General features: G+C 41.6%; 2 protein-coding genes across 2 annotated transcripts; one reads left to right on the top strand and one right to left on the bottom strand.

Moving 5' to 3' along the window:
- The first annotated feature begins 25,601 nt into the window (after positions 1-25,601).
- Positions 25,602-48,170, top strand: TMPRSS2 (transmembrane serine protease 2). The gene is made up of 15 exons (XM_068421088.1): positions 25,602-26,014; positions 32,020-32,213; positions 33,501-33,571; positions 34,432-34,627; positions 34,946-35,029; positions 36,436-36,555; positions 38,725-38,854; positions 39,941-40,051; positions 40,913-40,956; positions 41,683-41,857; positions 43,718-43,893; positions 44,908-45,003; positions 45,893-46,035; positions 46,610-46,762; positions 46,949-48,170. Exons 3-15 carry the CDS (start codon positions 33,557-33,559, stop codon positions 46,958-46,960), a joined length of 1,455 nt encoding a protein of 484 aa, XP_068277189.1. The 5' UTR covers positions 25,602-26,014; positions 32,020-32,213; positions 33,501-33,556; the 3' UTR covers positions 46,961-48,170.
- Positions 48,171-49,695: 1,525 nt separating this feature from the next.
- LOC137677686 (interferon-induced GTP-binding protein Mx-like) lies at positions 49,696-66,519 on the bottom strand. Its single transcript, XM_068425153.1, has 13 exons — positions 66,289-66,519; positions 64,890-65,085; positions 63,833-63,970; positions 62,440-62,594; positions 61,537-61,675; positions 60,836-61,034; positions 59,997-60,075; positions 58,877-58,999; positions 57,926-58,067; positions 55,489-55,647; positions 54,489-54,565; positions 52,739-52,981; positions 49,696-50,158 (listed from the first exon to the last, which is right to left on the bottom strand). Exons 1-13 carry the CDS (start codon positions 66,517-66,519, stop codon positions 49,925-49,927), a joined length of 2,115 nt encoding a protein of 704 aa, XP_068281254.1. The 3' UTR covers positions 49,696-49,924.
- Between the last annotated feature and the right edge of the window lie 4,924 nt (positions 66,520-71,443).

The following is a 71,443-nucleotide window of genomic DNA, read 5'->3' as shown; positions in this document are numbered from 1 at the left end:
TCAAGCCCCTCAGTCTCCAAATCGCATCCTCTCCTACTCTCTTCTGCAGTACCTGTGGAACTGAAATACATGAGGCATGAGTTATGTAATTCTGAGATGAAGGGTACTCCACAGTTCAAGACATCAGATAACTAGGTTTTAGTCAGATGAGGGCAGTGTTACAAAACATGTTAGTTCCCAGTGCCGCACTTTGCAGCAAAGCGCGGCTTGTCCTCCCAGTACAACTACTTACGTCTCAGGTTTGCATTCTGAAATTACCTAGGCTGAAAAGAAATAAGCTACAAAAAAAAAAAAAAAAAAAAAAAAAGACGAAGAAAACCAAAGAAAATGAGAGATTTATGCCAAATCATTTCAGAGATCCAGTTTACTTCAGGGCCACACTGACATTTCTGCAGAGGAGGCAGCAAATGCTGTGGCCAGGGAGTGAGCAGCCAAGGACAGGAAGAATTTCTCAAGCGGAACTTCTCTGCCAAAGGCAACATGTTGCTGCAGCCCAAGATTTCTGCACTTCTTTTTAATCCTGAAATTTTAAATTGGATTAATTTGGCCCCTACTGCACATCAGAGTTTCTTTGTGCATACATCACTCTCTTATTTCGCTCTCTAGCCCCTTTCCCTTACTTCTCCCAAACTGATTGCCACAAATCCTTGGACCCAAAATAGAGTGGAAGTTTCTTTCTTTGAATAGGCAAGTGACAAAGATGACAATTCTTGCCTCAGTACAGAGGTATATGTCAATCTCTAACAAATATTTAATGAGCTTAGTTGGGGAGGACAGGGAGTAGGTCAATGGAAAGTCCCCTCATCAAATCTAACTGAAAGCAGTCTTTGCTGAGGTAGAAGTAAAGTCATGTGCATATTCAGGAGCGTTTCTTTTTGGAAAAAGCCCATTTATTACTTAGAGTTCATTTTCAGTGCAATACGCTGAGAAGCAGCCGTGGAATTACCATTGGTGGTAATATAAATGTTGTGGCTAATTGCATGGGAAACATTCTTCTTTCCCAGGTTAATTCAGGCTGAGGATCTTTAATTCTGCCAGTCTCGTTTTCAAGTGGCTTATTCTACAGATAAGGAACTAAAAAATACTAATAACTCCCCCCCAAAACAATGGGTAACTGGAATACAAAATAAGGAGAATGCTCAAATTCATCTAGCATTTCATGCAACAGACTACAAGTTGGATTAGCAGGGGCCATAGCTGAAGAAGGATGGCATGGATGAAGTGAAGTGTATAGGCTGAGGCCTATACAGGTCAGGCTTTACCAGAAGTGGGAGAGGGATCCCTCATCACAGTCTCCACATACATGAGTACAGGGGGCCTGATACTCATTTCAGTAATTGAGTGAAATCACTGCCAAACATCTTGATCAGTCACAGGTTTTCAGGGAAGTGGATGATTTAGACAATTCTATATGGAGATGGGTGTTGAAACTTAGGGACTACATTGGAGGTGTTTTGCCCTTCTACTGCCAGACGTGCCCACAGAGCACTTCACAATCCCCTACAGTGTAATTAACCATAGGTCAGGAAAATCTTACTAACTTTGTTTTACAAAATGGTAAAGGGACATGCCCAGGCTCACAGAATAACTTAGTGGCAGAGCAGGGAGCAGCGTTGCAGAAGATGAGGTGATCTGCTCTCTGTTGCAGTCAGCCACACGAGGAGGGCAGAACACGGCTTTCTGTCATCTGTTGGGAGCTAGGAGTATCAGTGTGGCTTAGTCCATGGTGTTCCTTGCACCAATAGTTATTAATTGGGCTGGTATGTCATGATTAAGTGATTTAATAAATAGCTGGGCCTCTTAGATAAAGTCCTTACTATTCCCCTTTCTCCCTTTTGCCTCTGTGCCTAGCCCTGTGCTTCAAAATTCAGTCCCAAGCCAGGGAAGCAATCGGTGCTCAAGTTTTTAGCAGTCATTTGATCAGTTTATCTTAATGTCAAACTTAATCTCAGCTTTTTCTTACATAATAGCAGCTACCAAATGCTATCCCCCTGGAATTCAAAAACTTCAACATACAAAATGTATATGATTAATACTAACACAAATATGAAATGAAATAACAATGCAGTTATTAATCAGAGGAATTTTTACTTAATGGTTTACCCACAGGCAGAAAGTGATATCTGTAAATTACAAATAGGCAATCGATTAGCAATATCTCCTCCGTGAATATCGTATTGATATAATTTCTCAACCATTTGTCAGGTAGTGGCCTGTTTGCACTGGCAGTGGCTCCAAAGGCTGTCCAGTGCCTCTGCAGTTGCTAGGGAACAACTCCATAGCTCAGAGGAGTGCAGCCCTCGCCATTGTTCTGCTGTCACTTGTACGGTGACATCATTTGGGGTTTATAAACATTTATGCAGTTTGTGTGCTTTCAGAAGAACAACTATTGATTGAATACTGTTTGGTCTGCAGATTGTCTCCAGGGTATGTACCTCAAAGTAATAAAAATAAACCTGATTTGGATGTAAAATCCTGAAGTGATGCTGAAACTACTACACCTTCTAGCTTCTATGCACATGAAGAATTTACACTCCTGCTCGACTTCATCTGCTTTAAGCTAAACAATACTACGGTATTTCCTTGGAAGTCCTGGGAGGGAGGTTTTGTTACTGATCTTTCCTACCACTCTCCTCTGGGCTTTCTTTAAATGTGCTTGATCAGTTCCTGAGATGTTGAATGCAAAACTTCAGCCTCATCAATGATAAAGCAGGGAGGAAGGATTCCTTGCCCCATTTGCAGGCAATGCTCTCATTTATACTTCCAGACCATGTGTATTTTTTTCACAAAAGCATGTCATTGCTGACTGATGCTCAGCTTTTGACCTCCTGTAGACACAGAAGTCTTTTCTACAGATTTTGCCACCATTTTGACAGTGAACCACTGAAAACTGCTCTTGAGCCATGGCTGTCCAAGCCAGTTTTCACTGCCACTCTGCTGCAGTGGATTTATCAAGATTAAAATATTTTACTTACTTACCTACAGAAATGTAATCAAAGAAATGGTTAACAATAATGCAAATATGAAATGAAATTGTCACAATAAACCAATACTGTCTCTCTCTCTGTTACCCTAAAGCAGGATATTACCCTTAAAAAAGAAGAAAATAAGAAAACTGTAGCATTCAAAACTGATTTCAAAAGCCTTACTCAGGTTAGGACAGAATGCCAAAAGGGGGAAGTCAGCCCCAAATGCAGGTGTCTTAGGCTCATGTTATTGACTAATACTCCACTATACAATGAGCAGTATTGGGAAAGCAATTCAACTTATCCTAATGCAGAAGCTTAGCTCACATGAAGTCATCTGCAACCCAGGAACCTAAATTTAGGCATCTGCATCTGAAATCATGTCCTATCCCTGTCATTCTGTCTATTTCTGTCTACCTTCTCTCCACAAAGCCTGTTCCCCAGTCACAGAAGGAAAAGAGACTGGTGTGTCATGCAGAAGACCTCAAACTTGCTGAGTTGAAAGGCGGGATTCTCTTTCCTGAAATCCAATCCCATTCCCTGAGAATACCAGGCAAACTAAGCCAGCACCAAGCCAGAAAAAGCACAAAACCAGCAATAGAAATGCCATGAGGTGATGTGTATTTATTTATACACATATCACCCCCATTCTTTTCGCTGAAGACCCTTCCTTTTGTTCAAATCTGGAGTGATCTCCAATGCAGATGCAAAGGGGTGCAGTGTGAAGACAGAGGAGAAGGTGGAGAAATGTAAATCCCCAGTTTACTCTCTTCTCTGATTAGTGTTACTGGGAAGGTGGAGAAGGGGGAGGGAAGAGGCTGTGTAGGTTGAAGCAGGAAGAAGGATTTCTCACCTCAGCTAGAATTTAATTCCATTAACCATTAGCCTAGGGGAGAATCCAGGCACCTCCTTTGGCTGTAGGAGCTCTCCAGAGTCACATAAAGAAGGAAAACATGGGCCCCAACATGGTTATGTCTCCAAAGTGCCTGGATATCGCTCCACACACAGCTGGGCAGAACTGAGAAAAAGAAAGGCATTTTGAAAATTTTATAGCTGTTTTTTTCCCTAATATTTCTCTTATTATATATTTATAGTTAATATTTGAAGCTATTTTTATAGCTAACCTGCAGTTTAAGATAACATGTTTTATTCATTCTTATGCTTCAGAGATTATTAACCGCACTACTTGTTCTCCCAGTTGTGACCGCAAAATTGAGCAACACAGAAGGAAAGGGAGAAAAATGGAGCAGATTCTGAAAGGCTGATGCCAACAGTACAAATGCATATGATAAATTATAACAAGATATCTCTAAGCTTTTTTACCCATTCTCCCACGCATCAATTTAGATTAAAATACAGGGGAAAGCAATGCTTGATGGATATCCCATCTTCTTGAGAGCACTGCCTGTACAGCATTTCTGGATGAGAGGTGCTGACATACGTCCTGTTGATCAATAACTGCTTGTTGGAAGATTGGCCATGTTGATGCCATGCAAACACCACAGCACAGCTTTGTGTAACATGCACGTTGTCAGGCCAAGTGAAGCCACATTTCTTCACTCTCTATCTTTCCCTTTTTTTGCTAGAAGACCTAGCTGTTCCTTATTTGTATAAAAGATAATCTACCTTCCCCATCTTGGTGTCTGGATGCTGTATTTGTTGCATATATCCTCACAAAAGCATGTAGGCAACTACTGTCTGCTCCCATTTAATAGCTGAGAGAAGGAAGCCAAGAAAAAATGAGGTCAAGTCTTGTAGAGCCAAAGTACTCAAATCCAAATTTTTAATACCACTGAAGCCCCTTCAGGCCCCCATCAGCTGCCATCTATCCCTCTGTACCTCTTAGCTGTGTGACCTGGAGCCCTCGGTCATGCCGAACTGCAGAGGCACCCAGGGACTATCTCCTGCCGGTCTCACGCACGCCGGCACATGCTCCCTGGGCCAAACCGCACTCTTGCAGATAATCAGATCCAGAAAGTGGGTACCCCTGGTCAGTGAGATGGGCTACAGGTTAGAAAACGCTAGCTGTGGATGCCCTCTCCCTGGAAGTATTCAAGGCCAGGTTGGATGAGGCTTTGGGCAACCTGGTCTAATGGAAGGTGTTCCTGCCCTTGGCAGGGGGGTTGGAACTAGATGATCTTTAAGGTCCCTTCCAACCCAAACCATTCTATGATTCTGTGACAGGGAAGAAGACTTCAGTCCACCTCCCATGTGCTTGGTGGCCATAACCTGAATGCGGCTCTTCCCTATGCGAGGACGGTGATTACTCCACAGGTATGAAGAGTGCCCATCCTCATATTAATGACCTTTCTTAGGGACATCTTTACCCTCATGCCTAGTGTTTCTTTCCTTTAGACTCCTTCAGAGTCCAGAAGACTACAGTTGTCCCTACCTTCCTTTCTGTTTTCCTACGAAAATGAAGACAAGTGGTAAGGAGAAGAGAAAGCTCAGGCCCTACCTTACACCCCCATGAAGGAATACCTCAGCACGCACACCCGCTCCTAAGTTTGTCTCCAAATATGCAATCTCATGTTTTCCACTTATATTTGTGCAGTCCATCTGAGTTCATTATCTTCTCCTAGTAACTATTTCCACGAGCACTTTGTTTGAAATGCTTGTTGTATGTTAAATTTGTTCTGTGTAACTTGAATTCCTGAGAGTCCCAAAACCCAGCATGTGACAGGCACAGTCAACTGGCTACATGCCAGAGAGGAACAGAGTTGTGCAACTACTAATTATAAGATTATAAAATAATGGCACTCTAGTAGCAAGACAGCCCAATGGAAAAGTTACTATTCAAAGTTTTGACTTATTCATATTATGAGGTACCAAAGGGCACCTTCACCTCAGCTTTATGTTTAACTGTTAATAACCTTTATCATGTTATGGTGATTTCTCAGGCAACCAGGCAGATGTGAAAAACATATTCCCTTCCTTATGACTGATTATAAAATTACATGCTCTAACATCAAACTTCAAACAAAATGACTGTATTGCATGTTTGAGATAATATGCAAAATAATTCTACTATAATTAGGTTTTTATTTAACTTTATGCCAAAACCAGGCTGCTAGGTGCATTGCCTTCTTCATTAAATTAATTTGGACAGAAAATAGAACAGAAAGAAAAGCTCTAGAGAGACTATATGCTAAAACAAGGTCTGCTTGGATCCTAAAAAAATAATAAATAAAGGAACAATGGAGAAATAGACCTGATATTCTTCCTGAAACTCAGGTTATGTTTTCCTCCTCTTATTACATCCACAGATATGTCCTTGCACCAAGATATGCAAATAACTCCTGTCCAGACCTTTGGTACTCTTCTTTCTTGTCTTAGAATTGTTACAAATTTGTGCTCACTTGGCTGTGTTGATGACTACAACTGAGACAATATTTGGACATCACAGAATATATGAAGAATCATTAGGATCACAGCATAATTGAGGTTGGAAGGGAGGTCATTAAGTATTACCTGCTGCTTATAGGAGGGCCAGTTAGCTCAGGCTGCTCAGGGCTTGTGCAACTGAGTTTTCAGCATCTCCAAGGATGGGGATCCCACAACCTCTCTGGGCCCCAGTTTCAAGGTCTGACCAGCTTCACGGTGATATTTTTTTTCCTAATAACTAACCAGAGTTTCCCATGTTTCAACCTGTGCACATTGCCTCTTGTCCTGTCACCCCGCACTTCTGAGAAGAGCCTAGTTCCACCCTCTCTGCAACCTCCCATTACGCAGGTCAAGACAGTGATAAATTCTCCTTGAACTGTCTCTTCTCCAGGCTGAACAGTCCCAGCTCCCTCCGCCTCTTCTTGTATGTCCTGTGCTCCTGCCCCCAACCATTTTGGTGGACCTGTGCTGGACTTGCCCCTGTAAGTCTATATCTTTCTTGTACTGGGAGCCCCAAACTGAAGACAGTAGTCAAGATGTGGCCTCACCAGTGCTGAGCAGAGGGGAAGGATCACCTCCCTGGATGTGCTAGCTACACCCTTGCCAAGGTCTATCTGAATAGCAGCCCTGCCCTCCAGTACATCGACTGCTCCCGCAGTAGAAACTTGCAGTGCCCTCTGTCCCATTGCCCAGGTCACCAAGAAAGGCATAAAACACTGCTGGTCCTAGTATTGAACCCTGAGGCACACTGCTGGTAGCTGATCACCAGTTGGACCTTGTACCACTGACAGATTACAAACAACCCTCTGAGCCTGGCAGTCAAGTCAGTTTTCCAACCATCTTATCAATCACCCACTTGTCCAGTCCAAATCTCACTAGTTTAGCAATAAAGATATTGAAGAAAACAGTGTCAAAGGCCTTGCTGGAGTCTAGGAATACGATGTCCACTGCTTTCCCTTCATCCACAGAGCCAGTCCTATCATCATAGAAAGCATTCAGGCTGGAAGAGCACTATTTGTCCTTGGTAAATCATGTTGGCTGTTCCAAATCAACTTCCTGTCCTTCCTGTGTTTGGAAAAGCCTTGAAAGAGGTTTTACTGTATGACCTCCCCAGGGACTGAGCTGGGGCTGACCAGGCTCTAGCTCCCCAGATGCTCCTTCTTGCCCTTCTTGAGGATGGGTGTGACATTTGCCTTTCTCCAGTCATTGGGAACCAACCTTGCAGTGACATGGGGCAGCTTCCCTAGCTCCCTAGATGTCTCCCATCTCGTTCCATGGACTTGTCTATGGCTAATTAACCCAAGCACTCACTGTCTCTACCTCTACTGTGAGTATGGTTTCACTCCCACAGGCTCTGCTAGGAGGCTCAGAGACCTCAGAGGCCAAAGGGCAAACCTGACCAATGATAAACAAGGCAAAAAAGGCCCTGAGCACCTCAGCCTTTTATATACTTAGGCATGAGGTCCCCACACCCACTGGACAGCAAGCCCACATTTTTCTTAGCCTTCATTTTGCTCCAAATGTACTTAAAGAAACCTCTCTCCTTGTCCTTCACTACCTTTGCAAATTCATTTAGTCAATAGAGCCTTTTCATCCTAAGTTCCTTTAGAAGTAAAGTTTTCTGTTTTTTTCCCATTCCATTTCTGATTACCTCTCATCTTAATTTAATTCTATTATTTTTCGTTCATGTCTTCATTTTCTCTAAGCCTCCTAATACCACCTGTCCCCTGATTTGTGCTGACACCACCTCCAAATTTAAAATTCATTGAAAATTTTTTTACAGTAACATCCATGTATTCCCTTGAATCTATGTAGAACCAGTGTAATTGTGGGGGACTCAAAAAATGCATGTATGTTATGCTCCAACTAAATCCTTGTACAATTGCATTGCCTTTAATTAGTTACACCTGGGGTTCATTTCACCTAGTTTCCAACAATATGAACTTACTACACTTAACTGGATACATCAGTATTAATAAATATTTTTAAAAGCTTGTGATGCCATCCAACTGGATAAGTCTTTATCAGCTGTGTCTTACTGTATAGTAAAGACTCTTGGGACAAGGCACAGAGGTCTGTTTTTTCAGGTATATAAGGCACCAAGCTAAGAAATGAGATTTTTCTCATTCTGCCTTTTAAATGAAAAAGAATAGCATGTGGCTATACCATTTATTCTCCCTTACTTGGAGTTAATGAGGTGGTTAACAGATTTGTCTAAGTTTCTCGGGGAAAAAAAAAAACAGTGTGTGGCTGCTCAGAATCTGTTTTTTAGGCGAGCCAAACCATCTCTGTCACCACCGAGATTCTGTGGGCCTTTATACTTTCAGTACCTTTGGGAGGAAGGAACCTGGTCCAAGGAGCTTGTCCTGTCATCACGTAAGCAGGAGAGCTATGCCTGGCGCAAAAAAGACCAGGGAATTCAGCAGGGTTACTCAGCATAGTTACTCATGTATACAAAGGTTTGCAATTTTGGTCTTATAATCCTAGTAAGTTTCTGATCACGTTACTAAACGCAGGTTTTGGGGGAAGCAGGAAGTCCAGGTTAGACCTCCTCCTCCCAAAATCCCATTTCACTGTTCTCTCACACACGCATGTCTAAAGCAAACTTGCCTTCCAATATTGCCTGCAGTTGTTACTATTCTGATGCTTGTGATTCATTCAGTTTACTCATGCAATAGGGTACACATGCATTTGAAATGTAAATGTACTAATCTTATGAAAACTACTGCTTGATAATTTAAGGACTTATGGCCAAACAAAGGATCTACAATAATAAGAATGGTAATATGCCTTCTTCTCTATGCATATAGTTCCATTTTTAAATAACCGTAAATAGCATATATAACAATCGAAGTAAAACTGAATAATGAATAAGAAAATTCACACCTCTTGCTGTCATTTTGATCTAATTAATTAATCAATTTTGATTAAATTTCTATTTACTATCAGGAGTTAGGTGAAGGCAAACACCCACATACTTTCACCCTTTTGATATTCTTTAGCAGAATACCAACTTTAACAAGGTTTACAGTCCAAGGTGTACAGTACAATGATGCATATTTTTTCACCTTTATGCAGGAAAGCTCTTTCACTTCTTTTCTTCAGAAACACGGAACTGTCCATGTGTCTATTTATATATCTATCTATCTATCTTGGAGTCAAACATGCAAGTCTTTTGTCCTCCCTACAGCATTTTTTACATATTCAGCAAAACCAATTGACTTTACCTAACTTTTTTTTTAATAGCTTTTCAGTTTCTACTCCCTTTGAGTAATTTTTAAAAGCCTTTTTCACCTTAGGTAGATCTTGGTACTGATAAGTCAAACAACCAAGAAATAAATTTTAGGGATCAAAAATGGAGAAAACCCATGGTGTTTATTTCAGTATTTAGGAATGATCTAAATTCTATTAGGTTACATTTCCCAATTACCTGATTGGGTTTTGGATTAAAGGGGAAAGATTCAACTTTCCGAAAGTCCCGTTTCTGAGAGCTGAATCAATCTTAAGGATTTTGGCCAGAAAACAAAGGGGAGGTGGGAAAAGATAAATGAAACCGAAGTTCCTAATTTTGCAAATTATGTTCTTCCTTATAGCAGTTGAGTCAAAACACTTTTCTGAAGAATACTTAAGTCTTGTAAATAGCCTGAGTTTTTTGTTATGGCTTTAATTAAGTTATCTCCCTATCAGATCATTAATCTAACCCCTTAAATGCCCAGCTCCGCTTTGAATCAAGCCTTTTAACAGTCATTCATTGTGTTTCCAACAGTGACTTTGGTTTGAGCATCTGTCAATTTTTGCACATTCATGATATGAAAATCAGTGGCCACCCGTCTTCTCTACACCACCTATCCGAAGCTTAAGGTAACCTGGAGCACTGCAGTGCCAGTAGGATCCCACCATGCCTGGAAGGTCTCCCAGCTCCAGTCAGAGGAATGTCTGGGACCTTATCTATACTGTGAAAAAATGCCTAAGGTTAGAAAGCAGAGGTCTCTCCAGGCTCACTTTATTGCCCTCTGCATTCTCCACCCACCACAGAAGCAGCTCTTACTGCAGCAAGAGTTGTCCAAGTGGAGCGTGCCTCTGGGGCAGTGCCCCCAGCAAGGGGCCCTCGGCTCAGAGCCTCTGTTTGCTCTTAGAAATTTCAGTCCTTAAAACCGATAGCCGGGGCCACATTGCAGGTATTAACTGTACTTCACCTGTGTTGCAATCAAGGGCAGAAATGTCCCTTTGCAATCTTAAATTTGTGCTTTTAAGCAAGATGTTCCACCAGATAAACTGCAAGAGGAAACAGTCAGTTATAAACTATGCATGCTTTTCCACACTGAGCTATGTAGGGTCAGCCTTTGTTGATGAGGATGAAGGTACATTGCATTCCTTTAAAAATGGCATACCTCACTTAGGGTACGATGAGGAAACAAACTGGATTTTGAAGGAGCTAGCTATTGCTATTTATTTTCAATGTATTAATTTTTGTCATTTCATCACAGTCTATGAGAAGCTGAGTGCTCACTGTAGTTATATAGCTGATCATATGAATAATCTCTAAGATTTAATATTAAAATATTTTTCTATAGTGATAAAAGTAGATTTAGCAGAAATTCACAACAAAATGCAAGTGAAGAGGGTTCTGAAACCCTCTCTCTTATTGACAACACACTCAGAGAGAAGGTTTCCCCATTCTATTGTATTAATAGGTGGGGTTTTATTATGGAAGTACATTTTTAGAAGGGCCCGAATAAAGCAATGTGATGGTCTTGCAAATTTAAGACCAGGAAAACATGTCAAGAAGGGAAAGAACTGGGGCAAAAGAGGAGGAAACTGGACAGCTCATCTATGTTGGTTTTGCTGAAAAAGCAAAAGATGAATGTGGATCACATAAGCCAGGCACACATGGAAGTGAGGCAGGTGTTTAGGTCAGCAAGTAGCTCATGTCCATATCTAGGCAACTGCTGCCAGCACATCTCAACCTCTGTTAATATGACCAAAACAGCCCCCAGACTGCTCACTTCAACAGTGTAAGAAGGAAGAGAAAGCGTGACAAGGGGGACACCTGTACCCTTATTTGCTGCTTGGGTCCATGTAACAACGATGCTCTGTCAAGCAAGCTCCATCTCACACAAGTGAGGTTAAAAAGCAGGTTCTCTACAATCACCCTGCAGGCTGGGAAGAACAAACGCAACCTGATCGATTCTGTGTGTGAAAAAAATGAAGCCAATTGTAGTTTACATTCATGGAGCTGAACAGAACAGATAGAGGTATGCCAGCTACAGCACCTTCTGTGATACACAAACCATGCAGGGCTATGTCACTCTCTGTATTAGGGGTGAAATCCTGGTTTTATTGTAGCTTTCATATAAAGAAATTTTCAGACTTGGTTTAAGGATTTTTTAACTGCAGTTGTTTTAATTTTATTTTTTTATTTATAGACATTAACATTTTGGTGAGCCATGATGTTTCTACATATGCACCTTGCCAGCATTTACCTCAGCAAAAGCCTCAAGTCATTTGAAGACAAACAAGGTGTCACCCTTATAGGAGGGGGAAAATAAAATAATAAAATAGCAAGCTATCAAAGCATCAGTTCTCATGGTAGATTTTGTTAAGAAGAATGGAAGGAAGAAGGCAGCAGCTAACAAACAGAAGGTATGAATAGGGAAGCCTCTTTTTTAAAGAAGCTAGACAGAATGGGCAGAGAAAGAAGGGAAGGGGAGGGCAGGAAGGCAGTCTCAGAGCAAACCAAGTCAGATACTTGGGTGAATGAAGAGCTGTAGCTGGCACCCACTGACTATTACAATATATCAGTACTTTCCCAAGGCATAAATTCTCAATTTATATGTGACTCCCTTTTCAGTTCACCTGCTTGCATGTCCCTGAAGGCCCCAAAGCATGTAGAAATTCCTGCCTTTTCTTTAAAAAAAAACCTTTGTACGCCACTTTTTAACTCTCTTGTTATGTAGGGAAGGTCTCAATCCACGAGCTATATATAGCTCGTCAAGCCAGTGTTTCTCAGTGGCTTGAAAGAGCTGCTGACCATGAGGCTTAATGCTCAGGTTAGCTGCAGTGCTGGTCACAGGACAGCCTGTGGCCCCACTGATAGCTACCAATCAAGCCTGGAGGCCTACAAATATGTCAACCCTTTTTCTCTTCTGCCTCAGTCTTCGAAAAGAGAACAGCCAACGATCATAGAAACATAGAATGGTTTGGGTTGGAAGGGACCTTAAAGATCATCTAGTTCCAACCCCTCTGATATGGGCAAGCACATCTTCCACTAGACGAGGTTGCTCAAAGCGCCATCCAACCTGGCCTTGAACACTTCCAGGGAGGGGGCATCCACAACTTCTCATCACAGTCTGCTCCTCCACTGTGGGCTTCCACAGGAAAGCCTAGACATGCCTCCTATAAATTCAGTTAGGAATAAGTGAACACTACTGATAGTGCAGTATATTTTAGGGATAAATATTTATGCATGTATTATTTCAACTTGAATAACAGAGGCAGTGGGTGGTGGTGCATGAACAGGATTCAGTCTGCCGTGGTGTGTGAAATGCTGCATTAGATCTGAGTTCTTCTAGTTCCTCCTAAGGGATGCATGACTGTTAAAAACCCAAAGAACAAAAGTGTGTGCAGGCACCAGTGGTACATGTTGTCCTAGCATCTCACGCCTCGGACAAAAGTGTCTGAGAAAAACCTATATGGAAGTGTGTCCTGCAACCTTGACTTACATTTAGCAGAATAGGTAAGACATGCATTAGTTTCTGAAGCACAAAAGAGCACATGCTAGCTTTAGACTCACTGACTGACTTGAAAAGAACTAGGAAAAAATCTATCCTGTGGTACAAAATAGCTGTCTTTCTGCTTGTTTCCCACACAGCTTTACAGAAACAAGTCTTTCTAGTAATCTGGGCAGACTGTTTTATGCAATACTCCATTAAATGTTTTTCAGATGAGGGTTGGTTTTACACCCCATTTTTTTCTGAAGTCGGTGCACTCCTAGTGTGAGAAGCCTGTTCCAACTGTCAGCCCCTTTGAGGCTGATAGAGCCAGACTGCCTCCCCAAGAGGATATCTGTCCATCAGTCAGTCCCTGGAGAATGTGGAAGATTTTTTCTAGTGAACTCTTTATCTTCCATCTCTCAAATCATCCTGCACGAGCCCTATTTTCCTAATTTCACCCTTGTATGTTGCTTTGAGTTCAGATGGTCTAGGGCAAAGGCGAACAGAGGACACATTTGATTCAGGCAGCATCACAGAGTCAGCAGGGCTCATCCCTGAAAAAAAATTTATTTTTAGTCAGCAGCCCAGGACAAAACCAGTCCCCTGAGCAGGTCCTAAATGGAGCAGTTCAAAGAGACTGCAGGAATAGATGAACAGCCTCCAAGCTCTGAAGCACAGGGGTCTGCTCTAATCCCACTCTTATTGAAAGCTGCTGCTGCTCTGCTGCAGGGTGGGATGTGGCGGAGTGGGTTGCCAGTGTTTGTCAGAGGTGCAAACAGCCTACCACTACCTGAGATCTGAGCCACATCTTGAGGGGCCTTTCCCTGCTCAGGTCAGCAACAGCAGAAAGAGTTACTTCCTTAGAAAGGATGGTAGCACTCAGGTGTGTCTTCCCAATCTAGTCATGACACCTTTAGATACAGCTGTGTGTGTTTAAAGATCCAGGTATATGTCTGACTTCCACGCGCTTAATTGGTGTATTCAGCCTTCATTATGGATGTGAGGTCTGTTCTGGATGGCCTTTTCCACCCACCTCCTGAGAGAATAACAGATTCCCCCTTCCAAAGCACTCATTTTTGTGGCAAGTTTCTGGTCCATAACCCCACTAGACAATAGCCTCATCAGAAGGTAATTTGCAACTGCTATGCTCCTGCGGGACAGAACTACTGGTCTGAGAACAGTATGTGCTGTAAGGACCACAATCTTACACATAGCCAAAGGCGCATTTCAAGCACTTGCAGGAACAGTGTTCCTTCCAGTTGCTTTAGTGGATACCCACATTTATGACGTAGCTCCTGACTTGGACAGTCTGGAGAGAGTAACCTAAAAAAGCTTCAATGTTCTTGTGGACACTTGACCAGGAAGAAAAAAAGAGAGAGAACCTAAAAAGCATCAGAGAGAAAGCAAGATGCTTCAACTTTCTTTTGTGGCCCTACAGACTAGTGACTTGCACAGTGACTCCGCTGCTCTGGAGGCCCTGTAGAGCACAGCCACGAAAGCTGTTTCATGCTATGTAACCAGTTTTCTGTGGAAGCGGGCAAAATGCTTGTTCTTTGTGCATCACAGCAACCTTTTTCTGAAAGTCCCATCAAAGAGATTACCTTCTTGCAAGTTTTAAACCAATCTGTGGCCAAGTGTGTGTCTACAGCTCCTGCTATTAAGGAAGACTCAATCCTGCAGGCACCTCTGAGAGAGATGCACAGTTTTTCTTTTAGTCTTCTCTTTTTACGCTTCCTTTTGTTTTATTCAGGTGATGGGAGAGCAATTGGGACATCTCTCAGTTTCAAGAGCACTCTGAAAAGAATGCCAGTGTTATGGGTGTTGCCCCATAACAGGGGTGACAGGCTACCTGCCTTTCACTTTGTGGTTTTAGCTTTGGGTATACACTATGAGCACAACAGCATCTAGAAAAATGGACACCCAGTTTCAGGAGTGTTTCACAGAACTGCGCACCTTCTGCACTGGGACACTGGATGCCCCCCAGGACAACAGGATAAGAAAATTTCCTAGCTGAAAACAGAGAACTCTTGCTCCTGGGAGGGAAAGACTGTTTTGGGGGTATAGATCTGATCTTTGCAGAGCTTTGCAAGGTTGCTTTCTTCTCTGAATTACCAAATCTTTCTGGATCACTGTGTGCTTGCAGTGATCCAGATCACATCTGAGCGCAAGAGACATTATACTGTGAATAAGTACTTGCACCATTAACCTACCCCTATTTTAGCTTATACTACATTTCACAGCAGCATAGTCCATATGGGGCCTACTCTGCCCCAGGAGGAGCAGACTAAGCCCTCCATCCTCAGCCTGCTGGGTATGGGTCACTTCTTCCACTTACTAACCTCTGAACAACCTACACCTGGGCTTATCAGGATAGCCTGCTTATGCAGATGGAGATGCACAATCCTAACTTACTGGACTTGCACCACAAGTCCTTCCTGGTTGTAAAGGCTGATTTGTGTGCTTATGTCCTCCAGGGACTTGGCATTGTGCCTCCTTCACAAGACAAACAGGCTAACCTCAGACAACTGAAATAATTTTTGCTAGCCTACTTTCTTCCTCCAGAAGGGAGCATCTGAAGAAGCTGTTAAAGGATTATTGCTGGTCCTTCTGAGAGCCCTTGGAGGATGATGGTGAAGTGCCTCCATGCAGAAACACTAGCACTAGGCCTCCCTGTTCACACACAAATGTGTGAAATCTCACCACAGTAAAAACCTGCTGTTCTTGCCCCATTCAGAGCCTGACATATAGCCTGGGTGTCGCACCTAGGTAACAGTCTAGGCAAAGAGCCTTATTGCCCGTGAGACTATTAGGAAAGGATTGTTCCTCTCTCATGGAACAGGAGGTGTGTCTTCATACTGTTTCCTGGTCTCAGTGGTTTTTTTTTCTGTAGGTTTTGTAGCCCCATCACATAGTGCTACAATTTTTGGATTAGTGCAGACAGGTTGCATTCAAAATACACACGACTGAGCTATTCTGGGTGCACAGCATGCAGGAGACCCTGTGGTCTCCTTGAAGTGTTTTTATAAGTGACTAATTCTGAATGTTTGACAGTCAATCAGTTTGTACTGAATGAAATGACTAATGGGTATCCAGGCTAATTTGTCACCTTTAGCATATCTAAGACAAAAATTCCCAGTCTTCTCAGGTAGGGCTCAAACAAGTAGCATCTTGCTGAAATACGAGCACTCTTCTGAATCCATACCTGAATCTAGCTCCATACCTGCCCTTCTGGGGCATTTAATGGGCTGCTAAAGGTCTGGCTATTTTGTGGATTCTTCGCCTTAAGGTCGTCTAACGGTTCCCAATACCTACTTCCTCTCTGAGTCTCAACTCTAATCTCTGCAAGGATACCAGGAAAATTGTATTTTCTGGGTGGAATCCCACAGTTCTTGTTTTAAGTGCAGTCCAATGTTAAAAGATTGTGTATTCACTAGGCTTTTCTAACAAATCTGTCTGGTATCAAGACACATGAACAAGAGCAGTATAACTGTATAATTTTAAGAGGATTATTTTGTATTTATAAGCCACAGGAAAAAGATATTAAAAACCTCTACATGTTATCTAGCCCACCCAAGTGTTGCCAACATCTATGACGTACTGTGGTGAGGTGTCCACCTTGGCTGTTCCTGCTGTTCTTCGAGAGATTATCGGGCTATCCAACCTAACGCCCTTTGAATTAGTTTTCAAGGTCTGAACCTTCATGTATTTACCAGTTGACCCTCCCAGCTTCTGCGCTGGCACTCTCTTGTAGAGGGGTTTTTGGAGGAGAATGGTCATGTAATGAGCCAGAAGTATGAGAGTATGGAGTGAGGGCCTAGCTGCGTGACAAGATTCATGTAGCTAGTGTCAACAAGCCGACCTTGGAGAGACGAGGAAAAACAGTAGCTGAGCAAACAAGAATTGAGGGAGTAGCCGGTGGGAGCCAAACACGGAGGAGAAGAAACAAGAACTGATGGAGCCAGTTAAGAAGGGACCAGTGGCAGAGCAGTGACCAATCAACACATCAAAGAAGAATATGTTTAGTAATATTAACCAGTAGCAATGCACATGCTTACAGCCAGGGAAAGTACAAAATGTATAAAAGGGACAGCTTATGCTTAATAAAGCGTCTTCACTTTGATTCACATTGGATTGTGTGGAGGCGTGTTCCTTCTCCTCACTCTCTTGATAAGCCGGTCTCCCCGGGAGCAAGCCTGAAGAGCTCAGGAAGCAGCAGGACACAAAAGGGCCAAGCTCTTGCATCACTTCTGAAGAACTCGCTAACTCCTTAGCAGCAATCTTAAATTATAACTCTCTCTCTCCCACTTAAGCACAGCCATTTTAAGAAGAGGTTAACTCCTTGTTTTCATACAATAGGCACCTTGCAGCATTCCCTGTGTTCAAAGGTGTGAAAATCCTCTCGATCAGGATGGAGTAGTTCAGTAGAACTAAGTTCACTGAAAACAGGGCAGAGGATTGTTTTGTCTTGAAGATGCAACAAAAGAAGGAGAGAAAATAAAACAAGGTGGTGTTTTCACTTATTGTGTAGTTAATGTTAACAGGTGCAACATGTACATAGACATAAGTAGAAATTAAACAAAACCAGAGCCATTAATAAAGGGGAAAAATAAATGAAAATTAAAAAAAAAATATCATTGATATTTACAATGTGCCTCCCACAAAATCGGAATAAGGGAGAATGGTCTTGAAGTTGACTTTATAAAAGAAAACAGGAAATGGAAATACAACTCCCCCAAAACAATTACTACAGTTGGTTAAGATACTTGTTATCTATGGGATTAGGTAGCAACATAACAGCAAAAAAAGTGTCATTATTAATCCAGTCCAGATACAACAGCATCTTGTCTTACAGACAATCTATGTACTCCTCGAGGAAATGTTCTTGCAATATTCCGTGTGTTCCTGGGTACTGCAGTACCTCGATCTCTGCATGGACAGCTATGCAGTCAATAGCAACACAAGTTTTACAAAGGCCAGAGCAATACACTAACACTATTAGAGAGGGGATGCTTTGCGTGCAGTAGGAGTAACTGAACAGAATCATGTGAAATGTGGAATCTGCCTACAAATATAGAAAGGTGGAAAATATTTGTTTGAATGATAGAAAAAGATTGGAAGGAAGGGAAATTTAGTCCAGCATAACAGGCACGTAACCAAAATGGTAGAAAAAAGTCTGGGAACATGGAAGATTGTCCCAGACAGGAATTTTTTCATGGGAAATGGATTGAGTAACCAAATTTTTCATGTCTTTTTCCTCCATAACTTCTCTGTGGCTAATAAGAATATGCAGTCTGAAATCTTGTTTAGTAAAACTACATGAGGAGTTACTATAAAGCAAAACAACTGCTTACTTTTAAAATTTTCAATACAAAAGTGTTACAGGAAAATATGGATTGGTGGGAAGCAACTAAACTTTCAAATAGCTAGAGCTGCATGCAAACAACTCCAACGCAACCTGAATTTTGATTAGTAAATTATTGTAAAGATACTTACTCAACTTTAAAACAAGCAAGGCAGGAAAGTTAGATTTCCAAGTACCTCAAATATTTACCAGTTCGTGCAGCTTGTATAGCTTTCCAAAATAATATGGTCTACCTGCTGTGATTTGTTTATATGTTATTATTTCAGTTCTAGCATTCATGCCTCTCTGATGATGCTAGAGGTGGAAAAAAAACCCTGAGTACAGACATAACATGTTAATAAAACTAAGTATCAGTTGATCTACTTCTGTTACCTGACTTCCATCTATGCTCTGTATTCTGTTTTTTATTTCAAGACCTGTGCAGACAGACAGCAAGATAATTAGTATTTTGCAAAGAAACTCTATAAGCCCCACTTGGCCAACAGTAATAGTGGTACAGTGTTAAGATCTAAAGCATAGGCTTTGTCAGCTTTGGATATTTATGGAAATGCTAATTTCCCAAGGCCATTTTCTACAATCTACATGCATTGTTGTCTGAGTGTTTTTCATTGTACCTATACTTTGAACAGTTTTAAGCAAAACAGCAGTGAAGATGCCAGCTCTAGCTGGTATTTTTTTTATGAGGACTGTTGCTGTTGTTACCACAGAAGTATTTAGGAAAAGAGGTCCATTGCCAGCAGAAACTTGTATAACTCGTATTAGCCAGCTTGTACTCCTTTCTCAGGATGGGTTCAAATTACCTTCTCAAAATTCCACCACTCACAGGGTGGTTGTACAGGAGCTTGAGGACCTATGTCTAATAAAACCCAGAGAAAAATACTTCCAGCTAGCTTCTTTTAGATTCATATGAAGCTTTGACGTGTTTCAATGTGGTTGTGAGTTGATCCCAAAGGAGTTATAGAACTAGTAAGAAAAAGTTTGGTAAACGAGCAGTTAAACTAGCATAGGGATTTCCTCTTCAAAAATCTACTTGCTTAATGCTGAAGTGTTGGCAATTAAGTAAAGGTAGAATTAAAGCATCAATCTTTCACCTCTTAGAGGAAAATGGTAATGCCGTGATTCTCATTATTCCCCAGAAAGGATCTGTTTTCTTGAGCCGCATTCTCTAAAGATAAGAAGTATTTTGGCTTTGTTTTATATGTGCCTTCAAACACAAGACTTCTTTACATAGGCAGCAGGCAAGCAAACATAGTTATTTCTTAAGGAATTAATGTAGCCACTGAACCAGAATAAACCAATGAAGAGAGTTAGACCTAAATTAAGAATGATGAAGCAACACAAAGAAATGTAATATTTTAGTCATTAACGAGGAAAATGTAGCAAGCAGTATGAGTGCCAAGTGTGTGATGTTCTACTACAGGTTAATAATTTTTATACTGAAATGTGGAATAGTGGTAACTGTGATTCAGAAATAGTTTCAGAATCACCATTTTTTCTCCCTTCCAACATATATTCATATATCAAAGAGAGCTTCATTGAGCCACTTCAGTTAAAAGAAAAAAAAAAGTCAAGAAAAGTAACTGAAAATATTGGAGTCAAACTGTAAAATCTTGCCTTACTCACAACCATAAAGTTATCCTGTGAAAAGTTATGGACAGCATATCTAGATGCTTCCATGGAAAACACAGCTTCCTGAATGCCAAGGAACTGCAGAAATCCCCTCATTAGGTGCATTTGTTCAGAAGTACAATAACAGAAACAGAAATCTTGCATTTGCATATGCAAACAGCACTTTCTTGTAATTGCAATAAGATATATTTTTTCCTGAGTTAGTTGCTGGTTTGCTGAAGAATATAAACAGGTGAAACTGAACTGCATTTTCACTTGCTTATAGCATGCCTGATCCAGTGAACTGGATCAGTATTTTGTTTGCAACCAATTGATGATTTACAGTTTTCTGACTTCATCTGCACAGTTTATCACAGAATTCAACAATGTCTAATTGTTGATAAAAATCAAGTACTTATACCTGATGCAGGAACAGACCATAAAAGCTTGCCTAGCTGCAAGTAAATATAAAGAGGACACTTTATTGTTACCCTTTTATAACAGGTTAATCAACAAGTCTCCAAGCACATTAATTCTCTTTTACAGAGCAGGAAACGGATGCAGATGGAAACAAGTTCACCAAAGATATACAGCAAATCTGGAGCTGAACTAGGATTGAAAGTGAAAAAAACCCTGACTCCTCATTATTCAGACAAACAGAAGGCAAGTCTTTTCAGATTTATCTCTGGTTATCTCATGCAGGTATTCAGAAAATTCAGCTGTTCAAAGTTTTTGTTCTTTTTTTTTTTTACTTCTGTAGCATACAATTATTACCAAAGAAATGATAATCAGTGATCTTCCTGGATCTATAAAAAATAAATTATTTTTTTGATATAAGATCTGATGAGTAACATTCAATGCTTTAAAACCAAATTATAATTAAATGATCAGTTGAGAAGATCTGGCTCCACTAAATCAATGTTAATTTTGTTCAAGATTACATTTGGATCCAAAACATCACTTTTGGTTTCTAATTGGAAAAAAAATATTAATTTAAGATTTATTGTGGTTTGTTTATTTTCCCAAATAGTATTTTTCTATATGAATCAGAAAAATTAAATATATTTGATTCTAATTTCTACTGAAACACAGTTCTGTCACTAATTGTTTAAAGCCAATAGCATAAGAATTGAGTAATTTTCCTTTTGCAAATGAATATTAAATAAAATATTTTAAAATATAAATCAAAATGTAGTTGGGCAATTTCTTTTTAGAAGAATAGTGAGATCAGTCTGCATCGAAACCCATATTCACTGATGCATTGTAGTTGCTTCAGGACTGTTTGCTGGCACAAGAGTAACTATAAACCCGGTTTAACTGGCTGAGTAGTTTGGATTTATGACTGCTTTGTGTTATAAGTGCAAGACAAAGCTAACAACCAGATCAGTGAAAAAAAAGTCCCACGTATCAGGAAAAAATTGTGCAATAAATTAAAGTTGTCATTCAGTTTCTGTGCCACAAGAGTAGCACTATTTTAATGTGGGTAGCAGCTCAAATTTATAGGTCAAATTCTATTCTGATGTAGGAAAATGCAGCTGTATTTACGTGGTACACCCAGAAAAATCCAACAAAGAGCAGTATTTGAATTTTTATTCTCTCTTGTTTTACAATAACAGACAAGAAACCCATCCAAACAACATACACCTAAAGGAAAGTTAAGGTCACTTATTATTCCTGACAATTTCTTCCCTCCGGGCGAGAGCAAAGAATTTCGTAACTCTGAGACTTTCTTTGTCTCTATACTAGAAAGCTAAACCGGGAGGAAAAAGAAAAAAAAAAACGAGAACCAAGAAGAGCCGGGGCAATTTTCTGTTTTTCCATTTGTGTAGGGCTTGAAACTCCTAAAAATTTTCCGAAAGGCTGGGAAAGAAGGGAGAATGTTCACGGGGACACACCTTTCTAATCTGCAGGCGCATGAGACCCACTCCTAGTTCCCAGATAACAGGGTAATTGGTTTAAGGAGTTGTGTTTTTTCAGCATATTTAGTTAATACCCTAACAAAGGACTACCTCCTGTTTCACAGGCATTCCACACTTAGAAAAAAAGATGATTTTTGAAGATGTCTGCCCATTTATTTTGATTTTCAAATATACCTGCAGCAGGTAAATTTATGTGTGTGTATTCTTGGTAATACCAGCAGATGCAAATGTACTTCCAAAGTCAACATACGTTTAGTTTAAGCTTAGTTATTAAATGACTACTTAAGTTACCAGGTTTGATGTAGTTTTATGGGTGCGTGCATAACTGTAGCTTCTGTCGTAAAGCATCAACCGCAGAGCTCTCTCTCATGGAACCAATGAAAAAAAAAATGCATAGAGGACTCCATCGCAGTAGGGCATAACGAGGTGCTTAAAGCTGGGTTGTGAAAATGAAGGAGGTGTTGAGTTGGGTGAGCCAGTTCCTCATCTGAATATGTTTCGTGGGTTTTTTTTCCCAATTGTAGCCTTTAGCACCAAATTTCCCTGGAGATACCTCTAATTCTCGTTCTATTGATGTGGTAAAAGGAAGCCTTGTGCTGTAGTCCCAAAGTGGCAAGGGCAAGCTCATCCTGACATGCTTTGGGTAAGTACTCTGCAGTTTGGCTTTAGAGAGACCTTATCTCCCACTCCCCTGGGTTTTTGATTAGACGCCAGAAACACAGGGAAAAATTCAGAAGTAGGGAACACAATGGAGCAAATGACATGTTGGGTATTAACAGAGTAGGAAATGAACTGCGATGACAAAGTGCTACAGAAACAAAGTGAGTTACGATTAACAGTAGGCAGAGCTACCTTAAAGAATAAAGAAGGTATCGTAGGAAGCCAAAGGTATCATGTGGTAGGATGTACAATGGTGGGTGATGCCAGACACTTAAAAAAATCAGTTTATTTTACGTGCTGCAATTCAGATGCTTAGCACCAGTCTATAGAAACATTAGCTTGTATGCCAGGAAAAAAACAAAAGAAAACATCCAAACATCCTTCCCCTGCCCTGCTCGTGCATAAATATGGAGAAGGAAGTGGTTCATGGAACATTTAACTATTAATGTTTAAGTGAGAGTAAGGTGTTTGGAGTGAGTGCGGAGAAGAGCAGCATTAGGCTGGGTTATGTTGAAGCTGTCAGATGCCTGGAATTCTGGGCAGTGAACTCTGAGCTCCTCAGCAAGAGAAAGTCCATCTCCAGCAGAGAACTCACCTGCCCCTCCCAAAGCATGCAGCCACTCTGAGAAACCAAACCCTGCCCTGATCTCTCCTTTAAAGGTTGCTTATAATCCGTTAATAAAATGAATACTCAGCGTCCTGCTCTGCAAAAGACATCTTGCACAATTAAAACACAATTATACATACATACAACTATTTTGGAAGAGATCACAGGACCATGAGCTCAGTCCTCGACTAGGAAAGACAAGCTGGACAGACTTGACAGCTTCTGCTGCCAAGAGGAGGCAGTGTCCCCCTCCCCACCTCCGCCTCTGCTGCCTCCGCTGCTCCAGCTCTCCAGTTCCTTTGACCTTTGTTAGCAAGCTGAGTTAACCTTGGGGAATATTAACCCAGTCTAAAAAAAAAAAAAGCTTTTACCACGTTAGAGCTGAAAGGCCAACCATTTAGTGAGCCAGATACCAGCCTGAAGGAAGGGAGGGAAGAACTGGGGGAAAGAGTGTGGGAATGTGCTGTTCACTGACCAGCTCAGCCCTCTCTGAGAAGAAAAGGTGCTAACAGGGGTAATCAACGACCTGCTGGCTTACACCCAGATCTTCAAGTCTGTGACTAAGCAGAGAGCCATTTGTTTTAATGGAGCTGCACTGAATCCCCCCCACAGAAGGTCTGGTATTGTTTCGTAGTGCACAAAGCAACATTGGTCCTCCTAAAGAATTTAAAACTTCTCTGGCAGAGGAGCACACCACTCCTCAGCACAGCATATTTGTTACCTGTTACTGTGTCCTTCTGCCCAATTTTGTTTATAACACCTGAATTGATGAAATACCTTAGAAGACATCAACTTACAGAGGAACCAGCCTATATATTTTACATCTGCCTTTCTCCTTATCTGTAGCCATTGTGCAAGACATTTGGACAAATACAAAGTGAGTTCCAGGATATACTTAAGCTCAAAAGAAATACCTTTTGGAAACATAAATTGTTAGGTATCCTAATAACTAAGTGAGCTTTGTCTGAGAGAGGAACTAGACATCATCAGTACAGGAGTACACAGCCTCCAAATGACTTTCAAAGAAAGAAAGATGTGTATTTTCAAAGTAGAAAAATGCTCAGGTTCTCCTGTGGAGCAGAATAGATCTTGAGGGATCTCTTCTTGATGATCATGTGGTCATCTCTCCTTGTGGCCATGATGTCAAGTGACAATTTGCAGGGCCATTTCCCTCTGTCGTGGTAAGGAAGCTTAACTGTGAGACTTATGACTAGATATCCTGCTTCAAACCTAAAATATCTCTAAGTTCTGAAGGCCCCTGACAGAGTTCCCGTGGATTAAAGACAAGGACATGCCATGCAGGCAGACATGTTAGAGAACCACAGAAGGTGACAACGCAGTGCATTTTGATTGTGACTTCGGATGATTTTACATTTTACATAGGGTGAAATTTGAGGTCCAATTCCTGCAACTGAATCCATGCTGGAAAATTACTGAATCCCTCTGGCTCCTTTTGGGAGAGCATGAGCAGAAATAGCCTTACAAAAATGTTCAGCTGAAAAGCCTAAGCTAAAGTTTGAAGATGTTTCAGCCGATACTCCTTATGGTTTTGTACTAAACTCTTTGAATAAATACATAGAGCTGGAAAAATACTGAAGGTATGATCTTGGCTTCTTGGTGCACCTGATGTAATTCCTTGATATGCATTGGAAAATGTAAACAAACCCCAAAACACTTATCATGCCAAACTTGTGTACTTTGCCTTATCTGTAGTCTCTGTACAGAGATGCTAAGTGTAGCATGCAGCAGTACTGTATCTAATTTGGAGCTGTTATTAACAGTGAGTGGAATTTCTTTGAGCACCTGTGCACTTTTCCAGTTGTACTCTGAGGTTTTAGGATATAAGTGGATTTTTTTTGCAGTGGAGCTCAGCCTTGGCAGAGAAAAACCTCACTCATTTGTAGAACTGCTTTACAGGAGAGTTACCAAAAGTCACTAGAGCATTACAAGTAACCTGACAACTGAGATTTTTCAGAGTGCACCTTTATTAAATGGCTCTAAAAGGCAAAAGAAAAAGGAAGTAATTTCCCCGGGCTGGGTATTTTATGAGCAACCTTTATCAGCTCCTGACCTGCCCTGTTCAGGGAAGTGTTGTGGCTTCTTATTTGCACACAACACCCTGAAACGCAGGCTAACAAAGACCGATGTGTAAGTTCAAGAAAAGGCACGGGCCCTTCACCACAGCTCGCTCGGGCTAGAGCAGCAAAAGCAAAACTTGGGGCAGGGCCGCCCGGAGGAGTCGCGGCACCTCCGCCCCCGGGGGGGGGGACACCTTACACCGGCGGGCACCGCTACCGCCGCGCCCCTCGTGGTGCCGCGGGCCCTGCCCGGGGCTCCCTGTGCCTCCCTCCGGCTAGTTTGTTTTGCAAACGTCCGCGGGAAGAGGAGGAGGGCGGGGGAAAGTGGGAAAGGGGAGCCCCGGTCCGGTGCGGGCTGGCTGGGGGCGGCTGCCGGCCCGCACCGGGCAGGAAGGGTTACCCTGTCCCCCGCCGGCGGTGGCACAGCACAGCCAAGCCCCCCACCCAGGGCTGGTAGGCACCGTACCCGCCCCCGGGCCAAACCGGCGGCGTCTCCGAGCGGCCGCAGGGTGAGCGAGGCGGGCTGCGGGCAGCGCCCTCCTCCCCGGCGCCGGCGGCGGGAGGAAGGGGCCGGGCGACGCATCCACCTGGCGGCACCTGCCCTTTCCCCGCCGCTCCCCCCACCGGGTAACTCCTCCCCGGCCGCAGCGGCTGCTCCCGGCTCGCTGCGCCGCGCCCCGTCCCGCTTCGGCTCCGCTGCGGTGGGAGCAGCCCCAGGTAAGCGCGGCGCTCCCCCGTGCCCGGCCTGGCCGCGGCCCCTTCGGGCTCTTCCCCGAGGCGAGCGGAGCCACCTCCGGGGCCGGGCGGCTCCCGCGGGGCCCCTTCGCCCCGGGGCTGGTCCCGGCCGCTCCAAGTTGTGCCTGCGGTTTTTGGCTTTTAATTTAAAGAACTTCGGCTTTGCTTTGGGGGGTGCGGAGGGACCCCGGAGGCATCTGAAACTCCCCATCCCGCGGGGGTCGGAGGTCGGCGCGGAGGGGCCCGCGGGCCCTGCCGGGGTTGGGGGGCAGCGGCGGCGGCGTCTCTGGAGAGCGAGAAGAGGAGGCGCCGGCTGATAAAATTGAGGGGCCACGTCAGCTCGCCCCTTTCAGCGGTGTTTCCCTCTGCTTTTCCTGGTTGCCCCCTTTCCGCAGCCGGTTTCTCTAAGGGTAGGTGCAGCGCAAAAAAGTTGCGCTTCCCCCGCGGGCCCGGTGGGTAAGGCAAGACGGGAGCTAAACTAGCACCGAAGAGGTGAACGGGTGTTGTGAGGTGAATAACGCGACCCGACGAGGTACAGGAGGCGAGGTGCGGAGTGCTCTAGGCACGCCAACGCCGTCCCGCCTCGTACTTCTCAAGGTGGATGTTGTCCATTTCTTGCTGTTGTGGCGAAGGGAGACGAGACGCTGCGAGATTAGGCAGCTCTTTCAAGGTCATGGCGTGAGTAGTCGCTCATACAGAGGATAAACTAGAACAGCATCTACTTCTAGGGCCTCTTCGTTGTGTGTTAATGCCGCCACTGCTTTGGTTTCTTGCAGAAGTGCTAATTTCTGGTTACAGTTGTCACAGCTTGCCAAGTAATTTGGGAAGAGTAACTTTGTTGATGGAGTGCCTTCCCAGAAGAGCCATATCATTGAAACTTGTGGGCCAAAGCTTTATATGCTGAAATCAACCCAACTCTGCACCTCCCCTCAGGTGGCTTTGCTGATGATCAGAGCTTACCTGGACCTCTAATTTCACCCCAGGTTTCTGGATGGGGGGGGTGGGTGTCAGTGAATTTAAGAGACCATTCTCACATTGTGCCTCTGTCCTAAGTATCTCTGTTTGCCCTGAGTAAAGTGACACTAATGCCTGTAGTGCTTTAGAAAGAGCCAAAGGAAGCAGCTTCACCTCTGAAGGATGATTTGCATCAACTAAGGCAGTGCTAGGTGGGGGAAGAGATGGCCGTTGTGAGTGGCATAGATCAATGAAACTGGGAAATGATTGCAGTTGTGGCTGTTACCTACAGGTATCAATGTAAGTGTAAAGCCAAAAGACAGGTGGACTAAGATAAAATTGATGTTAAAGTAGGGCTTGACATGTCTTTTTTCCTTTTTCCTTTCATTCTTAAACTGTTAAAATTATACTGGGACATAGGAAAGTCAGACTAGAGCAAGTCTGTCATGGTAGTCTAGCCTGAAAATGGAAATAAGTTGAAATAAGTTGATGGAAAAGCGAAGCAAAACAGTATTCTAGTGCTGGTCAAAATATTTCTCTTGGAGTTGCCACTCCTGGAGATACAGGCTCTTACTCCTGTGTCAGTCAAGGGTCGGTCCACACTGAGTAGTTCCAGTACCGCGATGCTAGCTCAGCTGTGTCCATGCTACTGTGTCAGTACTTCGCCCATGTCTTTGATGTGTGGATCCCTAAATTTGTCTCTGGCAATACGAACCTCCCCGTGGCATGAATTCAAACCTCCTGCCAGCAGGCTTGCTCTTCTTTCTTATCTGCCATAGACCCCTTGGAAGCGGTTTATAGCTCTTCAGGATCTGTAGTTCACAGGTTGAAAACAGCTGACCTGGACAAATATCTAAATAAGTCTGATTTGTTAACATTGCTAGTTTTTATTTTTCTGCGGAGTGGGTATACTGTATTCATACAATATTCATTTGCAACTCGAATATGGTAAACAAGTATTCTTGAGAGCTTTTTTTCCTTGCCAGAGACTTTCAGTGCCGTAGACAGAAACTTGAATTTTACTGCTAGAAGATGAGGTTATTTGCTTCTGCCATGGAAGGAGAAGGGCAGAGGCAGAACTGGGGATATAGTGTAGGGGAAGAAACCATCCAAATGCCAGCCTGGCTGTTGCTGTGTCCTCTAGCAACACTGTGATCTGAGCACACGAGGTGGTGGGTGCTGTGGGCAATGTCTGCCTCTGCAGTTGTTGCCTGACCAATAAGTCTATCTCCTGCCAAGCCAGCAAATCTGGTTCTTCTGGGCTCTTGTTCCTTTCTGTTTCAGAAATGGCTTTTTTTGTAGGGTCTTCTGCCACTTATCACCCACTCAGCTAGGCAACAGCTTTTCAGCCTCCTTTCCCACCCCACTGTTCCTAACAAAGGCTGAGTTTCATGGTAACATCTGTTTTCAGAGAAGACAAATAGATGATTATTTGTAGTATGAATACATCATCCTATAACTGTTTATAATAAGACTGCTACGCTCAGAGCTTTTTCATACATTTTTTTTGCATGTGGAAGTAGCATTAATTTTAGTTTGCTGGCCTTGGGAATATAGTTGTGGACTTTATTTGAGCTGCTGGTAGTGCTTATCAAGAGGCACTGTTTTTTCGCAGCGGTCGATAAGTAGTTCTACAGTTTAATAATATTTTAGGAGCTAATCTAGAATAGCATCAAAGATATTTCTTAGGAGAGCTAAGAATGCCGAGGCTCTATTTGTGGCAACCTTTTGAATAAATATTTACATATTCTTGTATAGTTCTCTGCAAGATGTGTAATGTTACTGTGTAGGCATGCCGAGCAGAGCTTACCTCTATTGAGAAGGTTAGCTGAAAGGCAAGGACGTTGGACAAACCCGGTTTTGATAACTTTGAGACAATCAGTTGCTTGTCAATTTGCCTTTGACCCCTTCCAGAGGATAAATTTTACCCTGTGGAGTAAATTCCATGCATTTTTTTTAATTATCACAATAAAAATATTCAGTACTACTTCCTGAAGAAGTATCAAGGAAATCTTGTTAGTGAAATAAGGTGAAAATTTTAACCTTTCTATACTTCATTTGCAAGTCATGATAATTTTTAGTGCTGCCTGTTAAACAGGAATCTTGACCATGTTTCTTTTCTCTTGTCCAGGTAGTAGAGGCAGGAATCACCCAGTGTGTGAAAAGATCATGTAAATGAGTCTGAAAACACCTCTTTGCTTGTCTTCTCTCTTCTTATGTTTTTTATTGCCCCTCTTCCCTTTCCTCCCCACCTTTGTATCATGGTTATATCCTGTTTAAGCTTACACTACCAAAACTTCTAGGTGGTCATAAAACAGTTCGGAATTAAAAAAATGAAAGCATACTTCCTTTCCAGTGTCATCAACAAAAGCCATAATTTGCTGGCTTGCCCTTTTTTAAGGTTGGTCTTTGCACTGAAATTACTCCTTTGGTATCTTAATGAGTTTTGCCAGTTCCTTTGCATGTACTGTATTTCTTTATCTGGAGAAAGGGAACTGCTGGTTTTTTGGATGTGACGCTGTGTTAGTAAGTATTCATGTAGAATGTTTGGATGGTTTTATGCTTCCTCCTTTTGGAAGCTGAACGTGACTTCATGCATTTGCCTTTTAACTGTTCTGTTCTCTCCCTTCTTCCTTGTTTGCATGTGGTTGCCTCTGCGTAGGTCTAACTGTGAAGAACTAGTTTGTTTTTCTGGTTGTTGTTTTTTTCAATTGTTGATACCTACCATACAGCTTAGCAAACAGCTAATGGTGTTTCTATTTCGGGAAACAGCACAAAATATGTATTGAAGTAATACGTAAATGTAGGAAGTATACTGCTGCCAATATAAGTCTGGCTTCGTTGGCCAAGTTGAATTCACAGTGTTATATTAGGATATCTGAAGGTAATTATTCCATCCTATTGACTTAGGCATCTAGGCATGGAAGCAACATATAGTGATCTCTACATAAAAGCTTGTGGAAACTAATATAGCTAGCGGTACTAGTGGAACTCTGCGCCTCCAAAGCATGGTACTGCTCTTAATTAACAATTACGACAAGGTGTGTACTAAGGAAGTACCATTATTATTTCTTGCATGGAGAACTAGGGTAAAAGCCAGCAAGGCTGGTTTTATTAACAAAATTGTGGTTAAATCTTTAGGGTTTCTTTGCCTGTCATTCTTTCTATTGTCTTTTGGGGATGTTGGCTCCTGGCTAGTGAAGGACACACACAGGATAAAGGAGTTGTGACCTGATGCTGCTGTAAGGAGGCAAAAGCAGAGGCTCACCTTTGCCCAGCAGTAGCAAGGTGAGGGGCTTAGGAGGATGTGGCGGTGAGGACCACTTGCAGCTAAGCAGCACGATTCTGTGCTTGGTGCTTTTCCTGTCCAGGGGACAGAGTGGCTGTCACTGTGGTAGGGAGGAGGACAAGGCTTTGGAGGACTAATAGTCTAGGAAGTCTATATTCAATTAAGTAGTATGTTATCAAACAAAGTACAGACCAACTCTGCTGCAACTTTTGCTTAAATATAAAGAACTGATTTGTAGAAATACATAGAAAAGCTAAAAAAGCTATCGGATTAATTTTGTTTTGAATTAATATAATATTTTTAACTTTTTTTATTCTGACAACTTATTGGAAAAAGTGATATATTTTTTTACTCTTAATGACCCACGAACTTTAATTATAACGCTCCTAAGGCATATGTGAGGAGAAGCTAAGGTATTTCAAGTAATAGCTGTGAGCTGTGAGGCAGTACATTTCACTGTATTCATCAGTATACCATGTCAGATGGCTATGCGTTTTATGCTCTTATTATCACCTGTCATTAGAAACAATAGCATTATTTCTTTCAGAGTTATGAAACAAAAGAATATTTGGTTTTGGACCTTCTGTGTTGCTGAAGGTCCAAATGCTGGTTCTGCTCCGTCCAAACTGGAGTAAACAGAAGTTGTTGAAATTCAAGGGCTTGACTGCATATGAGTGATGGGTCCCTTTCATTATTTGGGATACTTTTTCCAAAGCTATAAGGTGTTAGCAAGCTGGCCTGCAAGGCTCTGGCTCGCTGGGCCCTGTCTATTATACCTTCAAGCCTGCTGTGGGGGTGAGCTCAATCCCTGTTTCCTTGCCTGGGGATCCCTGTACACTTTAACTCCACCAGCTCATTTTAAAGGACTCTTGAGGTTAGTTTCTTGAGATGTACCCAGTAAAGTGCTGTCATAGCTTGACAGACATCAGGAGGAATGACTGGCAGTGGGAGGGAAGGATAGGTGTGGGTCCCCACTAAACTCTTCTGCACCAGAGGGGGGTTTATGATACTTTTATGTGGGATCTTTTTAAATCTGTCTGATGTGTGAGGTGAGTTAGAGATCAAAGTATTGGACTGAGATAAGACAGACCAGTCTCTTCTAGCTCTCTGGTTGTTGAGATGGGGAGTGTTTGACAGGTCAGTTTGTTTCTCCATGACCCAGCTCCTTATCTGTGAAGTTGTTGCAGTACTCTTGATGTATTTGTAAAATGTTTTGAAGTGTGTCAGTGACGCGTGTTTAAGAAAACTAGATTCTATCATTATTGGATGCTACACATGGATTTTTGCCTTAAACGTTTGCAAACTAATGGGAGTTTTGGTTTAATCTGTTTTTAATATGTTGGCAAATGTGTATGTGTAATACCATGGAAATCTGTATGTACCTATGACTTCCCTGGGTTTTGTGGTGTGGTAATGGAAAACTTATTAATCAGAAGCTGGATGGGAAATAGATTAACAAGAACTAAATTGGGAGTGATGACTGAATGCCAGTTAAGCAACAGAGATATTTTTTTTTCCTCAGTTCATTTAAAAAAAAAACAAACCAAAACAAAAAACCCTGAAGGAGAGAGTGAGGAAGACTGTCATCTGTCAATTTGCAAAGCCTTTCAAGTGGTGATGTAGAAAATATTTGGGTTTTCCTTTGGTCATAGTATCTGTTGGCCTACCTCGGAAGCACCACCTAGTATTCTTCTGTCTGCTGTCACTAAACTTCCTAATCTTTTTTTTCCCCCTTTCTTTTCAGAGAACAAGGAACAAAAATATCTTCCTGCAACTTGTTAATTGTCCTGTAAGTGTGGGTAGAGCTACAGTTCCCAACTGTCCTGTAAGTGTGGGTAGAGCTACAGTTCCCAACTCTGCTGTGAAGAGCTGGGTAAGAATGGATGCGACATAAAGCAGAAGTCCTGAAGCTTTAGTCACCAATCTGATGGACTTACTGTAAGTAGGAGTAAGACTTGTTTTTCACCTGTCTGCCATACGAATAAGAGTTCAACAGTGCATTATTATTTACTTTTTTTTGCTAGTGCTAATAAGCAAATACCAGAATCAGCCTTCCTAAATTGTCATGAGGTATTGGTGCGCTTGAGGTGCCAAGCTGCTGTTGAAATCTGCTTCAAAGACATTTGGTGTTCAGTTTTGCATGAGATGACACCTTGGTGCAGGTTTTAAAACATAACCTTATACTTTGGGCTGAATTATGCTGTGTCTTAATGCAACTGCTCTTTATAGTCATGGCTGTCAACAGGTGTCATGGCCATGTGCCTGTGTGCAGGGTACTGCTCTGCGAGCTGGAGAAAGGTATTTCTCAGTGCATGACTGAGGCACTTCCTAGGCTTTTTTCATGTAAAGTAACATTATGAGAGGACTCAATAGATTAAATTATTTATTAAAATGATTGCTTGTAGAGGTATTTAACTGCCTATTTTGGAACTGCGGCAGCAAACATTTTGTTTCTTGTGTCTTTGCTAATCTGTGGTTTTACTTAATGTTAATGTTTAACTTTAAAATAAACTGCTGTATGCTTGAAACATTGGATGTAGCTCCTCTCTTTCACTCTATTTGAAAAACTTTCGTGTTGATGTGGCATATTGTTTCCCTGCCATGCTTCTCTCTCTGTTTTTGGTGTGACCACCAACACACAACCAAGAAAACAACTGTTTGCATCGTGAAAGAGTGAAAAAGATGTGGCTTGTGGGGCTGTTATCGAATAAGTTAGCTTGAATTGTATTTCCTGATGCTTTGTTCATGTTCCTGTTTTCTGTGGCATAAACCTCACAGCGATATATGAGTAAGTGTTGAGAGAGGGCAGGAGGACCTGAACTTGGTACTGACACCATGTGGGTTGTTGCCCAGGGTATTCTTTAACTCTCATTTCTGTCAGTGAGAGTGAGCACTAAACTTAATCTTCTCGGTTTGTGTGGCGCTCGTGCTAATGAATAGTTGCCACTGTATAATCCTCAAGGTTGTATTGAGAGGCTATTGAGATCTGATTTCATGCTGCACCTTAATTCATACCCTTTCTTGAAATACTTCCGTATTTCCTCCCCTGCCCCCACCCCAGATTCGGTGTTTTTTCAAAGGAAAAAATTACAAGAAAGGTGGACAAAGCTTCTGGTTGTGATTGGGTTGTTTTTTTTTGTTTGTTTGGTTTTTTTTTTGTTTGTTGTTTTTGTTTTGTTTTTGTGTTTTTTTTTTTTGTGTTTTTTTCATTTTTTTTTAATATAGGCTCACGCTTTACTTCCAAACACTTGAATTACTTCAGTACTGCTGACAAGAGAAAGATGACCTCTACTATAGTAAGTAAACAAATAATTCAAAGTATTTCTCTCTGATTTTTTTTTTAATGAGGTTTTATTTCTTTAAAAGTATCAGTCAATTGAGTGATGTCCTGGTTAACAAGTCTTTTAAAATGTGGAGTATTTGTTGTGTTTGCTTTTCTGCAAAAAGGGAAAGATATACTGTGAGGCAGGTGTAAGAGACTTGAATTAACTGGCATTTCAAATGCTCAGATATTCCTCGGAGAGATTTATGCTTTTAAAGCTTATTTTGGAGGGATAGATTGGAATGGCTTCTAACTAGTTCTTAAAGCTCTTCGAGGATAAATATTCCACAACCTGTTGTAGGCCAGTGCGTTTCAGAAATAGCTTAGGTATACCTTGTGTTGTCATAGGGCAAAATGGAGCAGTAAGCATTTATCCTAGACCTGGACAACTGCACACACAAAGGCTGTTACTTGTCAGAGTTTCTTTTGATGACGGTACTGCCTAAAACTGTCCTTGCTGCTTATTTCTACCCTGTCAGATGTTCCAGTGCGATGGTTTGTGCGGCCAGCTGGAGGGCTGGGCTGAAGAATCCTTCTTAAGTTGAGTTACTCTGGATCAGGAAACTGATCTCTTCGAACGCCTTCCAGCCTCACTCTCTGTTATTTTTATTATTCAAAGTGCAAGGTATTAGGCATGTACTGTAAATCTCTTCCTTTGTGTAAATTGGAGTCACTAGTATGTGTATGCATGCATGGTGAATTTCTGCATTGGCAGAATTACTTAATAGGATTCTGAATGTAAATGGCATCTGAAATTTATTTTGTCCTAATTGCAGTCTTGCCTCTTGTTTTTCATTTTTCTCCTGTTTCCTTCCCCTCAACATTATCATTTAGGGTCCACCGCCATACTATGAAAATCATGGCTTTCAGACAGAAAACATCTATTCTGCCAGGCAGCCAGTAGGTGCTAACCCGTATCCCCAGTACTTCTCAACAAATCCTCCATCAGTGCCAACCTATGTCCCAAGGGTTGCTACCTATCAGTCAAGTAGGCCAGTAGCACGTTCTTCCGGGAGAACATGTGCACCAAGTAAGTTTTTTGTCGGGATTTCTTCCAATTTTAGACTTAAAGTCTTGCAAAGTAAGATAACAAATAAAAGGGATCTTCCCTTCCGACTCCTGTATTGAAGGAGCCACTTCCCGGTGGATGAAGAAGTAACAGCTGGCTGGGATGCTGGTGTAACTGGACAGGAACCTGCGCAATTTCAAGGAAGGATAGTGGAATGGAGAAAAGTCTGTCTGGCAAAAAATATCTGTTTTTAATGTCAAGGAAGTAGATAGTGCTGGTGGCTGGAGATTACCTTATTTGTGAACCTAATTTCTCTTTTTCTCCTTGCTTTCATTTCAGGTGTAAAGAAAGCCATAGTCATTATATTATCCATTTTACTAGTCATTTGTTGTGCAATTGCTGCTTTCTTCATCTGGTATTTTGGTAAGAATTCTTTTTGTGTTCTGAAAGAAAACACGTATCAAACTTTTAACATTAGAAATATACATTCTTACCTTCCATTTTATGCTGAATTAAGGACAGGAAAGTCTTTGTTACATATCTCCGAAGAGATAAACTAATGTTGCTACCTAATGGCTCAGTTTTGGTTGTTGGGTTTTTTTTCTTTTTAATAAACAATGTTGCTGTCGCTTTCCTTTCCCTTCATCAAGTAAATATGTTTTTGACATCAAGTGATGTCATCAGCTTTTTGACTCTTCTGGAGCGGCTTACTCAGGTGGTTTTTCCGGAAAGCTCCAATCTAGCAAAAGCTGGTGCAGTACAGCTGTACAGTTGCAGTAGCTTTTAGTAAAGAGCAGTTTGACCTCTTGCAAGGGTTTTTGCACTGAGGGATAGCTGACACACAAATGTGCGTGGACAACACATTCTGGGGTGTGTTTCATTAGGGAAATCAATGCTGTGCAATGAAATGGAACCCTGTTCCAAATTCTAACTTCACTTAAGGAAGGAGATTGAAATAATTTTGTATACCTTAACTGCAAGAGTGTAAAAGGTCAAGATATATTTTATTATGGTAGAATGGAATCTCTCTTGGAGCAGAAGCAATTCATGCCTGTTTGTTTGTTTCTGTAAGGCTTTTGCTTTTAAAGTGTGTTGATGTTGTGTGAGCCCAGCCTGTCTTACCACTGTAAGCCATACCACAGATGATACGTTTGCCTTGGAAGTCATCCCTGACTGGGGTGACTGAGCTCTGAAGCTGGGCTAGAGCAATTCTGTTTGGTTTAGGTGAAATTGGTCTTGTGCTATCTTAATTTCTCTTTCAATGAAAGCCACTTTTGAAAGGAAACTAAAAAACAATTTGCTATGTTTTTAGGAGCCTCTCCTTTCCGTTCTGTGCAGGAAAAGAGAGGAAGAGAGGAGGGAGTTTTTTAAAACTATTAGGATGACACTTTGTGTTCTTAGGGTTTTTTTTTTTTACTCACTTTGTTTTATACAGAGTGAACATAACCTTGTTTTAAATGGCAGTGAAAGCAAAAAGGATGCAATTTGAGTAATTGCTTTCTTCTTCCTTTGCTGTTTAGAAGTGTTATGCTTTGTCAGTGTAAAGCTGACTCCTTTCAGACAACTTAATGGTGCTTCCTTATTCAGGGGAGGCAGTGGACAAAATCCAATCAGCTGCATCAGTGACTTAATCTGACAAGCGATGCAAAAGACAGAGCAATACATCTTCTGTCATGTCAGGCTAGGTTTCCTCCCATCTCTGAGTTTAAGAGCTCTTTCTGATGTTTCGCTCTATCAAAGCGGAATACTCCTTAAGATGAGGCTTGGCAGTAGTTGCCTGAGGCTAAGCTGATGTTCAGCCTGACGACTGTGTTGCTCTCTCCCTGCAGTAGAAAATCGTTGTCTTGGCTCCTTAATAGAGTGTGGATCTTCAGGAGTGTGCATACTGCCTTCGCAGTGGTGTGATGGAGTGAGCCACTGCCCCAATGGGGAGGACGAAACCCGGTGTGGTGAGTGGTGGCAGTCAAGGGCGGGGGGACCTTCAGCCAACTGCAAGAGCTTTTGAGCAAATTGCCTTGTCCAAAGCTTGCCTAAGTTACAATAGGGCCATTTTAGCCTAAGTTATATCTCTAAAATGGTTTAGGATGTTTGAGCACTTTGAATAGTCAGTCAATTCAGTATAGATATTCAGTTCAATTGAACAGCTGAAACAAAATGACTCAGGGATTTCAGCTGGCTTAACTCCGAGTCAGTTTTTAAAATACTACCTTTTAATTTGAATGGGGTTTGTGCAAAACTGAGTGTAACATTGTCTCTGGAATGAACAGTCATCATTGGCTTCTTAGTAGGGCTTAAGGTGATAACATAAATCTGGTGGTCTTCAGTCAGGCTTGTCTTTTTCCATCTGTTTTGCATTCCTTGTTCTCCCAATAATACTTCAACTACTTCATAACTCCTTTGTGTAAGAAAGCCTGATCTGATCAGTGTTTTTCTTACTGAGAAGATGCCAAGGGAAGCTTTGGTGCACAGCTGAAGGTGTAAGTTGGAAACATCATCGATTTGTCCATTCCAAAGGCGTGGCATCTTGCTTTTAACAGCTGTGTTGTGCCAGTGCCACTCTGCAAAACTCTGGCTGTGCTCCTATTCTCTCTTTGAGAACTTTGTCTGCACATGCCTCGTGCAGGGTTAGCGTTTACTGGCATATGCTCTAAAGCTGTTTCTCTCCATTTGGTTGAATAATGATTTTCGAGAAACTCGTTCAACCTGTTTTTTTTTCTTGAACTATTTTATATTAAATTATTCTGCAAATAAATACATAAAGGGACATGGAATGTCAGAGGTAATTGCTCTTTGTTACATTCTTGCTCTACAAGTGCTTGTCTGAAGAAATTTGGTGTACTAGTATGTAATACATAAATATATCATAATAGATTATATTTTATTTATACACAATATATGATATATTAAGAAATACATGGTTGTGGAGGTAAAAGATAAGACAAGATTGGCTATTGTGATCTTCCACAGTGGTAGAATGTGAAAGACAATTTTGAGTATAAAGCTGAAAAGAAAAGATGAACAATGTATCGTACACTTGAATTTTAAACTGGTAGTTCTTTTAAGTTGCCTTACACAAAGGAATTAAGTTATTGCAATATTTTCTATCTACTTGATATTTACTCAGAATTTGAGTAGAAGGCAGCATTAAATTAACACCAGTTCATACGTACAAATGAATATTGCCATCCAGAGGAATCTGGACAAGCTTGAGGAGTGGGCCTGTGTGAACTTCATGAGGTTCAACAAGGCCAAGTGCAAGGTCCTGCAGTTGGGTTGGGGCAACGCCTGGTATCAATACAAGCTGGGCGATGGAGGGATTGAGAGCAGCCCTACGGGAAAGGACTTGAGGGTACTGGTGGATGAAAAACTGCACGTGAGCCAGCAATGTGCGCTTGCAACCCAGAAAGCCAACCATATCCTGGGCTGCATCAAAAGCAGCGTGGCCAGCAGGTGGAGGGAGGTGATTCTGCCCTTCTACTCCGGTCTCGTGAGACCCCACCTGGAGTACTGTGTCCAGCTCTGGGGCCCCCATGTCCAATAAGAAGGACATGGAGCTGTTGGAGTGAGTCCAGAGGAGGGCCACAAAAATGATTAAAGGGATGGAACACCTCTTCTTTGAGGAAAGGCTGAGAGAGTTGGGGTTGTTCAGCCTGGAGAAGAGAAGGCTCTGGGGAGACCTTATTGCAGCCTTTCAGTACTTAAAGAAAGAAAGATAGATGGGAACAAACGTTTTAGTAGGGCCTGTTGAGATAAGATGAGGGGTAATGGTTTTAAACTAAAAGGGTGTAGATTTAGACTAGATATAAGGAAGACATTTTTTACAATGAGAGTGGTGAAACACTGGAACAGGTTGCCCAGAGGGGTGGTAGATGCCCCATCCCTGGAAACATCAAGGTCAGGTTGGATGGAGCTCTGAGCAACCTGATCTAGTTGAAGTTGTTCCTGCTCACTGCAGGGGGATAGGAGTAGGTGACCTTTAAATGTCCCTTCCAACCCAAACTACTCTATGATTATATCATTATGGGTAACAATACCTTTAAGTAGAGAATGAGCAGTAATATACCATGCAGTGTTCTTGATTTCTTTTTTTTTTTCTTTCCGTCTTCCTTTTCTGGCAGTTAGACTTTTTGGACCAGACTTTATCCTGGAAGTTTATTCACCTGTCAGCAAATCCTGGTATCCTGTTTGTCAAGATGACTGGAATGACGATTATGGGAAGATTGCATGTAAAGACATGGGCTACAGTGTGTAAGTCTAACCTTTGTCAGCCTCTGCACATACATAGAAAGGTTGAAATTTCCCTCTTGCCATTTTTAAGAATGTGTATCTGAAACAAAAAGCAGTTAGTGATGTAGTTCTTGTGAACCCAGGTGGGTGTGATTTTAACTATGGTAGCTGTTACAGAATCAAAATGAAATGTTGCTCCAAGTAACAGGGTCTGGCACACATGCAGTGGTTACTCAGTGGAGTCACTTGTATCGAATACATTCACTCACAACTGTCTTCCAGAGCTCGCTTCAGTTAGTAGCAGATCATTATAGTTGCTCAATAACTTCCAGTCTGACTTAACCTGTCATTACTAGTATTGCATGGAAAGCCTTGGTCTTCTGAGGACACAAGAATGCCAGCTCGTGTGGAAGATCACCATAAACACTGATGGCCCAGAGTGCTCCCCTCATTCTCCCCCTGTAATGCCATAGCCTAAATTCTTCTGCAGTTTAAATACTTGATATTGCCTCCTGATACACTTGGCAAATGTTGCCTTCTGTTGTGTGTGGAGTAATAGAGTGAATTTATTGCCCAGGCAGGCAGAACTTGCGTGTGCCCACGCTGCATTGTGGTGCTCTGAATTAAGGTCTCTGAACCAGCCGTGAGCCCAGTAGTTCCAACTCCAGTAAGACAGCCCAGCAGCAACTACACAGAGCTGGTCCTCAGCTAGAAAGCCTGGCAGAAAAGCAGCACTTGCTACCCCTGTCATTGTCCCACAGAAATGTGGCTGTTATGGCTTATTGGACCTGACCTCTGCTATACTGTGTAAATGTACCAGCAAAGGCATCTCTTCATCACGTGCTGTTTCATGAGGCTGAAGATTCCTACCGTGTATGCGTATTAGATAAAAATATTATTTTAACCTAGTAACTGTTTGATGGGAAATGGAGTTTGACAAATGGTTGAAGAATCTGAGTTTCTGGCACTGTACTACAACACTGGCATTTAATAAAAAAACCCCATATTTTTAGTGTTCTTCATGTCAAAAGCTCTAGGTTGGCACAGTTTATTGCTTGTTTGAAAACTGAAACTACTGGATTTCATAACAGACTTTCTGTTTTGCAGAGATACATACTACTACAGTCGAGGAGTAGCACCTGAAGTCAGCTTTAAAAGCTACATGAAGCTGAACACAAGTGCTGGGAATATAGACTTGTACAAAAAACTGTATAGCAGGTATCTTTGTTTAATACAAACTTATTTCCTTTTATCAGGGGTCTTTTTAGCTGTTGTAAGAGGTGTAGCTTCTGCCTGTAGAATAATGCAAGCACATCTGTCAGTGAGGACTGTTAAGAAGGAAAGAGACTTTTGTTTTTACTCTGATTGCAGCAACTGCTCTCCCTTTTATTTAAAATCACAGCTGTTATTTTTGTATCCTTCCTCTCCTCTTTTAAACGAGAAGATGTCCCATCCTGTTCCCTCCATACTGTCTAGAAGGTTGCCATGTCAAAGATACTTTTCTAAGGCTGTTTGACATCAACAGGAGTTTCTGTATGATGACAGTGGTATAGCTACCACCTGTAACACATTCACAGCAGCTGGTACAGTTTTTTTTTCAGTCACATGAACACACAGCATGCAAAATGGATCTTTCACTGTGGAAAGTATCATTTTTATTCTCATTAAACAACTCTGAAGTGTCTAGTTTCTAAACCTGTAGACTGCTGTGGCTGCAAAGTTCCCATGGCTCCCTTGTTTAGGTTCTTCTACAACTACTTTATAAATCAGCTCAACTTTTTCTCACACTGTTCTTCATCTTGCTCCTCAATAGGCTTACAAACCTTTTGCACTGGCGACTGCAGTCTTCCACATGACAGTTTTGGTGAATGCAAGAAATGGTGGAGGCCAGATGCATGCTGGTAGGGTAGCTGGAAAGAGTGAAGAAAGGAGGGACCCCTCAGCAGGAAGATGAGGGTGAAGGCAGGGCACGTAGCTGGAAAGGGTAGGAAGCAGCTGGAGGGTGAACTTTACTCACCATTTGCCTTCACTGTGTGCCTAAAATCCTGTTTGTTTTTTTTTTTTTAATTTCTGTTGCAGTGATTCCTGTGCATCAGGAAATGTGGTTTCTCTGCGCTGCCTAGGTAAGTGACTGTGTTTCTCAAACTCCTGCTTGTTTATGCTTTGAAATGCTCTGGCTGGAAAATCCTTTCGAATCTGCATGAATAATTGCCATCTTTTGACGGCCAGATGATTTAACTCTCCTTCCCAAGTTTCAAACGGTGCAGTTTAAGGAGCAGCGTGGGAGAGTAGACAAGGAGGATGTTAGATCCCCAGTTGCTTTTGTCTTTGCTGCCACTGGTTCATTTAAATGACTTGCCTGCTGTGAAGGTCTGGAGCCCTCACCTGGCAGCCGTGGTGGGACGACTGTGGCTCATCCACTCTCCGACATGCGGCCATCGGGTGGGTGATGTGTTCCTGATGGTGATGGCTGTAATGAGGCAACTCCTGGCTGTTGTCTGTTTAGTTGCACAACACAATGGCATGTGTTTGTGTGGCTTGCCAGAAATGCTAGAATACCACACTCAAAGGTGTAATGAACTGCTGTTTTATGGTTTGTGGTGAACCGAGGGCAGCAGCTACCAAATACTCATCTTGACATTTGCAATGTGAAGGGGGTCTAGGCTATGGGAGACTGGGGATCTCTGTCCAGAGCAGGGGCCCGAGCTGCAGTGTCTCGAACAGCAGCAGTGCAGAGGTCAGTCATGGTCCGCTCTGCTAGCAAAGCCTGAGCTGCAGAAGACATCTTCCAGACCAGCTGGCTCTAACTACTAACTAATGACTGTGTGTGTGTGTAACTGACTCTTTAGAGTGTGGCCTGGCCACTAAAAGCCTGAACACTATGAACAGAATTGTGGGTGGCAGCGGGGCGACGCTGGGGCAGTGGCCGTGGCAGGTCAGCCTCCACGTGCAGGGCATCCACGTCTGCGGGGGCTCCATCATCACCCGCCAGTGGATAGTGACGGCAGCACACTGCGTGGAGGGGTGAGTCTCACCTGCACGGGCGCTGGGGTGACCTGCTCGCTTGTTCGCCTCTCCAGTAGCGATTTTTCTTGCTTCAGGCTGAAATGCACAAATTTACTTAAGTCACCCAACTTTCTGCTTTAAAACTGAATTAAATAGTGTTCATCCCACCCCCTTGAATGCAGGTGCTAGGTGCAGTATTTTGGTTATGTAGCAGTATGATTTTCAAGTATTAAGGGAAAATTTGTTTTGGAGGAGGCCAGCTGCAGATCGTCTGTCTGCTTTCTACAGGAAGAAAGTCTTATTTTACTTGTTAAAGGTAGAAATTAAGTTGGATGGTGGTGCTGGGCACAGATACCCACCCAACTTAAGAGGTAAACTCAAAGCACCAAACTTACACTAGACAGTACAATGTTATCATTAAGATGTTGAATTACACTTTGAGGAAAAACAAAGAAAAGGGAAAAAAAATCCCAAAGCCTTAAATATCACACAACTGTAGAAATGATAAATTTAAAGATGCCTGTACCATTTATTTTCTTGTATCTTCATGCCACAAGGTGGTAAAGCCCAAGCCAGTATTAAATGTAGATTTATACCTATCCAACAAACACTTTACATAGGCATCAATAAGAAAAATAGCTGATACTTTGCCCAGTTTTAACCTATGAAAATAGAAGCTTAAAGGAGAGTTGAGGGTGTTGTGGTACCTGTGTACAGTGGCAGAATATGTTTAAAAGGTGGCTGCTTCTGTTGGAGGGAAAACCCACTAAGTAAAAACATTTTAATGGTTGGTTGGCTGGATCACAGTTTGAAGCTAAGCCAAGGAAAAATGACTTTGTCCTTAACCTTGAGAAAGGAATGCAAGTGTTTATTTTTATGTGATGATCTTATCCCTCCTCTGTTTTCTGATTTGAGCTCAGTAGTATGCAAAAGCTTTAGGAATGGCAACCAAGCTGCAGCTGGCATAAAACTGGTTTTCAGTCTTGATTTTTGTGTTTTGTTTTGTTTTTTTTTCTTTATTTTTTTTTTGAGGGGGAACAACTTGCAAGTACTACTGCCTTGGCAGTTCTCATGGAGGGACTTTTAACACTTGTAGGAAGTCTTTTATTGAGCATTTGTAAACTGTGCTGGAGCACAAGACACTACTTGAATTACATCTAGCGAGCATGCTTAACACTTTAAAAAAAACCCACCAAAACCAAACTAAAAACCCCCTGGCATTTTCAAGATAGTGAAATTCCGTCACTAGATCATGTTTTTACTAATTCTGGCTTCTGCTGTCCTTGCATGCTTTGGATAGTACACGCCAGTGATACCACTGGCATGTGAGACCTCAGAAATAACTGCTTGATCCCTCAGCCATGGAAATCAATAGACTTCAGTGTTTCAGTCTCAGACTATAATTTGCTGTGCTGAGTGACTAAGGAGATAGACAGTGATACTTAACCTGTTTCAAAGATTTTGGGGATATATTTATGAAATTAGAGTAAAGCTTTCCCAAAGTTAGATGTCTTGCACTTTATCTTTCAAAAAAACTGACCATGAGATTTTTAAATTAAATTATCTCCCTTTTATGCTATTTGTCCATTTCAGCTTTTTTGATGTGTATGGGACACAGGTATCCAAACACTGACTTTCCCTATGTTTGGGTGTGTTGATACATTTGGATTAACATCCCTAAAAATCATGCTGTTAACGTTAGCTGGTGAGGGGAGACTGGCCAAAAATAAAGAAGGCGTGAGTTACTGCTTACCTTTGTCTTCAGAAATGGTAGTCAAACGCATGTGCGTTCTTGGTCATGGTAAAAACAATTTTTTGAAGGTCATAATCCATGACTCCTTACCAGAGAAGCAAACCTAACCTTTGTTTTTTCTGTAGACGATTTTCTGACCCGTACATCTGGAGGGTTTTTGCTGGGATTCTGAACCAGGATGAGATGTTCTTACGAAACGGATACAGAGTGCAGCAGATAATTTCCCATCCGGATTATGATACAGATTCTAAAGACAATGACATTGCCCTTATGAAGTTAGAGACACCGCTGACTTTTACTGGTATGTATTCTGCTCTTCTTAAGGTAAAAATCTGATGGTGGTGACCACATCTTTTAAAAATTCTGAAGTTCATCACGAAAGCCTTGTAGATACTTACGGGAAGAACACAAAATGTGGTTAGAGACGCCGTAGAGACAGAGGCAGGGTTAGAGGTAGAGGGCACGCCCTCCGATTTTCTAAGTAGGATTTATTTAAATCTAGTACATGATAAGAGAGTTTGGGCTCATCTCAGTAATGTACTTTTACCCCAAATGCTGTACGGTGCTTAAGTATTGCCACTCCTGTACGTGCAGATTCAGGATGTAGTGGTGGAGCAGCTGACTACCCTAAACCAAGTTACTTCAAATAACAATTGGAAAAAAAACCCCACAACCCCAAAACCAAAGATTACAAGAAGTTCCTTTCTTAAAAGTAGATGTAGGTTGTTTGTAAGCAAGCAGTAAAAAATAGAGGAAAAACCATTATTTAAACTTGAAGTGCTTTTTGTGTTCAGGTCCTTTATATTTCAGTGCATCAGTGTAAAGCTACTAGAAGTAATCTGGAGGGGGTCTTCTGCTGAGAGCAGGGAGGTTATCAGTTTACAGGGTTTTTGTGTTTCACATTTCTTGTATATAGCCGTTGAATCTTGCTTGCATTGTGATTATTTTCAGCAGGGCTTTGCAAAGAGAATGCAGAGGCGTAGTTGTCAGAAGTTTTTCTTCTTTGTCCTCTACTTACCAGAAGAGCTGGTGTTACTTGCTCTAGTAAGCCTGATGAATTGAGCTAGAACCATTAACTGTTCTTGTTCCTCACTTTGAGGTGAAGATTAGGTAGCTGTCTGGGAAAGGGCTGGTAAGCTTTCTGCTGCTGTCTGCATTGCACAGTATTGCTTATCTGCAAGGATGGTAAAGTACAGAGAAAATACATGGTGTGTATGTATTTAAGTGGTAGTCATGCTGAGATATTTCATCTGCATTTATTTTGCATTATGTCTGGACATCAGAGATTACAGATGTTACTGTGTTTGTTTTGTAGATACTGTACGGCCAGTTTGTCTGCCTAATCCAGGAATGATGTTCCAGCCTAATCAGCAGTGCTGGATATCTGGATGGGGAGCAGAGTACCAAGGAGGTAAAGAGTGGCTCTGGAATATTTTGGCCTTCTACATAAACCAGTCCTCTTCAGTCTCCAAATAACCATTGCATGATTGGGCAGTTGATTGGGCAGTTGATTGGGCAGTTTGAGCCAGATCTGTTGATACACTATTTTTTCACTCATTTTACAACCCCTAATATTTACACAGGGCATTCTGTCTCAAAGCAAGTTGTAATGTGTTGCATTCAGCAGACTGCAAAGGAGTCTCAAATCAGTACTGGGGGGCCAGAAATATTCACACAGGAAACAATTATGTGCCCCTGCTAGCAGGGCCACCTCTCCTGTAAGAAAAGTATCTGTATGCCAAGCCAGTCCTCTGTGGACATGGGAAAGGGCAGGAGCCTGTCCTTTCCACCACCTCAAGCTAAAATAGCATGGTGCAAGTATATTTGTAAGAAGTGAAAAGGAAAGTGAGGAAAGGTTTCTTCCAGTATGAGAAGGTACTGGACGGGGAGGGGCGTGTTGGGGAAGCTGGACCCTGAATATGGGAATTGCTGGCAACTTGTGCTGGCTCATGAAACTGGGGAGGTCCTCTTTGCCTCTTGCAGACTTCATGTGCTTTTAATAGCCCTCTAGATAATGCAGTTGGCTTGGGGCTGGAGTAGGCAGGTAGGTGCCATGTTCTCTTGCTTTACAGTACACTGACAGTGAAGCAGGGCAACTCACTGACCTCTTGGAAGGGAGTTTTAATGTCACAGTTGTCTGTGCGATGGACTATACACCTGAAGTGTCCATCCCAATGTTTCTAGTAAGTTTATTTCATCTTGAACAGTGCTAGCTGCTGGGATTTGTAATAGCAACGTAATATGATGCTTGTTCTAATTTTGTCTTTGTATGTGTGTTTTTGTGCATGTTTCATTTTTAGGTAAAACATCAAATAACTTGAACTATGTTATGGTGCCCTTAATAGAACGTTCTAGGTGTAATTCTATCTATATCTATAGTGGCATGATTTTGCCTACAATGATCTGTGCTGGATATCTAGAAGGAGGAATTGATTCCTGCCAGGTAATTATTCCTAATTAACACCTAATAATGATCTTATTTCTGTATCCTGCTAGTAGGCTTTTTAAATCACCTATTAATTACAGACAGATCATATGCAAAAAAAAAAAAAAAAAAAAAAAAAGTAACATTTTTATTGGGCTTCTAGTTGCTTTTGCAGTGCATCCCTTTAAAAGGGAGAGCTTTTGTTTCATCTTCTGAATGGCTGCCAGTGCTGACTTCTCCCTAAATACCCAAAGAGGGTGAGGCAGTCCTTTTTAATGCTTCAGGGATGTTTTTTTATCTGGTACTTGAAAGTGAACAAATGCTCTTCATAATCACGGCGGTACCCTAGCATTATGCTTGTGAACAAGAAAGTCAATAATGCCTGTCTCATTTGGTGCTTTGGGCAAACAATATTCATCTTTATTGCAAGCAGTCATTGTTTAATACTGTAATTGCCATCACATTTTGTTTTAGTGACTGCCTTAAAATGGTGGTTAGCTTTTTTTGAAACTTAACCTGTATTCCTGAAGTGAAATGGATCGTGTCTTTCCGGGTGGCCAGGTCACTAATAATGTCTTTGTGTTTTGTGCAGGGTGACAGTGGAGGTCCGCTAGTAACCAACAAAAACTCGGTGTGGTGGCTGGTTGGAGATACCAGCTGGGGAACTGGCTGTGCTAGTCCCAATAGACCCGGAGTGTATGGGAATATGACTATGTTTACAGATTGGATTTATAAAAATATGCAGGTGAAATATTTGAGTGTTTTTAATAATTTTAAATGCCCCAAATCTTAAAACTTGATTTTATGTATAAAAATAAATAAACGTGACTTGTCTGCTAATGAAGTTATTCTGTTGAGAAGCATCCAAGTAATTGATAAGACAGTCTATCAGCAGAACTTGAAACTTTTTTTGCTTTCTTTTTTTAAACAGGCAAACAGATGACAACGCTGTCTGTCCTTGCTGACCGATGTTTCTGAGAACAAGAATAAATGAAGCCATGGGTGCCTGGGATATTTATTCACTTTGCAAATGATTTTTTTTTTTTTCTCTTTGAATTTTCTTTTTGAAAATAACATGAAGGATTGCACACTTGGTTCTGTGCTGGCTACAGTGACTGATCTTAATCAGTGAAGGATTATCACAATGAGCACCTTTCTTCTTGTTGTGCCTGGCAGAAAGTCATTCTGTCAACTGCTTGCTGAAACTCTCTCTTTAGTCGAGTAACTTTCACTTGATAATCAGGTACAGGATTATAATGGTAATTTTAATCACAATTTAACGATTTTTGTAGCAGGATGCTGAGACAGTTGGTTTAGTAGTGTTTTAAATTTAATGTTAAGTAATGTGAACGTTGAATCTCTGAGCTGCTGGTTGGCAATTTAAAAAGAAATGAATGGGTTTTTTAGTATATATGAAGGGAAGTTTTCATGCACTATGGTAGAGGCACAGGAAAAAAAATACTGTATATTCAGGTAGTTAAAAATCCTCAGGATCTCGACACAGCAGTCATCCAAGTCAGATTGTTCGAAGTGAGACCAGTCTGACTGTCTCAGTAATTAAAAGTGCTGTTCTGCCTTAAGCTGCTCTGAACCCAAAAAGGGCAGGACCTGCTGTCACTCTTGATGTAAGCTACAGAGAGGGATGCTCCGGAGCTGTGAGTTAAGTGTCCGAGTCGCGAGGTCCCTGGCTGCGCACATTGGGTTTGACTCTTGAACTCTCCCTGCTGTGAAAGGCAAAGGGCAAAGTTTTTCAGTGAGGCTGTGTTGCAAGCGATAGACCTCTGATTGCAGACTCGCGTACAGAGGCTGTGGATGTTTTATACAAAGAAACACAAATCTGCGTTTCTGCCTAACCAGATGAACTACCTCAGTTATTAAATTTGGCTTTTAATTCCTTAGAGCTCTCCTTTATGAATCTGCGTGTATGTTTTTAGCAAAATGTAATTAATATCAGAGTGCCAGCTCAACTAGGATTTTGAAAATAATTTATAATCATAGTACAGAGGATCAAAAAGCCATACCAAGTCACTTTTGTTGAGAAGGATAAATCTTTTGAAAGAAATTACTCTACTAGTCTTGTTTTCTCTTTTGGTACTGAAATGCAATTATCTTGCATGTAAACACTGCACCAAATAAATATTTTTTTTAAAATAGTTTTCCTTAGTAATGATTTATATCTGTTTGTCTGGATTTTTTTGGAAGCAGTTATTGGATTCAATGTCTGAAGTGCTTTGAGAATCTGACATAAAAACAAACAAAAAAATCCAAAGAAAAACAAGAGGGTGATCCAAGAGATTGTTTTAATTCCAACTTTTCAGGTCCTCGAACAAACCCAGAGAAAGAGAGCTGGATGTGCAGGGATGTTGGATGTCTTTAGTGGCTGGGTCTGATGAAATCACTCTGACTTGTGAAATTGAATTAAATAAGGAAGTTTAGCCTAAAGGCAGTAGGTCGAGGGAGTCGCACCCTATTTTGTTATTACATCTCATGCTGCCTGAAGCAATGTGTACCTGCCTCTCTTCCCTAGGTGTGAGACAGGGTGTTTTCAATAGTACATAAGTATCAAGTATGCTTTGGGGCATACCATGAAGTAGTCAGCAAGTTTAAAGTACTTTCAAAAATAGAAATTATATAAATTGTTATGGTATCAGGCTTTTTTATGGCATCTGACCGGCAGCACTGCAAGTCAATAGCAGCAAAACAGTATACTGAAATGTGGAAAACTGGCTGTAGTGCTAAACGTGGTTAAGCAAGCTGTTGCTGTACTGGGGTGAACGCTGTGCCACAGCAGTCAGCCACCTGCTGCTGCAGTTTCATGTCAGAGGGCCAAACAGCGTCTGTCATTTCTAGCCTGAGGCGAAGGCTTCTCTTGTAAGCATCTTGGAAATTACTACATGGCACACTGGTACAAGCACATTTATTTTTTTAGCTGAATGCAGATATTACTCTTGCTACACAAAGCACAGCTTTGCCTGTTAAGATAAATCCTCCATATGAAATATGTAATGAATACAGCATGCAGTATTATATTTTGCACTGGCTTCCATGAAATAAAAGAGCTTTTGGAAAGGCTCTCCTTGCCCTGGGGAGAGGAAGGAGAAAGGCAGCAAGCCACATTCTGAGATACCCTTCTAATTTTTAACATCCTGGGTGATTTAATCCCTTTTGGACATCCAAATCCTTCCATCTAGTGAATGGCCCATCAGCCCCAAAATTTCAGGCGTTACTCCAGGCATGCAAAAGAGCGAGCCTCTTAGGCTTTCTCCACAAATTAGAGAACTGAAAAAGGAGAAACAGACCCAACAGCCAATGGCATCCTGTGGATGTACTGATCAGATGAAGTTAACTTCCTTTTCCCTCCAGGCTGGAACTGTTTCATGCCCACTGTGTGCACCCTCTTTACCAGCTGGGTTGGGACTTAACAGTGGTGACACCTTGCACAGTCATCTTTCAGGCAATGGCAGGAAAGACAACAAAAAAGGCGAAACCACAAAGGGAAGTGGGGGAGTGCTAGTGTTGTGCAGTAAGCTTCATCTAGGAAAGTGAGTTTTAGATAATCTGATTTCTACCATTTGTGGGTTACACAGCTTAAAGCCCCCATCCTCACTTAAAAAAAGCCCCACAAAATACAACCTTCAGAACTCTAGCTTTTTAATAATTATTTCAATGGTTGTACAGACTTCATAAAGTAAATATTTAAAAATGGGATAACATTTATTTAATCACAACTCTCCCAGTGGAGCACTTCACACAAGGGCAGGTGTTTGTGTATGACTGATTATGGAAACTAAAGCAGAACTGAACACTAGAAATGAGTATTAAAGGTCTGTGCTGACATTATATTTTAGGAGATTTTACAATAATCCTAGAAAATGAGTCAAAAAATACTTCTGAAAAATGAAGAAATCTATAGTGAGGTGAAGTCATTCAGGTATTCGCAGGCTTTGGCGAGCCGATTAACTCGGTCACTGAGGTAGATCCTATGTTTAGCAGCTTCATTGTCCTCCTGAAGGAGATGGCTTAACTTGTCTTTTTCTTGCAAAAGATGCAACATTGTGGTCTGTAAGTTATCCCCGAAGTCGTGAAGGGCAGAAGACAGGATGATCAGAGGTATCTGATTGGAGAGGCGTTTAGTTGCTCCCTGCAAGAAGGGGAAAAAAACGCAGAAGACTTGTTTCCCAAAAAGAACTAAAAAAGGAAGGGGCTATAGGTAATCTGGTAAGAAGTGACAGCATGTTTTTTAAAATGTGTTGAGTTATGGTTCAAGAAGTGAGTGCTTCTAGGAACTAAAAAACTGTTTGATATTAGTCTCTTTTGTGCCTAAAGATCTAAAAATTAAGAGTTACAGGAATGTCAGCCGTTGCTTTTTTTCCTCAGCAAACTAAACCCAAGGCAGGCTGTTCCCTGCTTAGCTCTGCCAGCTATCATTGGTATATGAGGACATACCTGACAAATAGCACTTGTGAACAATTTCTGGCATCAAACCTGTCTTCTCTGAACACTACCAATCTGTTATGGTACAGGAAATCAAACAGCGTTTTTTCCCAAAGGTGGTAAATTCCTGTGTTTAGATGGTATTTCTGACATGGTTGTCCTTTTAAGTGTAAGACAGCTTTGGAGTAAGCTTTAGCCTTAAGGGAAAATATCTTCAGCAATAGTGAGGTTAGACTGTGCCTACATTACATCTATTGATATCTCAATGAGGTAGTTTTCTGTGTAACCTGATAAACTGTCTAATCTAGTTATTTATGGAAATTGAAACAGATTGATGTAGAAGGGCTTGTGGGGCCCTTTCCCCAGAGACACTCGCAGGGCTTGGGGGCTTAGCTGGTGCTCTTGGGTGATGGGATATTCAAAACCTCCCCAATACTGGGAGGGAACTGCCTCCAGCCCTCCTGGTGCCAGGTGAGCACTTGCACCTGAGTAACTGGCTGCAATTGAGAGGTGCCATCTTCCTTTCTTTTTGTGGCACCTGAATTGAAAATGGTAGTGGGAAGACCAGGTAGAAGCACATTTGATTTGTAGGTCCTATAGGGTTTAGGCAGCCCATTTCCAGAGAAGTCTGAGGTCTTTCTGTCTTTAGATACCTCTGGAACTCAGTGGCTGCAAATCTGTTGAGTACAAGGATGGGGCTGAGCTCAAGCTGAAAAATACCTAAGACTAGCTGTTTAGTTTTTCTTTCTAGTTTGCAGAGATCTAGTCAATAGCAAGCAGTTTGGCAGAGTCAGCTAAAGCACTTACTGAGCCTACGTATTCTCTAGGCACGACTGACCATGGTGGGAGGGAGCCTAGGTGCTTTAAATATGGGTGTTTTTCTGGAGCCAAACTCTACCCAGAATCTTGAGAGTCCTACCATAGGTGACACAGATTCATGCATGCCATTTTCAAAGGCCATGGACACTTAAGAGCTTCCATTTCATTCAAACTGTGTTTGGCCTTGCATAAGTCCCATAGAGATATGATATTGTGGCATTTGTTATTGTTGAAAATGGTGCTTAGGGCATTTACAAAACCATATAACTAGCATCTAAGATGTTTGTGTCATAGCAGAGAGTATAGCGGGGCGGTAGGGAAGAGCTGATGCAGTTCTGCCTTTGTCTCTTGGTCTCTGAAAGCCAGTGGTTTTCTTTCCATCACCCTGAGCAGCCTGAACATTTAATTGCAGGAATTTGTCAAAACGTTGATATTGAAATTCAAGGTGAGCTGCTACCTACCTTACTGCATTATTAATATTGAATTTGTTGCTTTCTGAGGGAGTTTTACAAAACAAAGATCAAAAGTAAATCCTGATACTGCATGTTCTCTGCTGTCTATAACATGATCCTTTGTTAAAACACCCCATTTGTCTTCAGAGACCTAACTTCTATGAAACTATCTGCAATACAGCATACATGCTCTGATCTCTACAGATAGCTGAATTCATTTTAACTTAACATTTTATTATCGCTCCTTCTGTCACATTAGTTTAGGATCTGACTGCACGCCACTGATACCACTTTATGCTGGCAGCAGGAATATGCAGAGGGGCTTGAGGCTGACCTGAGCTCTCAGACGCTGTGCCAAATGCCGAAGTGCTGTATATAATGTTATTAAGCTTGTGGAAACTTGTGTTATTTGAAAACCGTGAGACAAACTTGCAGTGGGGAAAGCAATCCTAGGACTGTTACTTCCTTTGCTGGAGAGGAGTGCTTGCCACCAACTCAATATCAATAACTTCTAATTATAGAATCATAGAATCATAGAATGGTTTGGGTTGGAAGGGACCTTAAAGATCATCTAGTTCCAACCCCCCTGCCACGGGCAGGGACACCTTCCACGAGACCAGGTTGCTCAAAGCCCCATCCAGCCTGGCCTTGAACACTGCCAGGGAGGGGGCATCCACAACTTCTCTGGGCAACCCATTCCAGTGTCTCACCACCCTCACTGTAAATCACTGTACCTTGCAGTGTGCAACTACTTCTCCCCAGCAACTGTGCTGACGCAGCCCATCAGACCAGCTTTGTCCTGGCATTTTCGTCACTGGTCAGAAGCTCTGATTAATTCGTACTGAAGCTGTACATGTACCTGGACGAGACACTTACACCCTCTGGCTACTATTTCCTGCATAGTAGTAGTAGTATTGCATGAAATACTCATTGACTACAGTGAGATCTGGACAAGGGGTATACACTATAGCATTCAGGGTGCAGAAGAACTGCTGTATCGCAGTCTGTAAACTCACGTTGAAATAGGCCTTCGTGTGAGAAACCATTTCCTGGACAAAGGAAGGCTCTTGAACTGAAGCTGATCCAACATGCAATGCTTTCTCATTGCCAAATTTGGTAATGTTTTCTCTCGTAACAGACTTTAATTCGTCAATGTAAAGGTCATCCTGGCAGTATACAATTCTCTCCATTTTAAACTGGGTCCGGATATATCTTTCAGCCTCCGCGGCTTGTTTCGCTCTAATGTCTTCAATTCTGATCTAGGAAAGAAGAATAACAAATTCTCAGACATTTGCTTCCTTTGCAAAGGTGCCAGTGCTTAGCAGTGTCTCCAGGGAATGGCAAGGTGGGCACAATGTTCAACAGTCCTTGCTGCAGCACTGTCTAATCCCGGGCTGGCTCTTGGGAACATGGAGTAATGCTTTAGATTCTGGTTCCTCTGTTGTGGAAGAGCAGGAAACCGTGGCAGTTTTGTCCCCTCCTTAAACACGAGTGGAATCAGTGAAAACCTGGTGCTTGGAGCCCGAAGGAAAATACAAGGTTGACAGGAACAAGCAGCAATGGCCAGCCGTGAGTTCAGCCTGCAGCCTGCCCTTGGCCTTTGCATGCATTTTGTTTGCATCTCCCTCTTGCAGTAGGCAATGACAGGGGGCACTGATGTGAACTCTATTGCCCCTCCTGCCCTTCTCAAAAACCGCAGCCTCCTATCCATTGTCAGCAAACCAACCCTGTCTAACACCCTCACTGTCTGGCGCTTTTATTTCAGTAATCTCATCCTTTCTGGCCTTTTTTGATACTTCCACCTAAAAGTCTGTGGAGGACAGCAAAGTTTCCTCAGTCATCCTCAAATTCCCTTCAAATGCTTTCCTAGCATCCCTAAGGAAGCATCCAATCTTTTTTTCTCATCTTCAGTGTCTACAAGAACTTCCTCCTTTCATTCTTCTCACTGTGTTACACCTAAAGACCCTGCCTAAACACCTCTGTGTTAGGCTGAAATAGCTTATTTGCTTACTGTCGAGCTGGCCTGGGAGCTTGGTAGGGTTTGGCCATGCAAGTCAAATAGAAAACCCTCTATTTCACTCATATTTGCCTTTGATTTTCCTTTTTAAGCAGTACCCTGTGAGCGGACTCTACTTCCTGGCTGTCCAGCATTGCTTCTCATCTCTTCCTCAAAACTCTTTCTGAGAAAAGGCCTTCAATGACATCCACATCATTTAACTCCACCCTAAAACATGCAATCCCCTGAATTGTGAACAGTCACCTTCTAACTCTCTCATGGTTGAATTATTTTTGGCTTGTTTGCTGCTGCTTCATTTCATCAAAGATGAGATTCCTGCATTGGCTAACACCCTGGCTTGCCTTTCAGAGAGGGCAAAGCACTGTTTAGAGCTCTGAGGCTACCCACACACTTACAAATCATTACAGGACTTGAATTTGAAATTAATGATAAACTCTTCAAGGCAGCCATACCAAGTTTTCTTTGCATTGTGTTGCATGCATCAAGAGTGTGACCAGAATGAATGAGGAATATGTGTTTTAGAGCATGTCAGAGTTGTTCCGAAAGGCAAAATGCACTTGCATTAGTGCCATTATAAACATGATATCATTTTCAAGCTCTACCTTATTTTATAAAAACCATAGGCCTGCAAGCAATTCCACATTTTCATAAGGGTAATGCAATGGGACAGGTACTGTAAGCATGGCTGTATTTATAAATGCCATTCTGTCTTGCTCTTGTCTTAACTCAGATTATAGGTAGTGTCTCACCTTAGTAGCTCTGTTTAGATTGTGGAAATGAGCAAAATGCCTTTTAGTGAGGTCCATAAATCTCTCTTCAACCAGTCCTAAGGGAAGAACAGACCAACAAAATAAAGTCAGGTAAGCAAGTGAGGTTTTAAAGCTATTGTTAATATGAGACTTGGGAAAACTACTCATTTTCTGTATTCATCCAGAAATAGCTGAGCAGCTGTACTGATGCACTATGCCTTTATGACCAATACAAACGAGTAGGAATTTGTATTTCTAGGTCTAAGAGTGTGAACCATTAAAGACTTCCTGGAGCTAGTTAACACCTGAGATTCAATATCACTGACATTTCTTTGATAAAGCAATTTCTGTGCTTACAGCTGTGTCTGAACAGATGTGCAATCACTTGGCCATGTAAGCACATCTGCACCTCACCTCCTGAGTGGCCTCCCCAGGAAGAGGGGCTAGCACATATAGTAAAGAGCACCGAGTCTGGCACAGATGCCATAGCTGCCTTCTAAGGCAAACATAGGAGAGAGAGGATCATGACATACTTTTTCCTTAGGTGCTTTTTACTGGATGAACTCTGTACCCTTTCCCTAACCCTCAGCAGTCACTGTGCAATACATACGTCATGCAAAGGATTGGCAAAGAAGCTGGGTTCCCAGTTCAGGTTTGTGAATGCCACTCCTCGGGTCTGGGAATACCAAGCTGCTTGGCTGGCACCAGGTACTTCTACCATACTTTTTCTTTACCATGTTATTTATTATAGTTACTTTCTAACACGCTTCCGCCAGCCACTGGGAAAAGTATTAACAAATGTTGGAGACCATGTGTAGAGACTGAAGGCTATAGAGAAGAAGCAAGCCTCCAGGTTGAATCAGATTCACTTCCCCACTCTGAAGTATCCTGTCTGGAGCTCTTGCTCCAGCAGTAAGAACGTCAGTTTATCCTGGAAAAAAAATTGTCAGGCACACCAGTGTCTCCCACGCAACAGCGTCACGTGGCCTGCAAGACGTACTGATCACGTTGTTCAGGATCTCAATGGCTGGCTCCTCCAGTTCTACGATTTGCTCTTTTATAATGTCCTCAAATGTCCTGTGATTGGAAAAGCCTGGGAACTCCCGTCCACGATACTGGTCTTCATATTTCCACACTTTACTGGGTACATTTTTTTTAACTGTAATATTAAAATAACATTGATTTACTACTAAATAACTCAATTTATAAATTTCAGATTTAAGAAGGAAGTCTATTTCTCTTTGAAATGCTCTTGAGAAGAACAACTACTGAGATGATATTTCAAGCAATAATGTTACTACAGAACTGAGCTAACACACATTATCGCTCAGTGAATGAGCCATCTCACACACTCGATCAAGCAGCTAACTGACAGAAAGCAATCCAGAAATTATGATGGGACTCAAAAATACTGGTTCTTCTTGGAATTGCTACCCCCACAGAAATGGCCATTACCAGTCACTTCTGAGTTTTAAAAAACACAGAATAAAACAAAAACCCAAACTCACTAAACTGTCTTATTCCAGGGAATCTACTGTTGACTAGATGTTTTTATTTAAGATATTGCAGTCAATATTTCTTTGTTGAAATTATTCGAATTTGCCATCTTAAATGAGGTACATTCCTTTGAATTGGTTTACATATTCAGGCACAGATGTGTTTCTAAGTGTTTTGAAAGGTTTTGATATTGCCCTATTTTGGGACCAAATTTGTGAATCGTGGATCAAGTGCACATGTGGAAGTAGAAATCAAGCCATGAATGCATTCAATTCTAACATTCAGATATAGGAGTCCATGGTTGGGTAATAAAAAAAAAAAAAAAGAAAAAGAAAAGACAGAAAGAGATGTGAAGTATCTGGTTCAGAGTCTGAAAATGTACCTGTGCAGTTAAGGTAGTACAAAGCTGTAACACGGCCACAAGAATATCTATCATCTTTGCAACAGAAAGTTCAAGGCTTCAAGTATCTGAAGTATCTGCTCTTGTTAATACTTTCATTCATCATACGAAAGCTGAAGTTAAACAGAATCATCTGACATGCAGTGATGTACCTTCAGAAATCCTAGCGGTGGCTGATAACAATGCGTTTCATTGAGGAAGGGCTCGCTAAGGCTACCTCTGGTTTTCAAGATACGTAAGTAAACTTACTGTGCTGCACATGCAAATACTTCACCTGAGCATATGTACACGTGATTTTGGGGTAGTGTATCTTCATCAAGAGCTGTGCTGTTGTAAGAGCTGCTGTGTGCTGCTACCTTGATCCTGTTGTGAAGTCGGACGTATTAGTTTAAATCAATGGGGATAACCTGAAAGTGCCCAGATGATTCCTCACTGTGGTTCGGCTGCCGTGTGATGCCTTGCGTATCTTCTGCAACTCAGTTGCTCTTTGTCCTTTGAAGAAGCTGCATCATTCTGCTAGTGCTTTCTGCTGTTTTCACATCTATTTCTTCATGCCTTCATTGTCTTATTCTTCTATTCCTCTCCATAAAATCATGTTGATTGGCTTGGTACTTCATGGATGGGACATAAGAGTCATTGACATACACCAATATCTGTCTGTATGTCCCTCTTCACATATATGCATATATATATATATATATACACACATTTGTCTCTGGCTGATGGCACCTTTGCAGCCTATTTGTACCTATCATTTTAGAGTCACTAGTGATGTTGACACAGATGTGCATCAAAGACTAAAAGAACTTGTTTCAAGAGCTACTGCTTGATTGGCAGCTGATGCTATTTCATCTCTTAAGAGTAAATGATAGGGTCTCTGAGTGATGTGAAGAAGATGCTGCAAAAGATGTTGAGTGTACAGCAGAGTTCAGTCTGTATGTATCACCCTCCACCTCAGCTTAGAACTGAGTTCAGTTAGGCAATTACCAAGGTGGATGATGCAGAAAGGGGTGCTCTTTACAACCTTGTGGTTATTTCAGGCTCACAATTGCTTTCTCCAATCCTTAACCAGAGCTAAAGTAGAACAAAAAAAGATCAAAATTCCAAAGGATTCCTAATAATAATAATAGTAATGGAATTATAACAAATTTATTATATAATTTAAATACGTTATTATTATAGTTGTTGTTGTTATTATTATTATTATTTAGTGTTGGTGTTAGTTTTGTTGCTGCTATTTAGAAGAGTGGTTCAGAGAATCACCAACCAGTTCTGTGCCAGGGTCCACACTCCTGATTTTATTGCTTTGCTGGGAGAAGAGAGACATCCACTGATCTCTTTGTAATGACAGCATTTAACGCAAGCTGGGTCTTTGTTCCCAAGGACAAAAGAATAACTTGTCTAACACTAGAACAGATGAATGCTCCTAGCTTCTTGTTTTTCACTGTCTTGAAAACAACCCGTTGATGATGCTATGTCTTGATTTAAAAGCAAGAGAATGGAATCTCAGTCAGCTGCCAGTATTGTTTTCTATGCTTACCCTTTGCAGCACACTCCAGGAGAGCCACTCCCCATGTTTGAAACTCTCTGCGGATTTTTGCAAACAGTCTGATTTCATTTCCAAACAACTGTTCCTCTCCACGTATTGTCTGGGAGATGTCTTGATTAAAGAGCTTGATCAACTGTAATGAATTAAAGAACAAGCAAGCAATGTAGTAAAGTTTCATTTCTTCAGACTAACTTGTGTATGTTAAGTAAATCTGTGGTCATTTGATGTTAAAGCAGGGACATGGTTCATTGAAAACTTCCCTTCCTTATCTTTTATGCTCTTAGCTGCTGTTTTTTTTTTTCTTTTAATCAAAACCAGCACAGCTACAGGAGAACAAACTTGATACTCTTTGTTGTTGTTGTTGTTGGGTTTTTTGTGGTTTTTGTTTTGTTTTCCTGTGAACCTAGAACCATTTACCAAATTCTAATTAACTAGACTTATATGAAGTCTTTGAAGGCTGATGAGCCTTCATAAGCACCTCTGGTGGCCTGCCGAAAGCTTACTGTGAGGGATTAGCTCCCCAAGATGAGACATGTAGATAGGTTTGCAAACCATATTTTGATACCAGGAATGCATTTAATCTTATGAATGCTGTAACAATGGAAACTCTTCAAAATGTTGGGCAGTCAGGAGTATAATTTTTACCTCTCTGAGATGCTTGATTTTGACCAGTCAACTGAGTTGTTTTTCAGTTATCTTGTCACATAATCACAGGAAAAAAATTGCTAGCAGGGGCCACAAGATTCTGTGGTCCATTATTTTTGCAGGTGTGGTGTATTCCTGACAGAGGTTTGTCTATGTTACTCTCAAAACACTTCAGTGACAGATACCACAAGCTTCCTAGTGGTCAATGCTGACAACTTGCTAACTTTAGGTAGTTTCTTTTTCTCCCACATTTACCTCCTCGCTCTGCTCCATGACCAAACAAATATTGATACTTACATCTGTGAGGAAAATCAACTTCTCAGACTCTGTGCTGGGTGTGACTCTTCTATACTTCTGTAGATCCTGTAAGGTTCTTTGGAGCATCTCACGTATTTGTTTCTCTAGTGTTGGCAAAGTTTTCTGGAGGAGTAGACAGTAAAGAAGGACATTGAGATAGGTTGAACATGTCTGTTTGTGGAAGGAAACCAAAATCCCTCTAAGAGTGACTTACACCTGCACATGATCTTTCCTGATCTTAGGAATCCAAGAGCTCTCTGTCCTTGCATCCCATGCCTGATAGTGGGATAGCATGGAAGTGCAAATATGGCCTTCATTGAGAGAAGGCAGGTGGTTAGGGTCTTCCAGAGAAATCAGGCTGGACCTCACTGGGAGGTGGGCAGAGTAGCTGTAGTCTAGGGCAACACTTCACCTACAGTGAGCCAAAATCTATGTCCTCACAGGTTGCGGCAGGGAAGTGGTGATGTGGGGAATATACTGACCCCTCCACTCCTGATAAATACCTGATTGAACGCAGCTGTTTTGTTGGTTATTTTATGTAAGGTTACATAAATACATATTTTTTTGTCCTTCAGGACTGAATTTAGAGGTTCCCTGTATTTTAGCATTTTTCCTTAATGGAATAAGATATATTACTTACAGATATTTGTATATAAAATTAAAAACCCGATATGCTTATATTAGTATAGTAATATAATAAAACAACTAGATCTTACTTGAGATTTTGAAGACTTTTTCATTAAATAGGAATTATTGTGTTTTAGTAATCTCATAGCAGTAACTTGTCACCCAGCTGATCAACACTCTTCACAAACAAAAAAAAAATATCATGGCTACCATTGAAAAGGCAGGAGTTATGAGTCACATGTAGATGAAATGATTTGCCTATTGTCATTCTTCAGCTTAAAGGCAAATCTGAGGACAGAGCATGGGTTTCTTTACCTCTAACTCTCAGTTCAATTTGCTCTCAGATTGATGGACTGAGGGATAATTAAGTACTATCTCTGCATATAAAGATGCAATCCCATTGCAATCAATTGCAATCCAAGGTTGAAGGGCTGAACTTATTTTTAGATAGTAACTGATACAAACAGCTTAGTATGGCACCTCTGTTACTTACAGTAATATGTTTCACAAGTTCATTTGTGAGCTTCTCTGCCAGTTGAGGGATAGTAGCCCTTCCTTCTTTCATAAGAATTCTGCAAAAAACAGGAAAAGGCGGTTTTGGATAGACCATGTGTGCAGGACAAGGAGGCAGCACTGATGCTCTGCTCTATTTTCACTAGTTCTACTACACTAACTCAGTAAAGAAAGGGCCCTCTGGGGAGTGCTAGTACAGATGTGGCAGCAGCCCAGGACTCTCTGGGCACCATGGCTTTTATGCAAGATTTGTTTGACAGCTACTGCTACTGGTTAAGCAAAGGGAAACAGAAGAATCTGAAAACAGTGAATACTACAGCAGATTAATGTCCTGCTGTATTATTTCTGCGTGTGTGAAATACACTGATTCAAAAACCTTTTCACCTGCCATTCTCTGTATTAGGATTGATTTGCTGCTGAGTCATCTTCTGGGGAAATGTGTCCCTTAGCACACGCAGTTTCCTTTCTCACGCTGAGTTTCACTGTGTTTTCCAGTGAATAGAAATATTTTGGTGTTGGACTTGAAGTGCTCAGATGCTTAACCTGATTTCCTTGGGACTATTCTGACTTCTGAAGTTCATTGCACTTTTCCCAGGGTTAAGGAAAGATATATATCAAACTTGCATCCAAACTACATTTAAAAAGTTTATTTGACATGTGAAATTCTTCTGGCTTACTGGAATGCAACACTACATGGGCAATGAGAAATAGCAAGTATAATTAATACCTGTTTGTAACCCTAATTTAAATTTCAGCAAGTCAACAGGAAACTTTGAAGTGACAGTATGTTTTCGATTAGGTCCTTTCTGTGAGAAGTACCTGAAATGTTTGTGAGTCTCAAAGAATATTCTCTCCTGCTGGAGCGCAGCAGCCAAGGACATTTTGTTGCAGATGTCCTGCTGCCCACGACACTTCACGATCATGTAACCTTTTCTGAGGGGAATGACCAGGTTTCGCACTATGTTAACGACAGACTCTTCGGTTCCTCTGTCCACCAGGTCGGGTTTTGTGAGGATACCTGTGAAGTTATCCAAGGAGAAAGTTAATTGAGCGCAGAAGTTGAAGGTGTGAGAGGTGCAGTAGGACATCCCACCACCAGAGCAGGAACTCTCTCTACCATGTTTTACAAAGCAACTTCTCTTAGTTTTGTTTTCTCTCTCTTAGAAAGCCCTCAGCTCCTGGGCTTTGCACTGTAAAACTTGCTCTACAGTTGGCCTCTCACCATGCTTTTTGTCTTGCAAACCTTTTTAATAGGCAGCAGCAAAGCTTTCCTGCCATTAACTCTGAGATTTTCAATTTCCATTTATTCATAACATGAATGCCAGTAAGACTCAAAATTGAAGGATTCTTAGAGTTACTGGATCATGTCAAGCTTTAGACTGTTTATTTAGGCTGTTTTCTTTTTTTTCCTTCTTCTAGTAGCTAATTTCACAGATCTGGTGTGGAATACAGAACATCAGAGCTTAATGGAAAAAAAGAATTGCCCTTCTCTTCAACTTGTAGCTTAAAAAATGCCTCACCTAGTGTCCTTTCTCCATTGGGGTCCACCTCTTGAGCCATTTTCAGTGCTTCCGTTGTTGCAATATCCACATTACATGGCACCACTACCAAATTGAGTGTCTCTTTGCAGCCAATAACTTTTTTAAGTAGCATTTTGATCTGCAATGCAATGCAGCAGTAATGAAGTTCAGTGAAATCAGATGCTTGCATGTAGGATGTGACCACTCCTAGCAATACGAGCCACTGTCTGATGACATTAAATGTCACATATACTGAGGATAGTATTACATGCTAAAGGATGGCATGGAAATGAGTCAGCAGAAGAATGCAGCCTCTTTTCATATGCAAGATTAATCTAAACATCTAGCATGAATGAGACCAGACTGTTGTTATGCGTGTGCTGACAGCTATGTAAAGTTTAACATCTCATGCATATAATCTTTCATTATGGAAATATTAAAGGTATTTCATAAATAATCACATGTAAGAGAAAAAAAGTTCTGATGTCTAGGTACACACTTATGGAAAGAAAGCAAGTTAGATTATGCTGATAAATCTCAAATTTGTATCATCTCTGAACGGAGAGCAAGCGTATTTGGCTCATAATTCAGTGGAGTATTTGTGAAAAAAACCAAGTTGCACATGACATCTAGTCTGCTGGGATCCCTTAAGGGATGAGAAAAAACAGGACAGCTAGCATGGGCAGCTCCCTCCTGCACGACAGGGCAGACAGTAGATCCTGGACCTCACTGTTCCTATCGGCAGTTCCTTGCCTGAAAAATAGGCCTGTTTGTTAGTGTAGCTCTATTGCTGGCTCAGAAGCCCAGCATAATAACTCCAGCATTCTACGGCAAAGGCTCGCATATGAGGTAGGTTACAGAAGTGACCCTGTGCACAGGTTGGCTTATGAGACTGAATTTTACCTGTTGCCCAATGTCTTTTGGCTGATTCCCCATGGCCACTCTGGCAATTCCAGGAAGATCAATTAGTGTCAGATCTGGGACATCTGGGGACCAAATTTCTAGGGAAATTAGTTCTCCGCTAATGGCACCTCTAGTACCAGCCACAATATCCTGTACTGCAAGGAGAAAAGAGCAAGGCAATGAATACAAGCTTCAAACAATGCATGAAAACGAAGTTGAACACAATGACTTTGAGAAGTACCTACTACCACCTAAGGTTCTTTTAGGCTTGGCTTTTTATTGGATCGAGCCACAGACGTAAATCCCTTTATGCAAAAATCTAAGGAAATTATTATGCAACACGTGGATATGTGGAGTCCTTTTGGAATGTGAACTGTAATATTTTACAGAGCATGTACTTATGAACTCTCATATATGCAGACAAAATACATGTAAATAAACCACAACAAAAGTGATCAGATAGAATACTGGTCAGTTGTAGAAACGCTTCCTCAACATCAAGACACTTTATAAGCATTAATTAATTCTTGGCTACCTTGAAAGATAAATAGGTGTTATTCTATATTCTTCATATTTGGATAAAGAGGTTGAGAGATCAAGTAATTTATCCCAAATCTTATAAGGCAGTAATGCTTGAACTGTGTACAGCACAGAGAAGCAAGGAAACCCCAAAGTTATTCTCATGAGAGATTTTCAGCTCTGTAATTAGCTTAATCAATTCATACCACTTGCCTTGCCAGTTTTGGAAGGATATATTGAAAATATTCAAATAATATATTGAAAAGCTAATGAAAAAACATTAGGACAAATAACAATGTTGCAGAGCTGTGCTAGTCAAGGAAATAAGGACAATCCAACTTTCACATTTAGGGCAAGTGCTTACTGCCCTTTGTATAAGAAAACTGTTTCCTTACACAGCATGAAATATTATAAAAGTAAAGCTGTGACATGGGAAGGGCAATGATTGAAGCTGTGGTCACACTAGCTGGCAGAAGCTCTATATGCCCTCCATTCTGCAAAACCATAAGATTTCCAGCCACAGACACCTCAAGCATTCTCTGAGCTTTTGAACTGATGACAGAAACGATTTAGGGCTTTGCATGTTTACAATTTGACAAACAACCTCCTCAAATCAGGCAGACAGCATCCAGCTGAGGACACAGCCTGAGCTTTTATCAGACATCATGGATCATCTTCACCACTGAAGTAATAAGTAGTACAACTCTCTTGAGAGAGTTATATCATGCTACCCCACCTTCTTCTGCTCTGAATTCAACTCGTGGCTACAATCACTGTGTTAGTCTGGGAACTGCTGCTCAGTCTAAGAAAAGTGGAGAAAGGATTCAGAGGAGATTGAGCAAGCCAAATCAGAGTGGAACACGTTACAACTCACCTTCTCTTATTGCTTTCTCCACCTCAGAGGCATTCTGAAGCTCTGTGCTGACGTTGCGGTAACAAATTTTCCCTTTCCATGCCTGGCTGGCAGGTATTCTTTTCAGTTTAAGTTCCAAGGGACATCGAGTAACAATACCTGCAGCAGTTCCAAAGACAGAGGTAACTCAGCAGTTACGCATGATACACAGCCATGGACTGCATGGTGTACACAGTGTTGCCTAGTACTTGGCACAGAGACACAGAAATGTTCCAAGAGACATTGCCAAAGGGTTCTCGTCTGACTTCTCGCTCAGAGTAGGACTGTCACTGGCACTAGATGAGGTCATCCACGGCTCTGTCCAGCCACGTCTTGTCTTGCAGACCTCTAAGGATGGAGATTTGCATGCCTTTGGGTGACCCGTTTCAGTGCTGCACCTACATTCTGCGAAAACCTTTTCCTGAAGTCCAGCCTGAAAGACTAGACGGTATTGTCAACTCATACAGAACTTGCAGAACTTTTAAGTGTGTGTATACACACACACAGAGCTAGAAAGTGAATCTTCTGGAGCTGCAAAGGCTTCCAACAATCTTCCCTGACTCAAATAACACCCAAGGCACATGTTTGTAAGTAAAGATCTTTGAGCATTTTTTGCCAAAAAAGGTATCTGTAAGAAAAATCTTGTTAAAAAACCCAAACGCAAATTTCAAAACTAGTCTTCCATGTGAAACCAATACTCTGCTGCACTGCTCTTCTGGGAAATGCACAGAGTCAGCTGATGCTACCCTTCAGTCCGTCCACAGTTCGGGGCAAGTACACTACACTATACTCTTCTTACTCCTGGTCTCTTGACCACCCAGAACATGTGCCTTGTTGGAGTTACCCTGCAGTGCGCCACCAGCACATCCATTTCTTCTACTGGAAGCCAGAGCTGAGAAGTCCCCTGGACTCTCACAACTTAGTTATAATCTCAGTCACGGAGTTATCCAATACTAGACCAAAATAATAAAAAAAAAAAAATCCCTTCCACCTCATCAAAGTGAAATTCATGTGAAAACCTGAGAAGGTAAATTCCTACCATTGCCCCTAGGAAGAGCAACACCAGACAGGGCTTCTAGGACGGAGCTTTTCCCGGAGCTCTGGTCTCCGATCACTGCGATCGCAGGCAAAGCCAGGTCTTTTTCTACTCCGAGTTCTCTTAGGCTGTCAATGAGATCAATGCAGGGTCGGATCTTTTCCTCATATTGGTTGTACAAGGTATGTTCTGCTCCCTGCTAGAATTAAACTTACAATGAATTTTCCATAATTCTAAAATAAGTTGCTTTCACAAAAAAAAAACATTTTAGGCATCTTTTTCAGTTCATCATCCTCTAGTAATCCTTATGTACTGGCATCAAGACATCAAAAGCATTCTGCTGTAGCATCCTTAACAGGTGGCTAAAGTTTTTTAGATCTTCATGGGCCTTCTTGCTTTGCCTCCTTTTAGGCTAGGGTGAGGGATGAATATGAGCGATTTGTTTTAAATAACTGGTTATTGTCAATTTTTAATTTTGATACACATGCCAGATATTAACACAGGCTCTTCATTTTCATGAAATCAAACTAAGTAATTTCCAGCCCTTTAGAAAACTGGTCCACCTACTGTTAAATATGCCCAGATAAAGTGTATAAAGATCAGCTTGGTCTCTTCTCCCTGTCTTTCTCTCTGCGTTCCAGTCTGACTGTTGCATTTAGAAATGCAATTTTGAGAATACCAATATTTAACAGACCCTAACAGGCCAGACACATTCATACCTGTTTTTTTGAAAAGAAAAATTGAAGTTTCCCACCATCACCTTTGTCTAAGAAAGCCACCTCTAAAAATATGTCTATCAATCAATCACATGTAATCAAACAGAGCAGATTTTTCTTTCAAGATGAGAAAGACAGCACACATTACTGGAGGCAGGTATTTTAAAACCTGATTGGTAACCCCTTCCCACTATCTTTATTATGATGTTTACTAGCTAGTAAATCCTAACAATTCTCAAGGAACTTCATTAATTATGACACAGACTTAAAAACATTCTGTTTTCAGTGTCAAATATTCAACACAAGTTATTTTTCACCTTTTTTTGTATTTCTGTTGAACGTAGCAGAGCCTCAAGTAAAAAATATCTCAAATTTTCGGATTTCTGTTCAACATTTGTTAATTGTTTCCAATGAAACAGACACACGTTACACATCAAATTGGCTGCTAGGCTGCTGCCATCCTATTTTTTTACACTTGTATTTTTTATGCCTGCAGATTAATTGTGGGTACCTATCTTCCTAGTTACACCAATGACTGCTTGGCCCTGATTCCAAAAGCATCCCTATGCTTAGACCTAACAAGTGCAGATTGCCTAAAGACACAAGGGAATTCATTCTGGGCCACAAAGTGGAACACAGGAGCAAGAGTGGGGAGGATCTATGCCCTCTTCTGGTATCTGCCTTACCTTGTCCTGTTCTCCTTGAAACTGTTTCTTCAACTCCTGCTCATAGGTAGGCTTTCTCTCAGTCATGTTCTCCGACGTCAGAAGACCTTCATCTTCTGTGTCTGATGGTAAAGGTACTGCAAAAGCTTCTAAATATGATTGTAAGGAACGTGATGGAAAAATATCTTTCTTCAGGGCAAGTTTGTTTTTTTCAGAAAGTTGTTTGAATGATGATACACTCTTATTATCCATGGTCTGCTGATTATTTGGCCTACCACGTAGGTTGTCCGTAAATGCTTCACTGAATAGTGATTACTGTCTGGTCCAACCACTCTTTTGTACAGCTTCTGAAATCAAACATGGGGCACTGAGTGACTCCAGCTTGCAACGGTGATCATAGCACAGAAAATCAAACACCACTTTTATTTACTGATTCAAACCCTTGGTGGATATCAAGTGCCACAGTTCTTTTCAAATCACTAAAATTGCTCTCCAGAGGACAGACTTGAAACACTTCTCCCTACCTCTCTTATGTTTTCTTCATGTTTTCAAAAAAAAAGAAGTTGCCACAGAGTAAACAAGAATATTTTTTTGAGGAAAAAAAAAGTTACACGAGTTCTTGCAAAAAGCCAGTTTTTCTCAGTGAAATATTTTGCTGAAAGGTGTTTTGAGAAGCTCAATCAGTATGGCAGCTGCTGTGCATGGGTGGAGAGAGTGTCTGAATGCTTAAATTCAGCCACCTGGGGTCAGGAGAACAGGGCTCTGTAGCTGCACAAGAAGGACCTACATGGGTGGGCCACGGGCAATGAGAGTAGGGCACACCAAGCCATAGTCTGCTATGTGGCCAATTCGCCCCTCTTACAGTAGAAACACTTGTCAGAGGCAAGTCTTATACATATTTTAGAAGCTCAGTATCTCAGTCACCTCTTCTATAGCTTAAAACCCTGTCCAAAAAGCAAACTTTGCCTGACATGGTGTTGGAGAAAGGAGAACTAGGAGACTTTTTTATGTTCTTGTTCAGCTTTTCTTTATGGAAAGGTTTTGTTGAGATACTTTCTATGGGTGACTGAAGAAGCTGGAGGCTGTTGATGTAATGCTTTCCAGGGAAAGCAATTTCCAGAGAGAATGATTTAAAGAAAAAAACCCCAACAGTATTTTTTCAAAGCTAGATTTTTTTTAACATCCCCCTGCCAAAAACAAGATCTGTTTAACTCAAACACTTGGGAAAATGAATCAGGAGAAACACATTTTTGCTTGGAATAACTTCCTGTTTTTTAATTTTTTGGTTGAACTAAGTTTACAGGTTTCCTAATTCGAGCAAATGTCAGGACAGGATGATCAGACACAAAGTAAAAGTTATACTTTCAATGTGTAAAACAAGTTTAGAAAAAAACCAGATTAATTCCACACTTGCTATTCAGTCTTTCTTTTTAAGAAAACAATACAATTTTGTTAATAGCTATTCCTGTCTCCTTTTATAAAAATAAAAAATAAATTACTATCAGGAAACTTCTCAATTTTGACCAGCAACAAAAGATGACTGAACTACTTTAATTTCTTTATAGGTATTCATTTTACAGTTCTGTCACCTTTCTCCACACGTCCCTTTTCTTTAATATTTCAGTATGAACTTTTTTCTCTTTCTATTAGTGAATTATAAGATTTTTCTTCCTTGAATGAGGACTCAGTGCTTTACCTGCAACAAACATTCATTCCCCATTCACTGGCCACCAGATTCTTTTGTGATTTTTCTATTCCTGCAGGAAATAATATACTGATAATAATGTTTCTAACAGTAATCCTTTTTATTGCCTCTCCCATTCTCTACCTGCCTTTCAATTTAGTGGAATGAAGACTTCCTATAAGTTTTTAATTTAATGTAAATATTACCCAGGAGCAATTTTACATCCCTTTTACATTATTATTTATATGGGCTACGTTCAGAGTTATTCATGTACTGGTTTTAGCATACGGCTTCCTAAGCATGGATGTGTTTCCTTTGGAAAGAAGTTATACAGCAAACTTTAGCCATCCTTATGATGAATAGGATGAAATGCAAAGCAGTGTAGTAAGGCCACCAGGAAAATCAAAACAAAAAAAATAGAAAGATCTTGCAAGATAAACTTGTGACACAAGATAAACTTGGGAAACTGAGACTTAGGGAGTCTGACAAAAAAAGTGACAAATTTTTGAAATGTTTTAGTGAAAGGGTATCTTGCCACATACCTAGAAGGTTTTGTAGCTAGGTCTACAGTGCAGACCGCACCGTGCACACACAGACACACAGGCTAACAAAGACATCTACAGTAAGCAGTGGAGTAAATCAGCATGTGTGGATTTCTGGGACTACCTGTCTGTTCTCCACCTGAACCTGAAAAAGGTTAGAGAGGTCGGTGCAACCCTTCACTGTGCCATGCAGGCATAGTGATTTCTTTGTATACTGAGCCTTGACAACATCAGATGAAAGAAAGAAGGTGAGGAAAAAAAGAGCTGCAATTTTTTAAGTGCCTTTCTGAAACTGGCCAGAATCCACAGTGAAAAATGACACCTGGATGACGTGTTAATACTGAAAGTCTGACAACACCCTTCTCACCACACCTGCCCCTGCCTCAGTCATTGGGACAATAGTGGTTTCAACCTTACCTTTAGGTGTTTGCCTGCCTGTGTGTCGGTGACCTCCCCTGGCATGACACGAAGCACTGCACTACACAACCACATCTGCATGAAGCACCAATCTGCTGATGGTCCTGAAGAGGAGTTGCCTCGTTTTCCTCTAATGATCCTGGCTTTGCATCTCGAGGGGTAATAGCAAAATCCACTGTCAAACCCAAAGCGCAAAGCTGTGGCGCTGAACCCACGCAGCTCTTGCATTTATTTGCTCTGTGTCCAGCCAGAGGAGCACACAGACTTCTGACTGACATATCCTGTGACTTCAGGATATTTGGGTAAACTACACAGTCTCTGGGTTGTACATTTATTAATTCTAGCTGTCTTCTCAGAAAAAAATGAAGCAATGCAAAGCTTATGATGCTACACATGAATACCACCAGCTAGACCGTGTTGCTGAACACTGCCCTCACACAGTACCATAGAATCATAGAATGGTTTGGGTTGGAAGGGACCTTAAAGATTGTCTAGTTCCAACCCCCTGCCATGGGCAGGGACATGTGCCACTACACCAGGGTGCTCAAGGCTCCATTCACTTGAACACTGCCAGGGAGAGGGCATCCACAACATCTCTGAGCAACCTGTTCCAGTGTCTCACCACCCTCACAGGAAAGAATTTCTTCCTAAGATCTAATCTAAATCTACCCTCTTTCAGTTTAAAACTGTTACCCCTCGTCCTATCAGTACATGCCCTTGTAAACAGTCCCTCTCCAGCTTTCCTGTAGGCTCCCTTCAGGTACTAGAAGGTTGCTGTGAGATCTCCCTGGAGCCTTCTCTTCTCCAGGCTGAACAGCCCCAACTCTCTCAGCCTGTCTTCATAGGAGAGGTGCTCCAGCCCTCTGTTCATCTTCGTGGCCCTCCTCTGGACTAGTTCCAACAGCTCCATGTCCTTCTTATGTTGGGGGCCCCAGAGCTGGACACAGTACTCCGGGTGGGGTCTCATGAGAGTGGAGCAGAGGAGCAAAATCACCTCCCTCAACTTGCTGGCCACGCTGCTTTTGATGCAACCCAGGATACAGTTGGCCTTCTGGGCTACAAGTATGCACTGCCGGCTCATGTTGAGCTTCTCATCAACCATCACCTCCAAGTCCTTCTCCTCAGGGCTGCTCTCAATCCATTCTCCACCCAGCCTGTATTTGTGCTTGGGATTGCCAGTACATACTTTAAAAAATGTGTTCCAATTTAAATGCTGTCTCTCTGTCGTCTCCCTTTAAAGAGGAAATAGTACTAATGTCTTTTCTTTTTCCCTACCCCAGAAAACAACAAATCCTACTCCTGGCAACCTTGTTTAATCACATTTACTTTAGACTCTTATGCAGCCTTCTCACATGCAACTACTAAAAGGAATGAAGATAACAGTCAAAAATTGCATGATTATTTTTAGAAGAAGGAAAAGAGAAACTTTTACCTGTGCAGTGTCCCGTAGGAAGGAGAAGCAGTAACTTTTTTCAGCTTCTCGTGCTTTTTTATTTATAGGTTCCACCCTACACAATGTGACAAGAATCAGGAGAAACGAAACTGATTCTGACATGAAACTGGGCTTGCTTCAAGGTAGGTCTGGAAATAATAATGCAATGTGTTGGTTTTTTCCTTTCATTTCCTTATATGCCAGCCAACTTTCCTCCTGTTGTTTAGCAGAGGGCAGAAACCAAACTCCTCATGAGCACAACTGGCTGCATCCTCGCTTGGGTGTGCTGCGCGGCGGGGTGATGGAGCAAACGGCAGAGGTGCTTGGAAGTATTGCCCATGAACAACAACCTCCCTTTTCTCCCCCCAAAAGTCAGCTCACTGAGTCAGCTCACTTACACATGGGGCGAAACCAGCTTGATCAAGTGGAGACCAGGCAAGCTGCTGTGCCTTGTGCCATCCAGGGGACTCTTTCAGCCTCCTCATCCCTTCACGCAAGAAGCAAGTGGGTGAGGGCCCTCTCCACAGCAGAGGGAAAATTTTTGCCACCTCACAGTGAGACTTTCCAAGTGAGACTTTCCAGCCCAGCCAGGGTGGCAAGCCGTGCCCCACTGACCCAGGCTGTACCTTTGCTGTCGGGGGCTGCAGGGCATGGCTGAGTTTGCTGAACATGGGCGACAAGAAAGCAAAATGACACACAGCATGATTTATCAACGTTATGCGCTGCTTCAGGGCAGTCAAGGTTTCGAGCTATTTCTCAGGTCCTTGCTCTGTTTTCTTGACATCACTGGGCCAGGATGCTCCCTCTTCTCCTGTCTGCTCTCCTGCCCTCACTTTTTGTGTTTTTGTAGTCTCTAAGCTGTTAAGCAAAATCACCTTGCTTTGTCCAGTCAGGGGCTCTGCAAATCTGATACAGGATCAGCCCTTATTTCTCACTCCCTCTGGTTTTGACTGCTGCCTCCATCAGCCGATCTCAGTTCCTCGTGGTTTTGGTGGGTTTCAAACCACCTTACTTTAGCTGGTGGCTCCAACCAAACAGCAGTCACAGTGTTCATTAGAGCCAGCCCTTCTTCCTACTTCCTTGTCTAGCAGTGGCTCAGGG

Source organism: Nyctibius grandis, chromosome 2 (assembly GCF_013368605.1).
Source record: "Nyctibius grandis isolate bNycGra1 chromosome 2, bNycGra1.pri, whole genome shotgun sequence".
Taxonomy (NCBI): Eukaryota; Metazoa; Chordata; class Aves; order Nyctibiiformes; family Nyctibiidae; genus Nyctibius; species Nyctibius grandis.
The sequence above is the reverse complement of the archived record's forward strand: the minus strand, read 5'-3'. Positions and strand labels throughout refer to the sequence as shown.

Excerpts from the sequence above, each read along its gene's own strand:
- LOC137677686 (XM_068425153.1), bottom strand. The coding sequence starts at position 66,519 with ATGGATAATAAGAGTGTATCATCATTCAAACAACTTTCTGAAAAAAAC. Across the intron at positions 65,086-66,288 it reads TTCAAGGAGAACAGGACAAG|CAGGGAGCAGAACATACCTT; the intron begins GTAAGGCAGATA and ends GTTTAATTCTAG. Across the intron at positions 52,982-54,488 it reads ATCTAAACAGAGCTACTAAG|ATCAGAATTGAAGACATTAG; the intron begins GTGAGACACTAC and ends CTTCTTTCCTAG.
- TMPRSS2 (XM_068421088.1), top strand. Across the intron at positions 43,894-44,907 it reads GACACCGCTGACTTTTACTG|ATACTGTACGGCCAGTTTGT; the intron begins GTATGTATTCTG and ends TTTGTTTTGTAG. Across the intron at positions 45,004-45,892 it reads GGGAGCAGAGTACCAAGGAG|GTAAAACATCAAATAACTTG; the intron begins GTAAAGAGTGGC and ends TTTCATTTTTAG.